Genomic DNA, 60,948 nt, shown 5'->3' with positions numbered 1-60,948 from the left:
TAAATAATTTGGGGCGTTGCAAATAAAGTTCAAAACATATAAGTAAATTTATTATTGATTTTGGAAATATTTTACTACAATATATAAGTTTGAGATTATATTTAACTGGTTTTATTTATTTCTCTCGTTCTTTGATATACTTAAAAGCAAAAACAAAACCCTTCAAGTCCAATAGGTAATATCATACATTAAATTAAAAAAGTATTTTAATGTAACTTAAAGACAAAAAAATAATAATAATAATAATTGAGGGCATGTTTGGATGAGAAAAATCTTTCAATTACTTTTTAAATATCAAATTCTACTAAGATTTTATCCAATATTTTTAAATTTTGTCTCAAATTTTTTAAATTATCCAAACATAACTTTAAAAAATAAATTATCTTGACATCCATAATTTTTCATAAAATCCCTAAGTTTTCATTTTTCTTTGATTGTGTCGATGACTGACAGTTGTCTTAAAGAAAAACTTTTTTCCTTTATCCCTCTAAATAATAATAAAAACTTTTAACATTTGGAAAAACGACAACGGTCTCTGTTCAGCATCGTCCTAACAAAACCCAGCTGTCACACTAGCCAGATTTAGCTTCCAAATTGCATTTCCCTGAACGCATCCCCATCCAGTTTTGTTAGCGAAAGCTTCTTCGACCATTCGATTTGATTTTTGGTTTTTTTATTTTTTTAATTGTCGTCAATTGTAAGAAAATGAACCCAAATACAAACACGGCTTCTCCCAACCATTCTCTCTCGTTCGATCACATCTCCAATTACTTCGCTCTGCCTCTCAACGACGCCGCTTCCAACCTCGGTACTCTCTCTCTCTCTCTCTCTCTATATATATATATAGATGTGTGTGATCTATTCTCATAATATTCCAACTTCATGGAGCAGGTGTCTGTACAAGTGTACTAAAGAAAATTTGTCGCGACAATGGTCTCGATAGGTGGCCTTATAGGAAGGTACTCCAATTACTCTTCATGTGTATGCTTGTGGTGGAAAACAGCTATTTTTTTCCTTCTTTTGGTCTGAGTCTTTCATCATTTGCACATGTTTGAAATATGGGTTCGTAAGGCAATTACATCTTTTACCGTTTTGTAATCATAAAAAATGATAGTAAAGGCTTTAATTACTTGAAAGTTTGAAACCCAATTGAAAACTTGACATACATGTGTACTGGCTCTGATGCCCCACTTGTTTCACTCAATTGCGTGACTATCTAAGCATTGGCTTGCACTTAACGGCTCTTGTTTTGGTTCAGTCTCCTTCATAATCTAATTGACGTTGCCCCAGTTCTCCATATTCTCTTCTGGTCGCTAAAAAGTATGGAAATCCCATTAATGTTTTTTTTGCTTGTATAGACATACGCATTCTGAAGAAAGCTATAGACCAACTAGTCTTGAGAACTATGTATGATATTGGTGTCATTGGATGATAATTCAGTGTAAACACTTGGTTAATGATGTTGATGTTTTCTTTTTTATATATGATTTTGAAATGGAATGTAGTTTATGTCTGGAAAGAGCATCGAAGAAATTAAACGGAATGCGGCTAGAGAAAGATACAAAGAACTTGCTGAGGTGTCAAAGATTGGTAGAGAAAGGTATGATGCTTTGGCAACTTCAGCTATATCATTGACATTACATGTTCGCATGAGTTCTTTTAGGTTTCCTTTTGATAAATTACTTCGTGGTCCTTTTTCCCCGTATATGGGCGCAAAGTGCTGCCTACTGATTTGTAGAGAAGGAGTTTGGGCCTTATTTACATGCTTTGAGGTCTAAAAAGTTACGAGGTAATTATGCTCTTTTTTTCTTTTTTCCTTTTTTTTTTTTTTTTTTTTTTTTTTAAAAAAAAAAAAGAAAGTTACGATGTAATCCTAACATAAATTGAGAAATGAGTTGTAACCATGTGATGGATCAAATCCATTGGGGGGAGGGGTGTGTACTCATATGTTTATAGGAAACTTAAAAAAGAAATTAATAACCTTAAAGCATTGATTAGGATTTTGGGGAAGAGGCATGTTATTATGGTGAATAGATGCTGCATGTGCAAGAGAAATGGGGAATCAGTAGATCACCTTCTTCATTGCGATGTGGCTTCCGCTTTGTGGAGTGCTCTCTTTACTCACTTTGGTATGTCTTGGGTTATGCCTAGAAGAGTTATCGACTTGTTTGCTTGTTGGCGGGCTTCTGGAAGGCCGAGGAGTGCTGTGATTTCAAAGATGGTGCTGGCTTGCATTTTTTGGGTGCTTATGGAAGGAACAGAATAATAGGTGTTTCGAGGACTTGGAGAGGTCTTTGGGGGATATTATAGTTTCGTTCTTTCATACTTTATAACTTTGGATGGTGGCTTTTGTGTCTCCACTGTCGCTTAGTTATGATGGTTTCCTTATTCACTATTCTCTTTCTAGTTAAGATGTTTCATTTTATATACTTTCGGTGTACTTAGGGGCTCTTTACGCTTTTAATAAGATTGGATTATTACTTATAAAAAAAATTGATTAAGATTTTCTCAAGGAGAAAAAGTAATCTACTCTGAATTAACTGATTACAATCAAACAAAGAAATATTATCATTCAAAGTTTCTTTGTTAGCTGTTGATATATTTTATGCGACTCTAAAGACACCCAATAGATTTTTTAGTATGCTTACATTTGTTATAAAATATATCTTGTATCTTAATTCTGCATTAAAATAATGCACATCTAAGCAAGGCTGCGGATTTTCTATTGACATTTGATTTTCCAAAGGGCTTTGATAAATTTTGTTTTAACAATTCTGTACAATTCACGTTGTTAACGACTCTATGGTGAGGTCTGTGAGTCGTTTGTCTATTGAGTCTAAGGACTTCGACTTGTCGGTGGTGGGAGGTTGTACTGGGATTCGGATACGAGAGAAATGCAAAGGAGTGTCGAGGTCTATCCTTCTAAGTAGAGATGAGGCAGTCTGGTTGTTCAAGTCGTTTGATGAGTTAGTTTCGGTTCAGGATTCTAGAGTCTTTTGGAATCAATCCGTTGCTGGCTTCCCACGTATTCTTGGACAACAATGCTCTAATAGGCATGGTTTTTTCCTGCTTATTGAAGAATATGAGGGCAGGAAGAAAAATGGTTCCATTTTAGTGCCGAAAGGGAGATACGGTGAGGGTTGGGAGAGGTTTGAGGTGGAGCTCCGCCTAGCCATCAGTCATCTTCAAGCGGATCAGTCCAGGGTCACAAAGTAGACTAATGCACCGAAAGTTCTACTAGCTGGGACTAAAGCGGAGACAAGGAGGAGTTTTGCAGAGGTGTTAACTTCGACTCGGCCAGGGAATGAAGAGCCGTTTGGTCCTTCCAGTCAGCATTTAGCAAGAATTCCAAGGTGGTTGGAAGTTTCAAAGGAAACAGGGAAGAAGGAACTTTATCAGGTGCAGGATCCGGTTAAGGATTTTCGTGCTCATGCAAAGGCTCCAGTGTGTCCGGCCCCTTCTTCGTCGATGTTTCCTCCTACGGCGGCTCACGATAGCCTGTCCAGAGAATTTTTTTCGGCGAAGGGCTTGAAGAAGAAACCAGCTCCGATGTCTCACGCATCGGGAAAGTCGCAGGACTCATTCCCAAGGAGAGAAGCCGTTGGGTCTGCCTACACGTCTTCCGCTGCTTCACGCAAGGTCTTCTCTGGTGATAGGCTAGGTGTTCGTAGGCTAAGGGAGTTGTTGGCAGCTCTGCACGAGGAGATAGGCCTTTGTCTCACGGATCTTCTCTTGCTGGAGGAAGGACACCTGGAGTTCAGTCAGAAGCAGTTTGCTCCTCACGCTGCTCCTAAGACCAAGCAGGCCTTTATGGGCTTCAAGGATACCCGGCCCATCTCCAAATCCTCTAAAGTGGCCCATGATTATAAAGGCAAAGCCCCACTGGGTTTTCCCATTAAAAAGCCCAAGTTTATTGTTAAAGCTAAAGCTGGATCATGCCTAAGACCCATTCCGACCCCTGTGTTTTCTATGCATGCTGGAGCGTCAACATCCGCAGCACAGCAGGTGCGTAAAGCCAAGGATTCCGGCGCCTCTGCTCGTGGGTCTGGTTCAGATCATTCCAGTCGTGGTTTTCAACGTGTTTATCAACGCTGGAAGTCTGGTATTTATAAGGCTGTTTGGACAAGAAAACAGGGACAGGTCACGGTAGTGGGTCGGAGCGTGAGGGCTGGGAAACCAGAAAATTCCCTTCGGCTGAGTATGCCTGAGGTCGTGTTGTGTGGTGAAGAAGGAGAAGATGCAGCAGTGGCTCTTCAGGTGGACGGTGGCTCTTTGAAGGGTAACATCATTACTGAAGTAGGGGAGCAGGTTTCGGGAGTCTTGCCGGAGCTCCTGGTAACAGAATGTACTTGTAATGAGATGGGTGCTCCTGCTGTGGGTACAAGCTCAGTGACTAAGATGATGGACATTAACAATTTGCAGATGGTGATATGTGAACCTGTTTTAGTGGGAAATCAAGGGGAGAGCTGCCTTGGGGAAGATGCTGGTGTAACAGATGAGGGAGAAGTTCTACTGGACAGTGGTACACAGGATGGTAGAAGCGATCTCCTGTTAGAACTAGAAGAAATAAATTCTAATGAGGAGGGGGCGAGTGGTGCACCGCTGGAAATCACACCTTTGGCAGCAAAAGGGGGAGAAAAACACAGGATATCACCTAGATGGGTGGTGGAAAAAGTTATGAGATGTTATCAGGCTATCGGATTATCTTGCGAAGGATTTGAGGACAGAATGTTAGCTATGTTTGAGGAGATAGAAGCTGCTGGAGGAAGATCCTCGGCCAGTCCTCAGACTTTGTGTCCGTTGAACAAAGGGGCAAAAGGGAAGAGAGAACTAAACAGGTTGGCTTGGTCCTTGAATTATGAGAAGAAAGGGGCTCTATCGGCTAGAGGTCTCATCAAAGGTAGGGGTTCTGTATGCAATTATGATGCCTAAATTACTTTCGTGGAATGTTAGAGGGATTAATGAGATGAAAAAAAGAGTAGAAATTAGAGGGCTTCTAAGAGAATGGAGGGCGGATATTGTTTGTTTGGTGGAGACTAAAATGACAATAATCTCAAGGGAGGTGGTGCGGAGTTTATGGGGGTGTAATCAGGTTGATTGGTGTTATTTGGGAGCCAATGGAGCATCGGGTGGGATCTTACTTATGTGGGATAGGAGAGTGGTGGAGAAATTGGAGGAATGTATAGGTAGATATACGGTTGCTTGTTCTTTCCGCAACATTGGTGATAATGTTTCTTGGGCGTTTGGGGGGGTTTATGGACCTAATGATGACAGGGATAGGAGGGATTTATGGATTGAGTTAGCTGGATTGATGAGTTGTTGGGAGGTGCCGTGGTGTATTGGGGGAGATTTTAATGTTGTTCGTTTTCCGAGTGAGAGGTCGGGCATTGCCAGTTTCTCAGCTGCTATGGAAGAATTTTCAGACTTCATCTTCATGCAGAACTTGGTGGATCTACCTCTTCAAGATGGCCAATTTACATGGTCGAATAACCACACATGGTCTAGAATTGATAGATTCTTAATTTCTGTGGAGTGGGAGGAACACTATCCCGAAGTAGTCCAAAGGAGGCTTCCAAGACTTCTGTCCGATCACTTCCCTTTGTTTTTGGATTGTGGGGCACCAAGAGGAGGAAAAAGTCTTTTAAATTTGAGAACATGTGGCTGAATTATGAGGGCTTTGTTGAGCAAATCAAAAAGTGGTGGTTGTCTTATGAGTGTTCGGGTTCTCCAAGTCACATTTTGGCGTTTAAACTGAAGGCATTGAAGACGGACTTGAAGAAATGGAATGTTGAAGTGTTTGGTGATATAGGGAAGAAGAAGAAGGAATTATTGGAGGGCATTTGTGAGCTGGATGCAGTTGATGAAGGCCGAGGCCTAGAGGAGGAAGAGAAGGTTCGCAAGATAGATATGTCTAGAGAGCTGGAGAAAACTCTTCTGTGTGAGGAAATAATTTGGAGACAGAAATCCAGAGCTTTGTGGTTGAAGGAGGGGGACAAGAACACAAAATTTTTTCACAGGATGGCCAACTCGCGTCGCAAATTTAATCAAGTGGATTCTATAAGTATAGATGGTGATATCTCCAAAGATCCAAAGGAAATTCAGGAGCATATAGTTCAATTTTACAAAAACTTGTATGTTGAGAATTCTTCTTGGCGGCCAAGGGTAGAGGACCTTTCTTTTCTTTCAATTGATGAAGATGAGAGTAGCTGGATAGAGAGAGGGTTTGAGGAGAAGGAGGTGTGGGAGGTCATCAGAGATTTCAATGGAGATAAGGCTCCGGGCCCCGACGGTTTCACTATGGCTTTTTTTCAGAAGTGTTGGGATATCTTAAAGCATGACATTATGGCTGTTTTTGCAGATTTTCACTCTCGAGGCAAGTTTGAAAAGAGTTTCAATGCTACTTTTGTCTCTCTGATTCCAAAGAAGAATGATGCTGTGGATGTGAGTGATTTTCGGCCTATCAGTCTTATTGGGGGAATTTACAAGATTATTTCCAAAGTCCTTGCGAACAGGTTTAAATCAGTGTTGGGTAAGATTATTTCAAACACCCAAAATGCGTTCATTGGTGGTCGACAAATCTTGGATTCAGTGCTTATTGCTAATGAATGTGTGGATAGTCAAATTCGTTCAGGGGATTCTGGGTTGTTGTGTAAGCTGGATCTGGAAAAGGCCTATGATCATGTGAATTGGGACTTCTTACTTTACTTAATACAACGTTGTGGCTTTGGGGAGAAATGGAGAGCTTGGATTCGTTTTTGTATCTCTACGGTGAGATTCTCCATCCTTTTCAATGGAACTCCGACGGGTTTCTTTACTAGCTCTCGCGGGTTGCGACAAGGTGATCCTCTGTCTCCTTTATTATTTGTGGTGGTTATGGAGGCTTTGAGTCGGATGCTGGCTGCTGCGATGGAGCAGGGTTCGATGACAGGCTTTATTGTGGGACATAGTGAGACAGAGGCAATAGTAGTGAATCATTTATTGTTTGCTGATGATACGATGATTTTTTGTGGAGCGCAAGAAGAACAAATTCGACATCTGAGGTGCATTTTTCTTTGTTTTGAGGCAGTTTCGGGATTAAGGATTAATTTAGGAAAGTCAGAAATTGTTCCTATTGGTGAGGTGGAGGATGTTGAAGGGTTGGCCCAACTTATGGGTTGTAGGGTTGGATCGCTGCCTATGACATATTTGGGTATGCCTTTGGGTGCCTCTTACAAGTCCGTTCTTACTTGGAAAGGGGTGATTGAGAAAATGGAAAGGAAACTGGCTGGTTGGAAGCGTATGTATTTGTCAAAGGGCGGTCGGTTGACTCTTATTAAGAGCACGCTGTCCAATATCCCCACGTATCTCTTGTCGCTGTTCCCTATTCCTTTGAGGGTGGCTAATCGTCTTGAAAAAATCCAGAGGGATTTCCTATGGGGTGGCATAGGGGATGAGGCCAAATTTCATTTAGTGAAATGGAACAGGATTTGTACTCCGTTGCATTCAGGTGGGTTGGGAGTTCACAACCTTTCCCTGTTTAACCAAGCTCTTTTAGGTAAATGGTTGTGGAGATATGGTAGGGAGAGAGAGGCTCTATGGCGGTTGGTGATTGACGCCAAATTTGGGAGCCTAAAGGGTGGGTGGTGCTCTATTGAGGTGTCGGGTTCCTATGGAGTAGGGGTTTGGAAATATATTAGGAAAGGGTGGGAGAAGTTTTGCAATTATGTTCGGTTTGTGGTAGGGGATGGATCATATATCAGTTTCTGGCATGATCGGTGGTGTGGGGAGATTTCTTTGAAGCTTTGTTTTCCAGTTCTGTATAGTCTTGTGAGGAACAAAGCGGCTATGGTGGTAGATAATATGGCTGTTCATAATGGCAATATTCATTGGAATGTTCTCTTTACGCGGCAATTACAGGACTGGGAGTTGGAGATGGTGCTCTCTTTCTTCGAGCGGTTGTACTCCACTCCGATTCGACAAGGAGAGGGTGACAAGTTAGTTTGGAACCTCTCTACAAGGAGCTATTTTGAAGTGAGGTCATATTATGAAGCACTTAGTCGGAAAGAAGGTCCATCATTCCCGTGGAAGAAGATATGGTGTGCTAAGGCTCCGACAAGGGTGGCGTTCTTTGTATGGACTGCAGCTTTAGGAAAAATTTTGACTCATGACAATCTACGAAAGAGGAATATTGTGGTTATTGAGTGGTGTTGTATGTGTAAAAAGAAGAGGGAGTCTATTGATCATCTGTTACTTCATTGCGACACCGCCCGTGAGCTTTGGAGTTTTATGTTTTCTTTATTTGGAGTTGAATGGGTCATGCCACAATCGGTGATGGGTTTGTTGACTACTTGGGGTGCTTTTCAAGGGCATGGCCTAGCAAAAAATGTTTAGCGTTTAGTTCCTCACTATGTTTTGTGGAGCATTTGGAGGGAGCGGAATGCGAGGCTTTTTGAAGATGTCGAGACTGTAATGGGAGTTTTAAGGAAGCGTCTTCTTAACACGCTATATCTATGGATAGCTCCCCACCTTTGCCACCTAGGTGTTTCTACTTTTGTAGACTTTCTTAATTTATTAGTTGTTCCTCCTGTTTAGGGGCTCTCTTGTATACTTCCCGTGTATTAGGGTTGCGCCCCTCTGCGCTTTTTATTGAAATTTAAATTACTTATCAAAAAAAAAATGTTTCTATTTGTTTCCATGATTTTCAAAACAAAAAAAAAATTCTTCATTTGTGTTTCTGAAATGCTTTTGATTTTGGGATGACTGAATTGCCGCATGGAAATGATGTATAGCTCCTTGCTGGATAGGGAAATAAATCATTGTAACTATTACAAAATAGAGGGCGACAATTGAATAACAAAGAAAGCATAATATCATTGTTATAAAAAAAACATAATTATTTCTTTTCTATTCTAATTAAGTCATAGCTACACAAAGTCAGCTTGTTGATTTCATTCCATTCTATCTATCTATCTATTTATTTATCTCTCTGTCTTTATATATGTGTAGGGTTTGCTATCGCTTGCACCAACCATGTTGAGAATAGCAACCTTCCTAAATTTTATTGGACTAAAATTGCCCCTTACACCTTGTTAAGATTTGTGTATTTCACCAGAACATTCACCCTCATACATTTCACTCATACACTAGTATTTATAGGATTAAATACAATGTTCTAGATTTAGGACATCTCATAGGGATATCTCACCACCTTCTAGAATAGATTCTTGTCCCTCTCTCTCTCTCTCAGAGGTTGGAGCTTATATATCTCAGCTTGTAACAAATAAACTCTTATTGACACAAAGGATTTGTAAACACTCATTTGCAGGCTGAAATACTGTCAAATCGGTTCAAAATCATGATGAATTGGTTGAAAACACCATGAAACCGGCTGTAAAACCACCGAATTGGTCAAAACCAAACTGAACTTGCCGAAATATCACCAAATCGACTGAAAACCAAATTGAACCGGCTTAAATATCACCAAATTGTGTGGTCGGCAGCTTTAGGCAAGATTCTTTCATTGGATAATCTCAGGAAGATGCATGTTATTATGGTGGATGGATGCTGCTTGTGTAAGAGAAATAGGGAATTAGTGGATCACCTTCTTCACGGCAATGTGGCTTTCACTTTGTGGAGTGCTATCTGTACTCGCTTTGGTATGTCTTGGGTTATTCTTAGAAGAGTTATTGACCTGTTTGCTTGTTAGTGGACGTCTGGAATGCCAATGAATGCTGCGAATTGGAAGATGGTTTTGATTTGCCTTTTTTGGTGTTTATGGAAGAAAAGAAATAATAGGTGTTTCAAGGACTTGAAGAGGTCCTTGGAGGATATTTTAGCTTCGTTCTTTCAGATTTTAGCTTCCAATGATGGATTCTACAGGAGTGGCAGATTTCATGATGCTTTTGAGCTTTTTATGGGTTTAATGTCATTGGCACATGAAGTATGGGACTATTTGGGTACCTTCCAGCAATAAATCATGAAATCTTATTATAAGTTGCTTCATAAGTTTTTAATTGATTCACTACTATTCTCTATTGTCAGTTGATTTTAGAATTAGTTGATCAAGATTGTTGATCTCTGATGGTCTACGATTTTTTTTCAGATAAACAGATGTTTCCACGTTTCCTCTCGCTCTCTTTCTCATGAGTAGCGCATGAGAGTAGTGGCGGCGCGTGAGGAGTGTCATGTAGGTCTATTATCAGAATTCTGATGGGTTATGTGGGATTTTTCTATGTAGAAGCTAAATCTTTTGAGCTTCGTTATGAGTTTTGTGTAGGGGATGGCATAAGAATAGCAGAGAGGAGTAGAGGTTTCTTCAGAGCAGTGTTCTTGAGTAAGTTGAGTGTAGGATGGCTTAGGAGGTCGATGGAGGAATTGCGGCAAGGTGGGGAGATGCGCGAGTTTTGCAGGACATCAAGGGTGGGTTCTACGGTGCATATTTTGCAATGACGAGGTAACACCCATGGTAGATTTTTGGAGTTGTCGAAATATGGTAATGGTGGTCGTTGGACCTTTGTGATTATACCGGAGGGAAGAGAAGGTAGTGGATGGGCTAATTGTCTTGCGCAATTGAGGAAGTTAGAGAAATTCTATGCGAAGATAGACTATTGGGGGAATAAAGGTGGGAAGATACAAACTACCCAGATGATGGTGATGAAGCCAGCGAACCATGGAGGCTGAACTTTTGCGGCAATGCTAGTAAGGCAGGGTCATGATTAGGAAAAAGGTGCGTCGAGCAAGGGCAATTCAGGAACACCTGGAGATCAAGTACTGTTGATTTTGGCAAAAGCGGAAAAGGAGACGAAATTGGTGGATGGAGATCGCTTGGTTAATGTTGGCGCAGATTTCACGCAGAATAGTTTTGTGGAAGGCAACTTACAACTAGAAAATTTGAAGATGCTGATATCGATTAGAGAGGAAGCTGTGAGGTGGTTGGGTCTAATTGATTTGGGCCTAGGGAGGGACGAGGCTGTGCTTACTGCAGGCCCAATGCAAAGTCCAACAAACAAAGAAGTGGCTTTGTCGGGAGAGGAAGAGAATAGCAGACTGGGTCACTTGAAGGAGCGGGCTTTAGGCTTGTAGAAGGCTAAGGGAAAAGAAATACTTGAAGCCCACAAAGAACCAATTGGGAGTCCATCGATGATAGCTTACAGTCGCTAGCCTCTGTCAAAGTAGCTTGTCCAGTCTGAAGTGAGGGGCGGGGTGTTGGGTGAGATGGCAGAGAATATCCAGAGGGTAGAAACGACGACGGCAAAGTCTGATACTGAGCAAGAGGCCGCCGATATAGGGTCTAAATCTCTGGGTGTTATTGTTGTGTGAAAGGAGACGACAATGGAGAAGATCGGGTCTAAACCAAAGGGCGCTGATGGTGTCTCTGGGGGCACAAGGATGGCCAGTGAAGGGGTTGCACTATCTGGGTATCCGGAGACTACATGCGCAAGGCGTGGCGTGGTGGAAGTCAACAGGGGTTCCGTGGCAGAGAATGTCGAGAAACAGTCTTCCGGTGGAGTTGTGACCCACTTTGATGGTTAGTATCAGTTGGTTTATGATTCAAGTGTTGGTGTAGGTGAATACAGTGATGAGTGTGAGAGTTTGGTTGACAGGATGGTTCAAATGTGCAGTGATCAAGGGGGTGTGAGTCCGAGATATATAGCTATTGAGGTGGGGTTGTTTGGCTTGGGAGAGATGGGTTCACCGCATTTATGTAAGGGGTCAGAAGGGGATAAATATTATGGGTTTGCTTCGAAGTTTGTGGAGTTTGAGCAAGATTCAAGGGTTTATGTGGGTTGTGAAGACGGATTGCGGGGTGGGGTTGAGGTAGATGATTCTTTAGTAGTGGTGACACGTATAGAAGATGACAGTGGGGGAAGCGAGTTGCTAGATATTCAATCTTTGGCGGTTTTTGGGGATCAAATAGGAGATAACTCTATTTCTACAGAGTGGGTTGTAGAGAGGGTTAAAGGCTTTTGTCATGTTGTAGGTCTATCTTGTGCTGGATTTGAAGATAAATTGATAGCTTTGTTCAATGATATTGAAGCCCATCATTATTCCAATGGGGCGGGTCATGTCACTAATGTGAGTGCAAAATTTGGGAATCGAAGACAACGTGAAGTAAAGAGGCTGGAATGCTTGGTCAATTACGATATGAAAGGAGGTTAGTCGTCTAGGCTTGCTAGAAAAGGGGGGGGGGGGGGGGGGGGGGGGGGGGTTTGATTATGAAACTCAAGATAATTTCTTGGAATGTGCAAGGCATGGATGAGCTCAAGCAAAGAATGAAGATTAGGAGGTTGTTGAGGGAGTGGAAGGCTGATATTGTATGTTTGCAAGAGACTAAAATGGAAGTTATTAGTAGGGAGGTGGTTCGTAGTGTTTGGGGGTGTATTCATGTTGATTAGGTGTATTTGGGTTTGAGAGGGGCATCGGTATTTTGTTAATGTGGGACCGGAGAGTGGTAGAGATAATTAAGGAGTGTGTGGGGAGGTATGTGGTAGCATGTGTGTTCCGAAGTGTGACGGAGAAATTTGATTGGGCTTTTGCGGGTGTTTATGGGCCTAATGATGATGGGGAAAGAAGAGGTCTTTAGGATGAGGTGGCTGGTTTGATGAATGTATGGCAGATGCATTGGTGTATTGTTTTGGGTGGGGGAGATTTTAACGTAGTTCGGTCTTCGTGCGAAAGAGGTGGGGAAGCAAGGCAATCACAGGCAGTGGTGGATTTTTCTGATTTTATTTTTGAACAGGGGCTCATTAATATTCCATTGGTAGGGGGGAGATCCATGTGGTCCAATTGTCGTGCTTAGTCCATAATTGATAGGTTCTTGCTCTCTACAGAGTGGGAGGAATATTTTCCAATTGTTTCTCAAAGACGCCTTCCTCGACTACTTTCGGAACATTGTCCGTTGTTATTGGATTGTGGAGTGGGGAGATGGGGCATGAGGTCGTTTAAATTTGAAAATATGTGGTTGCAAGTGGAGGTTTTGTGGAGCAACTTAAGAGGTGATGGGGCTCCTACATCTATGAAGGTACGTCAAGTCATGTGTTGGCCCAAAAGTTGAAAGCATTGAAAGTTGACCTGAAAAAATGGAATGAGGAGGTGTTTGGGAATGTTGGGATGCAAAAAAAGGAAATGGAGAAGGGTCTGTGTGAGTTGGATATGATTGCAGAGGAGAGACCGTTATCTGAGGATGAAACTATTAAGAAAGAAGAGTACTCTAGAAGTTTAGAGCAGAGTATTTATCTTGAAGGAGTTTGTTGGAGACAAAAATCAAGGGCCTTGTGGTTTAAAGAGGGTGATAATAATACGCAGTTCTTTCATTGTTTGGCAAATTCGCACAGGAGACATAATTTGATTGAGTCACTAGTGGTGGATGGGCACCTGACTAATGAGTTAACAGTTATTCAGGATCACATTGTGAATTTCTATAAAAAGTTGTATTGTGAGCAATATTGGTGGAGACCAAGGGCGAATGATTTATCTTTTCATTCCATTGATGATGGGGAAAGAATATGGATGGAAAGAGAGTTCGAGGAATGTGATGTTTGGGAGGTAGTGTGGAATTTCAAAGGCAATAAGGCCCTATGACTGATGGCTTTACTATGGCATTTTTCCAAAAGTGTTGGGAGGTTTAAAAGGTTGATATAATCGTAGTTCCTAAGGAATTTCACAACAGTGAAAAATTCGAAAAGAGTCTAAACGCTACTTTTGTCTTGCTTATTCCGAAGGAAGCCGAAGCGTTGGAGTTTAAGGATTTTCGACCTATAAGTTTAATAGGTGGAATGTACAAAATCATTTCGAAGGTTCTAGCAAACAGGTTGAAGTCAGTGTTGGGGAAGATTGTTTCACATTCTCAAACTACATTTATCAAGGGAAGACAAATCCTGGATTCTGTATTGGTGGCTAATGAATGCTTGGATGGTCGGCGTCGCTCTATAGCATCGGGTATTATTTGTAATTTGGATTTGGAGAAGGCCTACGACCATGTAAATTGGGAGTTTTTGCTTTATTTGTTGGAGAGATGTAGTTTTGGGGAGAGATTGGAAGGTTGGATCGCTCATTGTATCTCAACTCTCCGTTTCTCTATCATCATTAATGGGTCGCCTTCGGGGTTTTTTAGTAGTTCACGAGGTCTAAGACAAGGGGATCTTTTGTCCCCTTTACTATTTGTGTTGGTGATGGGGGCTTTAAGTCAGATGTTGTCTGCGACGGTGGAAAGCGGGCGACTCTGTGGGTTCTCAATGGGCTCGAGATATCAAGAGGTTATGATTGTGTCCCATTTGTTATTTGCAGATGATACCTTGATCTTTTGTGAGCCTAATGTTGAACAATTCCGAGATTTGAGATGCTTGCTGCTTTGAAGCAGTTTGGGGGCTGAAAATCAACTTTTCTAAGTCCGAGATTGTTCCTGTAGGGGATGTGGAGGATTTGGCTAGCATTCTTGGGTACAGTGTGGTTTCGCTTTCTATAAAGTATTTGGGTCTTCCTTTGAGTGCTAAGTATAAGGATTCTAATATTTGTACTAGCATTATTGAGAAGATGGAAACTAGATTGGCAGGGTGGAAGCGGTTGTATTTATCAAAGGGCGGGAGGTTAACGTTTATCAATAGTACTCTTTCGAATTTGCCAACCTCTTTTTTGTCCCTCTTCCGTATTCTAATGGGAGTGGCTAATCGTTTGGAAAAATTTCAGAGGGATTTCCTTTGAGGAGGTATTTTTGGAGATGAGTTTAAATTCTATCTGGTGAATGGGCTAAGATTTGTTCATTGAAGGTTTAGGAGGGGTTAGGGGTGAGAAACATGATTCAGTTTAATAGAGCTTTGCTGGGTAAGTGGCTATGGCGGTTTCCTATGAAAAGAGATGCTTTTTGAAGAAAGGTGGTAGATATTAAATATGGTAGTATGAGGGGTGGTCGGTGTTCTAAGGAGGTTGGGGGACCTTTTGGAGTGGGAGTGTGGAAATGTATTAGGAGGGGTTGGGATGCTTTTGCACATCATGTGAGATATGAGGTAGGAGATGGTTCTAAAGTCTTGTTTTGGCATGGTGTGTGGTGTGGGGATTTATCTTTGAAGACTCTTTTTTCAAATCTGTTTACTATCGCTTGTGGTAAGGATGCTTAGGTGGAGGAAAATATGCAGGTACAAAATAGTACTATTTTGTGGAATATTTTGTTTACTCGACCTGTATATGATTGGGAGGTAGAAGTGATCTCTAGATTTTTTGAGCTGTTGTACTCTTTTAAAGTAAGGTATGAAGGAGATGATAAAATTTGTTTGATTCCTTCATGAAGAAAATCATTTGTAGTGAAGTCTTACTATATGGTTTTATCTCTTCCTATATGTTCTTCTTTTCTTTGGAAGAGCATTTGGAAAGCTAAGGTTCCTCCGAGAGTGGCTTTCTTTGTGTGGTCGACTACTTTAGGGAAAATTTTAACTTTGGATACTTTACGCAAGAGGAATATTATTATGATGGAATGGTGTTATATGTGTATATTAAAGCACAATACACTTCCAACTCCGTTCAACCTAAAAAGAGTCCTAGTGAGTGTGTTAAGGAGAAACCCGGTTGATCACAACTACTAGTGACAACCGGTTCCTAAAGAGATAGAGTCCTATTTTGTATCTACTAGAAGAGTTTAAAATACGGTTTCTAAAGAGATAGAGTCCTACTTGTATTTACTAAAGAGCTGATCACAGTTTTGTATTTAGATTAGGTTTATCCCTAAGAAGTAGTATTAGACTAGGAAGCAAGTACTTTGATGTTATCTTGTATCTTGTATAAACTCTATATAAATCAATAGATGCTCACGAGATGAGCAAGCTTCAAAAGCCAAATATTATTTGTTTTTACATGGTATCAGAGCCTTCCATAGACTAGCGTCTTTTTCATCATCATGTCCGATTCTACAACCTCCTCAGGAGAAACAAATTCTACTCTTACTCCACCCGCTTCTAATGCTGTTTTTACTATTCCCAACATGAACCACACCCTGCAAATCAAGCTCTCCAATGCAAACTTTCCCAGTTGGAGAACTCAAATCATGGCTTTTGTTAAAGCTCAAGATTCATATGGCTTCCTGGATGGTTCTACTCAGCCTCCAGCCCAGACTATTCCGAATCCGAGCACCACTCAAGGTGCTCCTGCCACCATAGCAAATCCAGAATTTCTAGCTTGGTGCCAACGTGATCAGATGCTCCTCAGTGTGTTAATCTCCACACTATCCGAACCTCTTGTGGTTCATGCAGTCGGCTGTGCCACCGCTCATCAACTTTGGACTACCTTGGTGTCCATGTTTGCTTCCCAAGCCCGATCCCGGGTCCTCCAGATTCATTATCAGCTTGCTACCTCCAAGAAGGGAAGTGCATCGATCATTGAATATTTTCAATCATTCAAGGCTCTTTGTGACAACCTTGCTGCTGCCGGCCAACATCTCAACGACTTTGAGCGCACCTCTTATTTTTTGGCTGGTCTCGGATCTGATTACGATCCGTTTGTTACTTCCATCACTACTCGACTGGATCCTTTATCCCTAGATGAAATCTATGGACATCTTCTTGCTCATGAGATGCGGATTGAACATAATCTCACACCCGTGGAGCCTGTATCGCCTGCTGCTAATATCTCTACCCGAGGTGCACCATCACGAGGTCGGGGCTATCGTGGTCGTGGCCGCAGCAACAACTATAGAGGTCGGGGATCTGCCTCTTCTGGCCGTGGCAGAGGTACATATTTCTCATCTAATTCCGCACAGTCTTCACGTCCCATCTGTCAATTTTGTGGGAAAATCGGGCACACTGCCCCCAGGTGCTATCAGCGTCCAGATCCAGCTCTTACTGGTCCACCAGCTGCTCCATATCAGTCTGCTCAGGCCTATTATTCTTCTCCTAATCTTCCTCCAGAGGAAAATTGGTATCCGGATACTGGTGCAACCCACCACCTAACTAACAACCTGCAGAACCTGAATATTTCCTCTGAAGAGTACTCTGGGCAAGATCAAATCCGCATAGGTAATGGTACAGGTTTGTCTATATCCCACTCCGGTTCTGCCACTCTTTCACTTTCTCGTCGTAAATTTCTTCTAAATCAATTACTTCATGTTCCTCATATCTGCAAAAACCTTCTTTCTGTCCGTCAGTTTGCTTCTGACAATGATGTCTTCTTTGAGTTTCATTCCTCTTTTTTTGTCATTAAGGATTGCAAGACCAAACTGCCAGTTCATCAAGGCCCACTTAAGGATGGTCTTTATCACCTCTTCCCTCCGTCAGTGCCTTCAATCCTGTCTTTCATGCTCGCACCAAGCATGTCGCCATTGATTTTCATTTTGTTCGCGAGTTGGTTGCATCCAAGGACCTAGAGATTCTATTTGTTCCAAGTGCTGATCAAATTGCAGATGTGCTAACTAAATCGCTTGCTTCTAAAAGATTCCAATGTTTGTCTTACAAGCTCAACGTCCGCTCACTCCCGTTGCCCTTGCGGGAGGATATTAAAGCACAATCCACTTCCAACCTACCGAGAGTATTCCCAACTTAACTTCTTCTCCTACTCGTCCTAGTCCTTCTACCTCGTCCGTTTCTTCTTTTTCATCTCCTGCAGAACCGGATGTGGCCCCTGATCAGCAACCAACCCGTATACATCCTATGCGGACTCGATCTCAGAGTAATGTCAGCACAATCAGGAAGCTCACTGATGGAACAGTGCGCTATCCTCTACCTCGGGCATTGCTCTCTGAAGCTGCTATTACAGAACCTACATGCTTCACCAATGCTGTCAAGGTTAATGAGTGGCGTACTGCCATGCAAACTGAATTTAATGCCTTGCTGAAAAACAACACGTGGACCCTTGTTCCAGCTTCAGTTGCACAAAATGTGGTTGGCTGCAAATGGGTTTTTAAGCTCAAACGAAAGGCTGATGGGTCTATCGAGCGTCATAAGGCCCGTCTCGTTGCTAAGGGTTTTCACCAACATGTTGGAATTGATTATGGTGAGACTTTCAGCCCTGTGGTAAAGCCAACTACTATACGTACTGTTCTATCACATGCTTACTCAGCTGGGTGGTCTATGAGACAAATAGACATCCAAAATGCTTTTCTGCATGGTGTATTGTCCGAGGATGTTTATATGGAGCAACCTCCGGGTTTTATTCATCCTTCTTACCCTCATCATATATGCAAGTTGAAGAAGGCACTATATGGACTAAAGCAGGCACCCCGGGCATGGTTTGCTCGCCTTAGTGGGAAACTGATTGAGCTTGGGTTTATTGGCTCCAAAGCCGATTCCTCTCTGTTTCTTTATCATACAGCAGCTGTCACCATGTTCTTACTGATTTATGTTGATGACATTATTATTGTCTCTTCTATTTCCACTGCCATTGATGACCTCTTACAGCTTTTGAGCAGTGATTTTGCTGTTAAAGATCTCGGCTCCTTACACTATTTCCTTGGCATTGAAGTTATACCAGTAAAGGATGGTCTCTTACTCTCTCAGCAACGCTACATTCGAGATCTGCTTTCCAAAACCAACATGACTGAAGCAAAACCCGTCTCATCTCCCATGGCATCCTCTTCGACATTATCTGCTTACACAGGTGACACTATGGAAGACCCCACACTATATCGAAGTGTTGTTGGTTCACTTCAGTACTTATCCCTCACACGCCCGGCCTTGGCGTTTGCTGTAAGTCGTGTTTGTCAGTTTATGCATCGTCCAACCACGCTCCATTGGCAAGCTGTTAAGCGTATTCTTCGGTATCTCAAGCATACTATCTCTCATGGTTTACTTTTGCACAAGAATTCATCCAATTCTCTACACGCCTACTCGGATGCTGACTGGGCCGGATGCTCCGATGATCGACGTTCCACTGGTGCCTATTGTGTGTATCTTGGTTCTAACTTAATTTCTTGGAGCTCTCGTAAGCAGCCTACTGTCTCCAGGTCTTCAACAGAGGCTGAGTATAAGTCTGTTGCTAACACAGCTGCCGAGGTGCTCTGGATTCGGTCTCTTCTTCAAGAACTTCGTCTTCCATTGTCTGGTCCACCAAAGGTATGGTGTGATAATATTGGAGCAACTTACTTATCGGTCAATCCTGTCTTTCATGCTCGCACCAAGCATGTCGCCATTGATTTTCATTTTGTTCGCGAGTTTGTTGCATCCAAGGACCTAGAGATTCTATTTGTTCCAAGTGCTGATCAGATTGCAGATGTGCTAACTAAACCGCTTGCTTCTAAAAGATTCCAATGTTTGTCTTACAAGCTCAACGTCCGCTCACTCCCGTTGCCCTTGCGGGAGGATATTAAAGCACAATCCACTTCCAACTCCGTTCAACCTAAAAAGAGTCCTAGTGAGTGTGTTAAGGAGAAACCCGGTTGATCACAACTACTAGTGACAACCGGTTCCTAAAGAGATAGAGTCCTGTTTTGTATCTACTAGAAGAGTTTAAAATACGGTTTCTAAAAAGATAAGAGTCCTACTTGTATTTACTAAAGAGCTGATCACAGTTTTGTATTTAGATTAGGTTTATCCCTAAGAAGTAGTATTAGACTAGGAAGCAAGTACTTTGATGTTATCTTGTATCTTGTATAAACTCTATATAAATCAATAGATGCTCACGAGATGAGCAAGCTTCAAAAGCCAAATATTATTTGTTTTTACAGTGTAAGATTTGAGGAGAGTCCATCAATCATTTGTTCCTGCACTGTATGGTTGCTATAGAGTTGTGGGGAGCGTTATTGCTGCTGTTTGGTGTTGCGTGGGTTATGCCTTGATCGGTGATTGAGATGTTGTGGAGTTGAAGGGGGCAAAGGGGCAACCTGTTGTTGGTGTCGATTTGGAAAATTACTCATTTGTGTTTGATGTGGTGTCTATGGAAGGAACAGAATGCACGCAGTTTTGAAGATTGTGAGACTGGTTCTTTTGAAGAAGTTGGTGCTATAAACCTTGTTTACGTGGAGAATGACGCTACATTCTATGTCTGATTGTTCTTTTTCTAATTTTTTAGATTTGTATTTTTCTTTCTCTTTGGATTAGGGGTATCATGTGTACTTTGGGTTGCGCCCCTCTGCACTTTTTTGAAATATACATTACTTATCCAAAAAAAAAAAAAAGTTGCTTCAGAAGTTGAGTTGGACTGCTTTCCTTATTCTCATGAAGTCAGGATTTCTTAGGACCAACATAGGAGGGCATATATCTTAACTATATGCCACCACCTAGTTCACTATAGTTTTGATTGATAGATTGATTTGGTCTACCTTGCGAGATACCTTTTATACCTTTCTATATTACTGAGTTGGGGTAATTTTTCTAACCATCCTAAAGATCAGTTGGGTGGGCACCTTCTTTTGATTGCCTAAATCTTTAGGAATAATTTTTATTGTGGATAATTTGATTAAGGGGAAAACAAATTGTGATTAGTTGGTGTTATTTGTGCAACTTAAATTGGTTATCACTTGATCACCTTTTTCTTCTTTGTTCAGTTTCCCAACAGCTGTGATCTTTGATATTTGTTTTGTTTAGTATCGTGGGTTGTGCCCTATCTGTAATGGAAGTTCCTGGACTGTTGGAGAAGAGCACTTGGCAAAGAAACATTTTTTTTTATTTTTTTTGATAGGTAAACAAATTGCATTAAAAAAGCGTGAAGGCGCCCCCAAGCATAGAGGGAGTATACAAAAAGGATACCAAAACAAAAGAAAAACAAAAAATAAAAGAACACCCGAAAAACCCAAAAGACAGTATAAAAGTTATGCCGCAGGTTGAGTGGGTTATGCCGCGAACGGTGTTGGAGTTGTTGAGTAGTTGGGGGGCGGCGATTGGGTGTGGTCATGCTAAAGAGGCTTGGCGGTTAGCTCCTCTGTGCTTGCTGTGGTGTATTTGGAGGGAGTAGAATGCTCGACTGTTTGAAGATGTAGAGACTTCTATGGTAGAGCTACGGAAGCGGTTGCTAAATACATTATATTTTTGGATAGCGGCACATCATAGTTTGAGTGTTTTTACTTATGTAGAATTTTTAAATTTATTCTCTGTTCGTCCTTTTTAGGGGTTCTCTTGTATACTTCCCTTGTATAAGGGTTGCGCCCCTTTGCGCTTTTTAATAAATTGCAATTACCTATAAAAAAAAAAAAAGTTACATCAAACCCCCAACTTCTTGCCTCTAACCCTACTGGAACCCACAACCCTAGCATCGAAATTAATCGAGCATTTTAAATTCTTGACCTCTCTTTTCCCCTTTTTTCTATTTATCTTCTTTTTTTCCTTTTTAGGAGGGGAGTTACAGTCATAGCGCTGATCCTCGGTCCAAGTCAAGAAGTCCAAAAAACCTTTCTCATCAAATCCCAAGAACGAAACCCCCATCGTGCGAAAACAAGATCGAGCATCTTGCACAGCCCTGGGGTAAACCACAACTCTTTTCTCCGAATCGGCCCCCTTTGAAGGTTCTCCCACCTCAAAGACTCCAAACGATACAAACTGGGGACACTCATACACAGGGGAGGACGGCCTTGGCCACGGAGGAAACAAAACCCACTGAAAAGGAGGAATGGTAGCCGAAACCCCAAGAGGACCTCCAAACTTCCCAAAATGAGGACCCCCACCAAAATTCCTTACCAAGGCAAGGGCATCCGAATGCACCACTACCTTCTGAAGGAGAGAATCTGGAGTACCAAAAGCAGCGCTGCCTACTAAAGGACGCCCAAGCTCTGCATGCCCAGCACCGCCAGACGAGGCACCATGCTTACCCAACTGAAAGTCCTCAAAACCCGACCTCACCAAGATAAAGCCAGCCGACGGAACTGCCTGCCGAAGGATGAGCCCTGAACCGGAAGAACATAAGTCCACAGAAGACCGCACCCTAGAAGGAAAATCACTCAAAAGCACCGGAGGAAGCAACTCCGGCGCCGGCAGGGGGGGAAGAACGGCCTGCTTGACGGACTTGACCACAGGAACGAGCTGCCGATCACTAAATCCACCCCCAAAAGGTGACAGACGCAGATCCACCCCTAAATCTGCCACAGACGTCACCTCCGGCCGAATAGCGCTCCCAAGGACCTCCGTCGGACGTAGGGAAGTTCCATTACTCATGATTTTTTATAGTGAGCCTAATGGGATTGAGCTTTCTACAGACAAGCTTAAGATGTGACTCCTTAGTTCTATGTACCTGTGGCTCTCAGTTCAACAAAATTTTGAATCTTCTATGTCCTTTTGGGATTCCCTTGATTATTCTTCTCAGCTAGGCCCTTTGCCCTCTCCTGTTTTCTTTTAATCTATTCTTTTACCTATTTACTGGAAAAACAAAAAAATTACAAGTCTTTCTTTCTTCATATCATTGTTTTCTTAGTTTATCCCTTCTCAGCGCATTAGAAATGATTTCTTCCACATTAGTTGTTTTATATGGTAACTCAATAACTTGTGTTGATTAGTTGTATTTTATCTTAACATTTGAAATTTTTGCTTGCTGACAGTATGAACTATGAAGAAATCCTGTCACGACTGACTGATTGTTCTCATTTTTAATGCAGTGGCTCACAACAACCAAACAGCGACATGTCTAAATCGCAAGGTGCCACACTTGCTCATAATTTGCAACAGCAAGGAAACAAGAATATTCAAAATGTGCGGCCCCAGAATTTGCTTGGCACAAGCTTGACAAAAGGAATTACAATCTTGGATGAATTTAAATATGGATACCCATCAGATGGCTTATCAACTGCCTCAAACAAATGGTGGGGTAGTAGCGGCCCTGATGGTTGTGAGCACGTCTTTGGAGATGGAGCTGAGACCAATGAAAATGAGAAACAACAATCTGAGAAAATGGTAGCTGATAGTTCCGACATGGTAACGGTGGACAAAGAGAAACATGAAGGTGGGAAAGAAGGCTGCAAAATTGCTTCCCAAGGGATGGGGGGTTTGGCAAGTGTGAGAAAAAGAAGCATGGAAGAAGGACGAGAAGCACTTAAGCTTGGTGTTTTTCGAGGCTATGGTATAAACAAGATAGGAAAGAGAGAGAGAACATTGCTTCTAAGAATATTCAAGTCTTCGTTGCCCAAGCGGTGGATATATGGCTCCTCTTATTAAATCATGCGTCGGCTGCTCAATCTTTAAGAATATATGGAAGATTTGAAGTTACTTCTCTTCCATTAGTTTACAGTATATTCTGTACTCATATTTACCAAGTATATATATATATATATATGGTGCTATTGTTGCTAATGTATTTATTATTTCCGAGCAAGAAAATGTAGTTTTTGTCTCCATCTATCTCTACTTGTATTTTGAGGGATTATTATCTCAGATGCAAAAGTGGATCGATTATTTTGGTATATCAACTGATTAACTGGCTTTTGATTAGCAGCAATGTGCAGTTATGGTTTGTTTACCCAACTTAAGAAGAAATATGAGAAACCTGTTGTTTCTGTTTTTGGGTGCTACAAAAAATAGTTCATAATTTAGATTTTAGTTATCGAAGGCGCTACCCGACATATATAGGGCAGAGGACACCAGAGTTTTTTATTTTTTTATTTTTTTTTTTAAAAAAAAAAACTTCACTTAACTCCCATTCATTTTGATCACTTTTACAATTACCCTTCAAAGTTTAAAAATTTTCAAATTTTTGCAATGTCTCCCAAAAAACCAAAAATACTCCTGTATTTTGAAATAATAATAATAATAATAATCTAAAACACTAGCCCCATGGTCAGCCTTGGGCTAGTTGAACCAAGGCTGTCTCAGGTTTTTTTTTTTTCTTTTTTCTTTTTTTTTTTTCTATTTTACTATTTTTTTTTGAAAAAAAAAAAAATTAACTTATTATAATTTTATACAGTTTACAAGGGTATAAAGGTTATTTTATCATTTGACTACCTAATTTAACTCCAAACCCTAACAGGGAAGTGAAACATTACAAAAAATTAAAATTTCGATACACTAAATTGAGAATTTTTTAACTTTAAAAGGATAATCGCAAATATGATAAAAAAAAGTCTAGGGAGGGATTGAGAGAAATTTTTTTTTTTTTTTTTTTTTCGATATACCGATCATAACTTTTCATTTTAACCCTCGATCTAGAGATAAATTACAATTGTGGAAACCTCTTATTAAGGGAAGGAAGAATTAAATCAAACTTTTTCCAAATATCATTCTTTGTATATTGAATTGCTGAGAACATAATAATATAATTAATACTCAACCATTATGAAGCAAGAGAAATATATTAATTAAGAAGCTCAAGGGATATTCTGAATCTCATCTTAAAAAAATCAGGCGGAGTTGTTGTATTGGGTATAGACGAAGCAAAATCTATAATGCAAAGATGTAAGTGGTCCACAGGAATCTTATTCAACGAAAGTGGTGGACCGGAGACTGCCAAGTGGGGAAAGATATTCATATGAAAATCATTTTCACCAATGAGAGAAAAGAGATAAAGATATCATAAGATAAGGATCCCTACCATCTCTAATACTATAAGGTCATACAAACTCTTTACTCTCCCCCTCATATTTCTTACAAACTCACTTTTTCAAACCAATGGCTGCTTCAACAATGGCCCTCTCCTCTCCTTCTCTTGCCGGCCAAGCTGTCAAGCTCACTCCCTCATTGTCTAGCCTCCTTGGCGAGGGCCGAGTAACCATGAGAAAAACCGCCGGCAGGCCCAAGCCTGTCTCATCCGGAAGCCCTTGGTATGGGCCAGACCGCGTCAAGTACTTGGGCCCCTTCTCTGGTGAGCCCCCATCCTACCTCACAGGAGAATTCCCTGGTGATTATGGTTGGGACACTGCAGGGCTATCCGCCGATCCGGAGACATTTGCTAAGAACCGTGAGCTCGAGGTGATCCATTCGCGATGGGCCATGCTTGGAGCGCTAGGTTGCGTTTTCCCCGAGCTTTTGGCCCGCAATGGGGTCAAGTTCGGTGAAGCCGTTTGGTTCAAGGCCGGGGCCCAAATATTCAGTGAAGGTGGGCTGGACTACTTGGGGAATCCAAGCTTAATCCATGCTCAAAGCATTTTAGCTATTTGGGCCACACAAGTGATCTTAATGGGTGCGGTTGAGGGCTACCGTGTTGCCGGTGGGCCGCTCGGTGAGGTGGTAGACCCAATATACCCAGGAGGAAGCTTTGACCCATTGGGCCTTGCAGATGATCCAGAGGCTTTTGCTGAGCTTAAGGTAAAGGAGCTTAAGAATGGGCGACTGGCCATGTTTTCAATGTTTGGGTTCTTTGTTCAAGCCATTGTGACTGGGAAGGGACCCTTGGAGAACCTGGCTGACCACTTGGCCGACCCTGTTAACAACAATGCTTGGGCATATGCCACTAACTTTGTCCCTGGGAAGTGAGAGAGAGAGAGAGAGAGAGAGAGAGAGAGAGAGAGAGAGAGAGAGAAGCTCTTGGGACTAAAATTAGATTGTTGCTACTTGCTAGTGATGTAAGCCAATGGAGAATATTTGTGAACTTGGGTTTTAAAAAGAGCACAATTTTTCTTTCCTTTGAATGCCTACTGTCTGTTGAATTTTGTCAAATGTTTTCATATTCTGGATTTATACACTTATGCGAACAAGTGATGGTTTCATTTATGAAGGACAGCTTAGCACCAGCCCAAGGAGGTATAGTACTAAATGATAGTATGCAGTAGGTGACATAATTTAGTATGCACAAAATCTTTGTATCACTTCGACTACTCCGAAGTAAGATCACCTAAACAATATTTAGTTGGAAATTTAACACTAAATTTGGCCTACATGACCACATGCAAATTAGCTCATACCAATAAATTACCATGTGATGAATGGAGATCACATACCTATAAATTTATAGAAAAAATGCAAAATCAGTTCTTGTGGTATTAAAATGAACTTAGAAGTTCCTGAAGTATGCCAAACAAATAATTTACTCTCCATAGTCAAATTTCGTCAAAACACTTGATGAATAAAGTTTTAAAGTCAGATAAAAACTGGGCCATATGGACTCATATTGAGTAAAACAAAAACTCATAGTGCTTATCTCGAGATATTCTATCACGTGGTAGAATTTTGGAAAGAAAAAAATAATAATATCCATTTTTTCGGTTTCTAACGGGTAAGTTATTATTCATCCGCCAAAAACATCATTTTTTTACTACCACTTTATTTCTAAATTTTGGGGATGGTAAAAAATTTTTTTTTGTCATTTATGGATAAGATTTATTAAATAAATTATTACTATGTTAGTTAGAAAAAGTCAGAATTCAATTATGAGACTTTTAGATTTTTACCCCCGAAAATAGGCACCTCACATTAATAAACTGGCTGTAAAAAGTGAAAATTTGTCTGAAAAACGACCCTGGCCGGCCACCATGACTTTCTAGGCCATTTGAAAACTTTTTGATCAAATATCGATGTTGAGTTTTTATTATTGGCTAAATTCAGTTGGCAAAAAAGTTATTGTATTGTTGTTGAAAATGGGACACCGATCACTCAAAAGATTTTCAAAATTATATTGTAGTATATTTTTCAAGAAAGGAAATGTATGAAAAAGAAGAATATTACAGAATATTGATAAAGAAAAGAAATAGCTGAACAAGGAAAATATTGCAAGAATATATATCAAGAAGGAAAGTACAGAATCTCTGAAAATATTCTACAGATTTTACAGGTCCTGAAAATCCGATTTTCTTGATGAGTGTCCGAACAGCCAGAAGTCGTGTTCGGACACAACTGACAGAAAGTTCCTGTTCTCAGCATATCCAGACAGCCCAGTGGACGCAAGTCACAGTAAGGTCTTGTTCTCTCACATGTCTGGACACCCAGCGGACGCAAGTTCCAGAAAGTCCATGTTCTACATCATGTCCGGACATAGAAGTCAAGACAGTGGACACATAAAAGTTTTTCATGCAGATGTCCAAACACTAGGGTAACATGTCCGGACACGCTTCACAGAAAGTTTACTCTCTGATACATGTCCGGACACCACCGCCTAGAAATCCATTCCTGACTTGTTTTAGGATTTCCAGAGCCTATTTAAAGGGGCTTCTAAGCAGTGTTTCTTTAAGAATTCCAGTAGAGAATTCCAGTGTGGTTAGAGAAGGTTTATTAAGCATAAACGTTTATATGCATCTCTCTTAGAGTGTTCCATGTATTTTGTTGTTTAACCGTTCAACCATTGAAGTCTAACTGGAGAGGAGCTCCAATTAAAGAATCAATGGAAGAACTCTCCAAACGAGTCTGAGAGAGAAGCAGACAAGTAGGCACTTGTTAGAATTCAAGAGAGTGACTACTGCAAAGGGTTGTGAGTACGAACTTCTTGTAATTAGCTATTTCTTTTGATAATTGATTTCTTAGATTTGGCTGCCTCAGAGTGGTTTTTCTTTTTGATGCAAAGAGTTTCCACTGCATAACAAAATATCTGTATTATTTACTTTTACTGCTTTACATATTTGGTTAACTGTTTGGTTGAGGTTGTTTAGGAGTCTATATATATTTTCAATCAAACTTCATGACTTTTTAGGCCATCTGAAAACTTTTTGGTCAAACATCAAACTTCATGAAGAAAACCAATAAAGCAAGTGTGAAGCCGTGAAGGTGAAAGTGGTTTGGAGGACTTCTTTACAAAACCAAGAAGTAAAATTTACTTTTTTTGTATTGCATCCCTCACCCTTGGCCAGCCACCTATTTCTCATTGGCCCTTGGATTTTGGCTATAAAAAACACCATGGGTCTTTGTCTTCCATTCCATTTTCAAGCATACTGTTGGTTCCTTCTTCCTTGGCTTCTTCCCTTGATTTTTCTCTTTCACTTTCCCAAGAACACCACACAGCCTAGAGTTGCTTTTGTGAAGTCATTTTCTTACTTTGCCAACCACACTACACGGCCACCTAGAGGAAAGATTGGAGATCTGTCTTCCAAAGCCTACTTTGGAAAGTCTCTCATGCATAAAGTTGTCTCGGGAATATTCTTGAAAAAGTGATTGAATCCCTTCTATCATACCGAGTCTAAAAACTCACATGATATGGTTTGAATGTGAGCTTTTGAGAAAATATTTTTTGATTCGCTTGACATGTCTCTTTTCTATTTAAATCAAGTTGTTTACCTTTAAATTTGTTGTTTAAGAACTCAGTTAGCTTAAAATATTCACGAGATAATGATATTTGCGACATATATTACTACCTTACAAATATTGTCTTTATCTTTTTTGTCTTTTTAATGTGTCCTTACCTTAAGATTCATATTTAAATGTTATGTCACCACGTCTTTGGCGTTTAAATATTAATCTTGGTATTTAGACTATTATAAATGATCACATTTACTTTTATCGTCCTTATGATGTGTCTTTACTTTAAGATTCATATTTAAATGTTATGTCTCTATGGCTTCGGCGTTTAAACATTAATTTTGATATTTAGACTATTATTAGTGATTGTCTTTACTTTTTAACTGTCACAGACTAATGATGTGATAGATAATAATAAAGATCTGAGGGTTCAAAATAACGAATTATTCATAAAAGAACTAATATATGTATTATTTTTTGGTGTATATAATTTGTGTGCAGAAAAAGAAGTTGAGAATCGAGGTAGAAGAGTGTAAGTATAGAAGCACTTACTAGAAAATGACATTGTTTCTCAATAATATAATAAGTTGTTGATTTATTGACTGCTTTGAATATATGCGCATGAATGAAACAATGCGTATTGTGCCTAATGAATTAAAGAGTTGAGAAAATATAGCTATCAATAGAACTAGGTAGTAACTGTTATCAATCCAAAGATTATTAACAAATAAACAAGATGGGGAGTAGTGGATACCAGTCTGAAAATCCAATAAGATTTATATGGTTGGAAGTAACGGCTTCTAAATCAATTCGCTAAAACGGACTGGTATTTGGCTTTGAAATGAGAAGTGTGAAAGAAAATAACTAAGACTTTACTCAAACTAAAAAGTTATTACATTGCATATTCATACATTTACAACTATTGCTATTTAAATTACTCTAATCAACCAATAATTTTTCATACTATGAAAACAAGAGACTCACTTGTTTGCCTATGTAAACATGATGACGTCATGTTTACATAAACTTTGATGCAAGGATCAAGGTTGAGGGCGAAGGTCCCTTCACCAACTTTGACGGTTACCAGACCATCCGCTGCGTGTGTTCTACTAATATTTGAGAAACTAGCTTTATCTTTTTTTTTTGTTTATTTCCTTTGTTATATGTACTATGACATTACCTTAGTTTATGTTTTGAATTGTTTAATTATGTATGCTTAGGTGCAGCCTGTGGCACTTACTTTTATTGGATGCAACTAGTATGTATTTAATATGTAACTAAAACAATATTAATATCTATTTCAAATTGAGGTATTTCGGTTGGCTCAAATGTGTTTGTGAGGAATTCCTAGGGTTGTTTTAAAGGAAAAAAACTCCACTGCGAGATTTTACCTCTGATGTCGTAATATCATGTAGAAACTAGCAGTTTCCACTTACCATTTTATTGCATAGAATTAGGGCATCACAACATCAACTCTAAGAAAGGGGGTGGCCGGCCCCCAACCACCCCTGGGGTGGCTTGAAGGCACCCAAAGGTAGCTGGGGGTGGTGCACGGCCACCCAATGGGTCGAGGGTGGCAGTGACCCACCCCAGCCACCTCTAGGAATGGCTCGTAGGCCAACTTTGTAACTCTCCAATGAAATTAATTAACTGGTAGTTAAGTTCATGGTTCGCTTTCTAGTCTCATTCGATAAGGAATAAGACTTGAGGATCTCACACTCTCTGAAGAGAGTCTGCATTGGAAGATTTTTCACTTTCACATAGAGATATATACTAATTAAATCCATACTCTTTAAACAACCAGAATAAATCTAAGCATCATAACGTAGATAACAGAATATCCAAATGTTACAATCAAATACCAGTCATCAAAACATAACAGGAATATTAAAACCAAATCTAAGAGTTATACAAAAATCAATTTTCAAGGCCTAGTTCTAAAAAGATAAACTAGATAGATAATCTCGATCAAAATGTGGCGAGTAACTTCAACACCGTCCCACATGTACTTCAGCCACCCGGAATCCAACTCCTCAAAAGTAAATCCTAACTATGTCCTTCAAAAGAACCTGACGCCTCAAGGGGACCGCCATATACTAAACTATCTATAAAACAATGCATGTTTTACAAGTGGAAAAGATATAAGTGTAAGTCCACGACTTACTGAGTAAGAATACACTTGAATTGATGTTATTTTTGCAGTGAACTTAGTGTTATAAATCACAACTAGTAATAAAGTAAGCTTCTCAGTTCTAAAGATCATATGATCTAAACGGCTTAGCAAGTTCAAAGAAAGTAGTCTTATAAATACACAGTAATTAAGAGAAACATGTCATAGTTTAGTTTCATATGGTCTACTCGGTCCTTTAACCCCTTCCCGCTCGGGTTAACGTTGTCCTATAGGACTTATAGTTCAATACTGGTGCCCCGGATATTGCCGTCGTATAGATACTAGCAACCTGATCGACTCTGTACCGCCCTAGTGAAATTAATTAACTAACTTCATGATTTGTCTCTCAATCTTATTATAAGAAGAACAAGACCACAAGAATCTCATTCTCTCCTAAGAAAGTTTGCAGCGGAAGACTTTCACTTAAAAGATAAAGAGAACATTCTAAAATCTACAATCACAATAAGAATAGCCAAAGTAAACTAAAACATCATAACATAGATAGCTGAAGCTCTCAAAGTATGTACAAAAGACCATTCATCAAAATAGATACAGATCCAAAGCCAAAATATCTAGTATATCTTGTCGGGATTCACTAGCTCCTCTCCACATCTACGCCAGCCAAATGGGATCTAACTCCTCAAAGATGATCTTAAGCACTCCCTCCAGCATGACCATACATTACTCCAAATCACCATCACAAAAGTTATATATAAAACAATACATATTTCATAGGTGGAAAGATACAAGCGTAAGTCCATGACTTAGTGAGTAATAATACGCATGATATACATATTATCATATGATGAACTCTGTTTAGGTTGTAATCACTTGCATTGGATTATCATTTCATTATACAAGATAGTGATGTATGCACTATAGATATAATACATTATGAGACGTTTGGGTGTTCGATTTTTAAAATCTAAATTCAACTATTATTTGATGCTCGAATTCCGAAACAAATAAAGATGTTTGAATGATTGATAGAGTTTAAATTGTATTTGAAAAAGTTGTTTAGGTGATAGTTGTATGAGAGTATTTTTTCACGAAAAACCATGGTAGGAAATGATTGGAGGTATGAAAAGTTGTGTAAAATGATTGGAGTTATGAAAATTAGTGTAGAATAATGATTGAAATAATTATTGTTTAATAATAATTAATATGAATCAATTATAAATATTTAATTTATTGTTTAATATAAATAAATTTGTTTTTCTAATCCAAGATAAATACAGTTTTGTTAAAAAAAAAAAGTTTTTTTTATTTTTATTTTTTATTGCATTTCAGCTATTGTTTAGCGGTATCTTATTATTATATTATATTATATTATAATATGTGTAACCAATAAACCAAAATCTACCACCGATCTTCTAACAAACGTTTTTTTTTTTCCGATTATTTTTTCGACTTTTCGGGCATTTCCGATATTTTTTCCAATTTTTCTCTTTTTTTCGATTTTTTATTATATATAATTATTTTTGGGTTTTGTGTGGGTCTTGGTAGGAAAGTTAAATATATATATATATATATATATATATATATATATATATATATATATATATATATATATATATATATATATATATATATATATATATATATATATATATAATCACCTAATGAAATGTACTTCCTTCAACCACTTGGTTTTTGTTGGAGTTTTTATGTACTTTTATATTAAATTGTATATACAGCTTAACAAGATTTAAAAAATTACACAAACCAACATTTCAACTTCCCTTTATAAATTGCATTAGTCGGCTTGTTTCGATAGCTACAATCCATTCAATGGTGACACTTGTTTTCCCCGCCAACATAGTGATAAGAAGAAGATGACATTTAACACATATAATAATAATAAAAAAAAAATAAATAAATAAAAAACAAACATAAATCTTAAAAAAAAAAAAAAAAAAAAAAAAAAGTCAATTTCGAACAAAGCTTGGCAGCCAATTAGCCACATGGAAAATTACAGTTCAAAAAACGCTACTTAAAACAAAACAATTCAGGTAGCAAATCCTACAAATATAAAAAGATAATACACAATATTTTGTGTCTGGTGGAAGCAAAAGATATGCATAACAAACAGTGGTATTACAAACCAAATAACTTCAAGCAAACATGAGGACCAACAAAAATAGTAACCCCAAGCAACATAGGATACAAATCCGTGTAGTATAACAACATCGTGTAATGCCCTTGACAGTCCATGGCATGCCCAATGCGCTACTCTGGGCATGTAAAGGCAGTGCATTGATGTGATGTACCGGTTCTCTCATATTTTGTAGCAACTCATCTTTCCAGTAGAAACCTCCTCGTTGATTCTACAATAACACATTAAAAATTGTTATGGACACAGTCTCGCACCACTTTTAACATTCTACAGGTAAAACCCACAATTAGTAAACCCCAAAACATGCCTTAAAAGCCTACTAATAATGCATCTCACTACCTTTGTTAACTCCAGCAAATGCGTCAATCATCAATAACATAAAAACAGTAAAATGCATGTGAGGCTTGCAATTGGGAGAAATTCATACCTTGCCCACGAGACACTTGTAAAAGCGTCATATAGTTTCTATTCGTTCTAGAAATAAGGAGTCTCATGGGTTTAGCACCATAGGTACAATTTACCTCGAGCTCCATCACTATTTGTTATTCGAATAAGTTAACGGGGAATAAATTAACATAATTTACGAAGTACGGGTACATAATTAGACATAACAAAATATGTAATTCGAATGACACACATAACATTTATCCATGATGAGCATACTAACAATGTACATATGAGTCAAGCACAAGTAATTATCTCACAAAAAAAGGTTCATAAAATAAATAACAAACACAACCATAGCAGATGCACGGGGTATAACAAAACATATTAGTTCAACATTACGAGAAACATTTTAATTATCCCCATCTTCATGTCCATTTGCATTTGCCCACATAGCATGTGCAATCCCTTCTTTAACATGACCTATTTCAAGGGCAGTTGCATCTGACAGATCGCACTCTCCTGCATGTGACGGGCTTGTCTCATCATCGTTTCAATATACATGTGGCAGCTCACTCATCTCTAGTTCCGCTGCTTGAGTGCCGCTGAAGATTGCATCATTCGGATTGTGTGTCCCAATTAAGTTATGTAGTGTGCAGCAAGCTACTATAATACCAGGTTGACGTGGCAATAAGTACCGCGGCATTCTGTTTAAAATATGCCATCTCATCTTCAACCTGGCAAAGCAGTTCTCTATGACCATTCTAAGTGAGGAGTGTCTGTAGTTGAATAGTTCATTGTACCCACGGGGCAAAGGCTTGTTGTGAAATTGGGAGAGATGGTACCTCTTCCCTTTGTATGGTGGCAAGAAGCCCCAGGTGCATGGGTACGCGGGATCAACCACATAGTAATGCCTTTCACAAATGAAATACACACAGTCAATGTACAAACATTAAAAACTATCCGGTAGAAAATTACGCTTTTGGATGCGACATACTTACCATTTGTTGGCCACTCAAAGCCTTGGTCTAGTCTAATGGCATCCCTAAAAATGCAGCTGTCATTCGTTATTCCTTCCCAACCAATGCACACGCATGTGAATATCATGTCAAAGTCGCACACTGCCATTATGTTATATGTGCACTCATTTTTTCGGCTATGAAAGAGGCGTTGGTGCTCAGCAGGAACCCACGCCTTTATGTATGTTCCGTCGATAGCACCAATACAGTCCTGTAAGTAAAGTGTTACTCCATTGTGTACAAGATTTGTAACTAGCAATAAGATGAGGCAATGTGTTCAAAAGGTGACGCATACCTTGAACCATGGATAATATTTAGGATTACCCTGTAAATGTGGGTGCACACCATTCCTGTGTCTCACTCTGATGTACGTCTTCCCCAAACGCTGCAATGCTCTCATCACCGTCTTAAAGTGTTGGTTTATTGTCTTTGTAGAGTGTTGGAAGCGATCTGACGCTACCCGTTGCCCTTGGCAGTGTCCAACAATCAATACAAAAATAGCAATGGCTTCCTCAACAGTAACATCCCAAGTATGACCGCATATCCTCAACTCACAGCACAAAGTGATAAATTCCAGCGGCTCCATATGGAACATTTCGTAACGCGGCCCTGGGTGACCATTCAGCATATATGTTATATACACAGCCCCATGTAATGGCAAGGTACGTTCAGGCATTTTGGTGTTTTCCTCTAGTTCCGTTTCTTCAAGTGTAGTCATTTTGATGAAAAGCTCATCAAACATGTCGTCTTCTTTTTTTCCCCACGGGTATGAAAGCTTGGTTAGTTCCATCCATCCTACCATTGTTACTTGCAAAAATTGTTAAGCATTTGGAGAAGAATGCCAATAAATTCTTATACAAGTTATGCAATAATAATTAAACAACATATCACAATATATAAGTTCAACCATTTCAGGCAAATGGTCATACACAAGCATATTAGTTCAACATAATATAAAATGAAATAGATAGGTCCTAAAACAAATTGAAATTACACAAATTACACAAAGTATGGAATCAAAAGTCCAGCACCAGGAAGACTTAGGAGCAATTACTGCAGGGGCTTCAGCTTTGATAGCCAAAGTCTTCTGTGTTGTTTCTCCATGCTGATGAATAGATATTGAAGTTGTTCATTAGTTAGGGAAACTACAGCTGCAACGTATATCTCGTCATCAATCTCCCCGCAGAACTCGTTGAGCAAGTCCATGGCCCAAGCCGCCAGATGGCTAGATGCGGTTGTGCTATATAAGACTGATGAATTCTTCAGTTGGTTAGTCTGCTAAAGTAATAGTTCTTTTTTGGCCCTCGCCATATCCCTAACCTCCTCGAGCAGTTCAACCCGTGAAGCGTCTACCATGCTTCTCCTCCCCCTAGAGGATCTCTTGCCTGAAGATCCCCTGCTCACACCTAAACCACTATCACGTGGAGCCTCCTTACCCTTTCCCTTATTATTACCCTTGCACCTAGACTCCTTCTCCATTGGCTGTTTCCCTTTGCGCTTGGACGTCACTCGCTCCATCACTCCTCGAACCATGAGGATTGCCAAGTTCAACAAATGATTCTGACGATCGTTCGGGTCTGCGCCTACCACCCACACCACCCTCGTTGATGTGGATGACTTTCATCTACATACGGTGCGTAAGGAATGCTTCCTCAAGGCTATTGGGAGGGGACTGAGATGAGGAGTGACGAAGAATGCCCGTTGCAGTGGACCAATCGAAAATGATCCCTAGTTGCTCATAGTTACAACACGGCTTATTTTTGAAGTGGCCTAATTTTTGGTTCACCTATGAATGAATGTGAAAAGTAGTAAGTCAACATTTATGCCCACAATACTATGAGTGTGATTGAATCCAAGATAAATATGGGCTAGAGCATACAATCTTCAAACGCTCTCATTGCGTCGCACTCCCACTGATTGTGTTGGTTACGGGATCCCACCCAAACCCGGTTTGATCATTTAAGAGCTCTGAAAACTCTCTCTGGTCAGTTCTAAGCCGATTGTACTTCGATGACAATGGGCCTACAGTCCATTGTCTAGCTGTCATCCCATTCATTATATTACAAATCTCGACCCAACACTGACTGTGTACAGAGCCTCTAACAATTGAACAGCCATTCACATAGACGATAAGAAGTCCGACAAAAGTTTCCTCCTCCTCATCTGTCTAGTTGTGCCCCCTTCCTCCCACCATAGTGACTCGTTTTCTCTAGGTTGGTGATAAGAAGAAGGGGTATCACATAAGTAATCTCTAGTAATGCCATACATAAAAATTAATTGTAAACAGTTTTATTTTTTCATGTCTTATGAGGAATTGTTTGTATCGGGGTCACATTATATATTGTACTTATTACACATGGTTGATTTTATTTGTTTATAATTTTTTATGTTTCGACATGATAAAAATTGATTAAGTCAAAAGGATGGAATACTCCCTAACATGTTCATGAAAAATCTATGCAATTTGGTTAATTTTTGAACAATGGATAAATTTTTTTTGAAATTTGACAGTATAGGGAGCATCATCTCTAGTAATGCCATACGTAAACATAATCGGGACCTATCTATGTGAGAAACAAAAGGCTGTAATAATCAAAAAATTGTTAAATATGGACAGATTTTATGCACATTTTTTAGAACCTATCAAGTAATAGGTTAGGCAGAATACCTTTCAAATATTGTGTGGCTGAAACAAGTGAAAGAATTGATGCTTGCTGCTTTTCGTCGAGTAGGGTTGTAGACCATGTACCATGAATTTGTCAACATTCCATAATTGAATAACAAGAAATAAATTTAATTTCTTTTAATCAACTATTGAACTTAGTTGACAGTACGAGGAGCATCAATTTTTAGGGGAGCCATATGTAATTTATTATCTAGCATTTCTCATTTATTATAAAAATAAAAAAAAAAAAAAAAAAAAAAATCAACTATATATATATATATTTTTTGAATAACTAATTATGTTTATATATATATGAACAAACATCTAACAAAAAAAAAAAAATCTATATATCCTTCTGTTTTTCCAAAAAAAAAAATAAAATAAAATAAAATTGAGTAGAACTGTACATGATAAAATTGATTAAGTCAAAAGGATAGAAATTTTCCTAACATGTTTGTGAAAAATCAATGAAGTTTGGCTTATTTTTTAACAATAGCCAAAAATTCTGAAATTGGGATTTTTTACAAACTCCTTTCCTTTTCTTTTTTTTGTTTCACTAGACAACTTTGGTTCTTTTTTTTTTTTTTCTTTTTTTTTTTCTTTTTTTTTTCTTTTTTTTTTTTTATGGTCATTTTTGGGACACACATGAATGTCACGAGGCATTCTATTTTCTAATTTGACTATTGTATTGAAATTCTTGTTAACAATGTTGAAAAATATATTTACTCTTTTTTTTTTTAATTTTGTTTATAAATCCTTTCTTATTCCAAAAAATGACATATATTACACATATAAAATGACATATATTACACTAAGTAAAAACACTTGTGTCGGTTTGAGAAGATTTATTTTTTATTTTTTATTTTTACGGATTTTTTTTTTTTTTAATTTGGGATTTAAATGAAAACGGGCCGTATAATGTTTTATACAGCACATTTTGAGATCTTCTTTTTTTTTTTTTTTTTTTTGAGCAAACATTTAGAGATCTACTATAATCGAAAATGGTTCCTCTCATTCTTTATAAAAAAAAAAAAAAATAGAAAGAAAAAAAGCCAGGATTAAAAAAAAAAAAAAAAAAAAAAAAAAAAAAAAAAAAAAAACTGCATATTTTTTGTTAGAAAATGGATCATTTTTGGTTAAAAATGGAATAATAATTTTTTTTTTTTTTAAATGTTTGTTAAACACAGACAGATCTACGAGGTTTATTCCAACCAACACACAAACATATCAACATATCTATTCAGCTTAACATGTATAATTGGGAACCAAAAAAAGAATTTTTAATAATATTCAGTTATAATCAGGATCAAGATTCCTACAAATATTACAATAAACACAAACAATATTCAACAATATTTAGCTATAAAATTCAACATAACATAAAATACATCCATATCCGATGTTCTTGTTCACATTACAAAATTAAAACAAAAAATAGAACAAACCCTCCAAAACCGTATTCTTGGACCGTCCTTGTAAAGACCAAGAAAATAAATAGGGAATTTAGCAGTTAATGAATTATATTTATTTAATGGGATGGGACTAATAATAAATTCTAAGTAAGCTAATTTATATGATTGGAATAAAAATGAGTTTAAAATAAAATAATGGAATTAAAACAATAAATAGTAATAATAAGTCCTAGTTGAATAAATAATTAATCACATTAGTAAAATGTAGTTTGAATAAATGTGGGGTCAAATATCAATTATTGAATGATAGGATTAATTAGAAGTAGGGTCCTGATGTAATTAATAAAAGTTGGGGCTTTAAATAAAAATGCAATCCCCCACTTGCCATGTGTCAGCCCGTGGTTGGCTGGGAGAAGATAGCCTTATCTTCTCCCCTCATTCTCCAACCACACACATATCCCATTCCCTTTTTCCTCTTCTTTTCCTTTACTTTTCTCTTCCTCTCCCTCTCACTCGCACAACCACTCCCCCCATTCCTCTTCCTTTTCTTTCTTCTTTTCTTCCCTTCCGGTCACAGCAACTCCTTCCTCTCCCTTTCTTCTCTTCTCTTTCGCTCTCCTCTCTTCCTCTTCCAGCCATGAGAGATCAAATAATGAGGGAGCTACCGAATGGAAGATGCAGCTTGTGAGAACCCCAAACTAAGTGTGTGGCTGAAATGCTGTAAAGCTGAGGGCACATATCATGATTTGAGACTTCAATTGGTTCTCCAATATAGAATTCAAGTAACTAGAACATGGGGGAATATTCAAGTCATGAGTCCTATGCAGCCAAGGTGAGTATTCTACTCACCGAGAATGATACTATGCTTTAAGTATTTTATAGAAATGAAATAATATGTTGTTTTCATATCGAACCGACAATCTATTGAGTATGTGTTTTAGGATGTTTTAATTACTTTCAATTGTGTTGAGATATGAATTTGATAGCATGATTTGAAGGGTGTTTTGATGAAGCATTCTTGTGTTTTAAATGACAAGTCTGAATTGATATTTGTTTTAATTGAGTTATATTGTATATTGGAGTTGGATTTTGAATTATGCAAATTGTGATTGTGAAATGACCCGTTGAAATATTGGTGTTTTATGAGAACATTGCGTGCCGAAAGCATGATCATGAAAATTGGAAAATACATCTATAGTGTTTTGAGCATAAAGCATGGCTTGTGAAAGACCTTTGGGCTGACATCCCCTTTGGCATGGCTTGGTGGAAGACCATTGAGCTTGTATCCCCTATGGCACAGCTTGGAAGACCAGTGGACTTGTATCCCCTATGGCACAACTTTGGGAAGACCAATGGGCTTGCATCCCCTATGGCACAACCTGGTTGAAGACCGTTGGGCTTGCATCCCTGACCGGCATCTGTGTGTTCAATAGTATGCGTGTATTTTATTGGGTGCATTATAGTGTTTTCGCGGGATTCCATAGTTGTTTTCCTAATAGATTGTATAATTATTTTAAAGAGAAATGCTACATGTACTTAAACTTTTACAAAGGGAGTCTTACTAACTGATGTGAAGCTTATTCATCGGAGATGATCAAAAAAATTAATAAAAATAAATGCTACAGGTACCAATAAATAAGCTCCACATCATCTTAGTAAGGCTCCATTTGTAAAAGTTGAAGTACATGTAGCATTTCTCTATTTTAAAAGCATTGAGCTTTGAATGTACATGGATTTTTACATTGCTCAAGATTGGGAAATGCTAATGTCTTTGTATAGATAAGCGAACTGTCATTTGTTCTCCAGCAGAGACGTGCTTGTATACTAAAGCTCTGCTCGAGTGCATGCATGATTGAACTGATGTAGCAAAGACAGTAAGCTTCAATGTACTTAGATACGGTGGTGTTACCTATTTCTGGAAATACTGATAACTTTGTATAGTTGAGCAAGATGCCATTGTTTTCTTGCTTAGAGGTACTTGTCTGCTCGAGTTCACTCGCGTGTATGTATGCCTGAGCTACCGATTATAAAAGTAATATGTTGTAGATGGGTTTATATGTAGATGCTTCTAAGCAGTAGATTGGAACTCATACATATGTTCATAGCTACATAGTATGCTTTTATGTATTTTTAAAATATCGATGTTTACTTTATCAACTAAGTTATATTTTCGAGGGATAGATTTTCATAACCAAACTAGTAGTTGTTATTGTAAACGAATAATAAAAGAAAAAGTCGGTTCTTTATGAAATTTAGTGAGTATTATACTATTAAGGCCTCCGTATTATGTACTAAGGCAGTAAACTCATACTTTTACTTGTTCGGATGTGATTAACCTCACAATCGTGCAGACATTGATAATTTGGTTGCAGGTACTCCAGTTGTAGTCGATGATTCCATAGCAATGTACTTGGGATATGACGACTGAAGCTCGCCACGACGATCGTAATTGTTGGACCACAGGTTATCCACTGTTTTGCAAGTCTTGTATATGGCTTGTGACGCTTGTGTCACTCATTCTTGGAAAAGCCATTCTTGTAATGTAATTATTATGTTGATAAGCCTTAAACAGATAGATGCTAAATGGCTCTTTGCTGTAATTAATTTGTGATAGATGTAAATGATGTGATTTCCGCTATTCAGGTTTATGTTTTCCACTGCATAGATAGATAGATGTTACTCTGATTTACCAAGTGCATATTATGTGGTATGTACCATATGTTGGCTTTACGACAAGTAGTTGTATCACTGTGATGATCCATTTATGTTTTAAAAAATAAAAAATGGGCCGTCACAGTCCTCATGGATTGGCTTCACCAAGGGAGCTTGGTTCGTAGAAAAAGGGAAAAAAAATCAAAAAATTCGAATACGCTGATGTGGCGAGATCTGCGGAAGATTATAGCCTGTAAAGTGATTCGAACGGGCATAAGGAGGTGATGGGTATCTTCTCTAAAGACTAAAAAGCCTAATTTGCAGGTGAGGCTTGTTTCGGACAAGAGAGATCTCTGTGTATTTTCCTTCTTCTTTCTTTCTTTGTTCGCATAATGGACCAAATGAATTGGGGAGACAAACGGGTGGGAGGATATTATTGCAAGACACGTGGCATGATATTACTGGTGAGGAGACTGTTCAAGGCACGTGTCAACGTAGCAGGTGAAAAGGGGGTGGTTCTTTACCAATGCGTTGGGTCGAACCTACTAGAATAAGGGTAAAATTAAAACTCTGATGGGAAATAATCCAGTGCACACAAGCTTACGGTAAGCTCTATTTTTTGAATAATTTTGTCCATCAACAACCGTTGGATGAGAGAAAAGTTTCATCCAATGGTTTTCATTGCCACTTTAACCGTTACATTATGTACCCACAACACACACAACCAAAATCAACCAAATAACTGCCTAGTTACCGTGCTTCCCGGAATTTATTGGGTGTGGCGACTTGTAACTTGTACAAATGAAATCAACGGTGTAGATGGGAACGCATGTAACGAGGCATCGCATTCAACGGTTCGATCTCCGTCATCTTTGGAATAGTGGTGTGAATGTTTTACACCCAAAGTTCTTTTTTATTAGTTCACGCATCTGGTGACCGACACCTTGAACGGATAAAAAGCAAGCAATTTTGCTTACTTTTTCCTTCACTCGAGACACGTCTAACGATTGACTCGTCTAACAACACATGAAAGCGAAAAACGCAACCAAGCAGTGCGTTGGAATTTGGAAACTCAAGCTTGCAATTCGGGTTAGCATCGTGTTTAAAACAAGGTTGTATTATATATCCGTTTTTAATAAAAAAAGCCGAAATTGTAGCAAGAGAGTTTTTTTTTGTTTGCGTCCAAACATGCCATTAGGATCGGCAATTTTTGACATGACTCACAAACCCGACACAAACATGATACAAAGTTATAGGGTTTGGGTTTAGGTTAAACGGGTTCTGGTCATAAACGAGTCAACCCTTTTAGACATGTTTACAAATGTGATAAACTGGTCAACCCTCTTGACCCGCGGGTTGACCCGCCAACCCGTTAAAAAAAAAAAACATGAGAAAGTGAGAGAGGCATGAATATCTTTTTGAAAGTCGTGGACTAATTTTTGAATAAGCAAATTAAAAGCCATGGACTAGTTGGCCATAATTTGATTCTCCTAATGAATATCTTTTAAAAGCCATGAATAAATAGTAGGGGTGGACAAATTATCTGATTATCGATTACCGAAAATACGCCGACCGCCACCGAACCGACTTCGACCGCCTACCGATTAATTATAAAATCGAAATTCGAAATTAAAAAAAATTTCTGACTTTTCGGGTCGGTCGGTAATCGGTGAAATGGTTATTTCAGTTGGTTACCAACTTACCCGACTGACCAAGGCTTTGTTAGTTTTGTTAAAACTAACAAAACACGTCATTTTGCTGCTATTGCACTTTTTCCTTCGTCTATTAAAGCGACGCCACTTAAGGGACGTATATATTCATAATTTTCTATCAAAACCCTCACTTCACTCCAACAGCCCCTCAGCCTCAGACGCCGTCTCCCCTCTCCCGAGTCCCAAACCCTAGCCGTATCCCCTCCACAATCCCCGCCCCACACAGCCACGCCTTGACGACTAGATGCGGATTTGTTCACACCTTCACAGCCCACGGCCCCATGGCCTTACGCCCCTCCACCCGTCCTTCTAAGTAGTGTCTCCCACTTTCGCGAGTCTCGTGTTCCGGAGTCCTAGTGGTGAAATCCCGTGTTCATTCAACTCGTCCAACGATACAAACTCTCGAGGTTACTCAGATTAGTTCTAGTTTGTTTGCTTTGTTAGATTTTTGAATAGTTTTTTGTTTTGTTGAAATTTTTGGTTGGTTTTCATTGAATCCATTGTTGTTTAACTTGTTTTTCGCAGACTTGCAGTCCAATCTGTTGGTCGGTGGTTGTTCCAATCTGGTTCTGGTGGTCAGTGCAGTGCTCTTTTGGTCTGCTTGAAAAAGTCCATTACCGATTTACCGACCGAACATTACCGAGTTTTCCGTTTTATTCGAATCATCCGACATTTTCGAAATTATTCTTGGTCGAAATAAAGTCGGGTAATTACTCGACTTTACTGACTTTTCCCGGTCAGGGATCGAAAACACCATTTCCAACCCCGACTTACCCGATACCCACCCCTAATGAATAGTCATGTTGCATCTCTCTAGGTTCTCTATTCATTTTGTAGCAAATTAGCCTTTGTACTAGTGGAGAATTAAAATAATAATAATAATAAAATTAGATCGGATCGGGGTCAGACGGGTCATGTCAACCCGACATGACCTATTAGTTAAACGGGTCAATTGGGTTGTGTCTGGTAACCCGACTCATAAGCGTATCGTGTTCAGGTTTAGGGTGTCAACCCCCGTTTAACTAATCGTGTCGAGTGCGGGTTGACCTTAACGGGTTGGCAGGTCGACCCGAACATGACATGCTAACCCTTTTTGCCACCCCTAAATATATTCTTATAACAAGAGTCATGTCATAGTTCAATTTCAAATGGCCTACCCAGGATATTAACCCCTTCCCAATAGGGTTGGCGTTGTCCTAAGAGATCTGTAATACAACACCAATGTCCCGGATACATACCCATACCGTCATATACTAGTAGCCCAACCTTGGGTGGCCCACGCTTCTAGCAAACCCGTAACCATAATCTCAATTCAAGCATGGTACGCCTGTCACAAAACAACCATTAGATCCAAGGCCCATCATAAATATTTGACCATAAAGAACAACCCATATAGGAGTGTAATCGAGCCGATCCTGAGTGAGTATTAGCTGTGCGAGCTCAGCTTGTTTAATTTTGCATCAAACTCGAGCTCAGGCTCGAGCTTGACTAGAGCCTAAAACTTGCGTTCGAGATCAACTTGTCAATGTAAAATTCATGATTGAATTCGAGCTCGAGGTCAATCATTTTGGTCGATTTCGAGCTTCGAGCTCGCCTGAATCAAATTATTTAAATTATTATTTTCTTTATTTTAGCATAAAAATAAAAATAAAAACAACAAAAAATAAACCAGTATTTATTAATGACTCTCCATTCTCCGAAAACAATTACAAAGAAATTTTATAACTACTTAGGTAAACCTTACAAATCAAATTTAAACAAAATACAAATCAAATTCATGCAAATACATTAAAATAAAATTACAATTAAAGTACCCCAAGAACAAAAAAATCCATATTAATAGGTAGATTTTGACGATGTAGTGTTCTAGCTAGATTATAATCTCACCTACTTTAGCTAGTTTTTTTTAATCCCCAATATATGAAAACTAAAAACCTTTTAAAAATAGATTTTATCAGAAAACCAAACCTGAATAGCACAGTGGTCACTGGTCTCAATGAGAAGCGAGGCAAAGAGAACAAAGGGCTCCATTCATGCAGTCCAAGCAATACATATTGCATTCACTCTTGTGAGAATCCGCATTAACCTTGCAGTGAACAAAGAAGCTTGTTTGGAGAAGCGGACGCAGCCATGTTGCCCATCAGGCTTCATTTCGCTCAATGAGGAATGAGGAAGAAAGGCAGAAAGCGAGTCCAAGTTGGCAAGCCGCAAGTTCCGTTCTGGTTAGACTGGTTAGTGGTTTCAAAGAATCGGATAGTTGGTGACAGCAGTATGCAATCAATCTCGCAACCAATGGCTCAGACTCAACAACAGAAGATCGTACGGCCCAGAAAATTAACGAAATGAGACGTTATTTTTGGAGCAGCGTAACGTGTGTGTCAGTGCGTGAATTGTGCCTTAGTCAGCATTAGTGGCGTTCGTCAGATTCTCAAACAATGCAAAACCAGGAGCGGAAATTTGAGAAAGCACGTGTGATTAATTAAGGAATCGAGGCATTTTTAATGCAAGCCGTTGGATTAAAATTAATTTTAATACTAGCCGTTAGATTATATTTCCTCGCTTTTAGGCAGAACAAATACCCACAACACCGGTTTCCCGGATATGCACCCATACCGTCAGCAGTTGGATTAAAAGCAAGTTCAATACCTACCGTTGGATCATATTCAACCTCAATTTTAACAATAATTTAAATTGGTTAATCTAATTTTTTTTTTTTTTAATTTTTGATTAAAATAGGAATGTTTTTAACGCCATTAAAGAATACGCTTTTAATTTTGGAACTTTAATTTATGTCATTAAAGAATAGGAATTTAGGTTTTAGGTTTTTAATTAATACAATTTATGAAATAGATTTTCAAAATTCTAATTTTGGTTTAATTTTTAAATTGTCCATGACTTTTGGAGAGGGGATTTTCGCATAATTAAGGGCCGGCCAAAAATATGAGAATCTTGAGAGAGATTTTAGTGAAATTTTAAGAGAGAATTAAATTTTTTATTAGGTGAATTTGTCAATACAATTCCCATATTTACATTTGCCAAGATCCTTTATAAATTATAATTCTAAGATTTAAATTTAATATCAACAAATATTTGAAATCAATAATTAATTGTATTTATTTTGGTTAAATCAAATTTAGGAAATGTATTCAATGCAATGAACTAATAGGGTTTTAGGTTTAAGTCTTTAATTAATGCAATTTTTTAAATAAATTTTCAAAATTCTAATTTTAGTTCAATTTTCAAATGGTCTATGACATTTGGAGAGAGTTTTTTCCCATAATTAAGGGAGGGCCAAAAATAGGAAAATCTTGAGAGAGATTTGAGTGAAATTTTAAAAGATAATTAAATTTTTATATTAGGTGGATTTTGTCAATACAATTCTCATATTTGCATTTGTCAAGATCCTTTATAATTCTAAGATTTAAATTTAATATCAACAAATATTTGAAATCAATAATACATTGTATTTATTTTGGTTAAATCAAATTGAGGAAATGTGTTCAATGCAATGAAATAATAGGGTTTTAGGTTTAAGTCTTTAATTAATGTGATTTTTTAAATAAATTAAGAATCAAATTTTAATGCCCTAGGCGTGTGACTTCTGGAAGGAAGAATTTTGTGAAACTAAGGGCTAGTTGATTATAGGAGAATTTTGAGAGAGATTTGAGTGAAATTAAACTTAGATTGTTTCATTAAAGAAAATTTTATTTTCCTTTTGATTTTGTCTTGCGATTAAAAAAAAATCAAGAGTGAATGAGATCATGCAACTAGGGAAAATAGAATTTTCAAAAAAAAAAAAAAAAAGTTTCTTTAAGATAATTAAGGAAAGTTTTATTGTAAAATTTTTAATTAAAATTTGAAATTTTATTTGAAAGAAGGAACTTTATTTATTAGGTGTATTTGGTCAATCCCATTCCCATATTTGCAATTACCAAAATCTTTTATAATTCTAAGATTACAATTTAATATCAAATAATATTTTAAATCAATAATACATTAAATTTGTATTTGTTATTCTTATTAACTTTGACTTTTAATTCTAAAATACATTTTTTTTTCCTTTTGAAGTGATCGAATTAGTTGAATTGTATTTGATTAAGTTGCTTTGAGCACCTACTTAATTATTTAATATTCATAACTTAATTTGTAATTATATGAACATATACTTATAATAATGTGATTATGTGAACTCAAACTTATAACTTATTTTCTAATTATATATTTATAAATTATAATACAACAATTTATAATTTAGATATCTAATCATAATCTATATATATATATAACTAATGATCGTATCATATGATCTTGAACAAAAAGGTTTTATTATTTGATCTTGGATCATAAAATGTGATATAATAATTTTAAAGTATCTAAGGATAGAAAATTGTAACAGTAGTCAATATAAATGAAAATAAATAATGACTTCTAAATTAACCAAGTGTGTGTTTGTGTGCAACAAAATATCTTAAATGCGGAATTTAAAGAAGACAAGATATTTGTTGACGAAGTGAAAATTCTGTGAAGAGAAAATTCACTCCGGGGCAGCCAAACCCAAGACTTCCACTATCCAAAAACAAAGCAAGTTACAAAGCACTCGTACTCACAAAACCTATTGCAGTAGTCATACCTTTAACTATAACACGAAGCCTATCGTGAACGCTTCCCAACCAAGTCTCCTACTTGAAGAGGTCTTTAATAGATTCCTTTACCTTAGGGCCGACCCCTAAGATAGACTTCACACGAACTGTTGAGTACACACCAGCAACAGCTAAGAGCTAGCGGATTTTCGATTCTCCCTAAACACCCTCTCTAAGCTTTATGGAATTCGATACATAATTCTTACAATTTACAAGCCTAGATCCCTCTATTTATAGGCTTATAGAAATCCTAAATCTTGACAAATTCGGGCTTTGACTATCGGGTGTCTGGACGGCAGTTTAGCTTCGTCCGGACGGTATTCTGCGACCGCCTTTTAGAATAGCTCAAATCTTTCCATAACAGGTATACGTCCGGACGGTCTTCGCTAGAACTCATTTCTGCGTTTGAACGGAACACTGGAATATTCTAAAATGTTGGACAGTGTCTGGACGTGTTGCCACGTAGTCCAGACATCTTGCAAAAACTTTCCAAATAGTGTCGACTTCTGAAATCCAACTCCGTGTAGAAATTGAAAAAGCTTGACCTAGCGTCTGGACGGTGTTGCTCTAACGTCTGGACGTCTTCAACTCAATCTGCTGGACACTACGGGGCGTCCGGACTCCTTCAAAGGCTCGTCCGAACGGTTGCACGGGAATCGACTGTTTTGACTTGGAAACTGCATGGAATCTTCATAGACATCTTGTAGAAACTTGTGATCAGTCACATGTCTTGAAATAAACACTGTCCGTATTACTTGAAGACTCTGAATAAAACCGATAATCCTATTAAAAAGCAACTGTTACATAAAGTGATTTTGTCAACCAGAATCTTGTCAATATAAAATACTAACAATAAATATTAACTATCATATATTGAGTTAATAACATTAACAATGATAATTACTATATAATTAGATCATCAAGTGGAGAGTTTCTTCTCTAGTAAAGTATTTAAAATAAAAGGTGGACAAGCCTCCTTCCAAACAGAATCCAAAGAATGCACTAAGGCCATTTTTGCTAGTTGATGAGCTACTGCATTTGTAGTACGTCAGATATGTCTAACCTCAGAATCTTCCAGCAACGCCAGGTGTGATCTTGTATCTTCAATGAGAGCCCCATAGTTGCTGGTACAGGGAATTGCTTGCATAATTCAGACACTAACGTCAAGGAATCACCCTCCAACAACAATTTGCTGAAACCACACTCAAGATAAAAAGAGACGGGCCTCCAAGTGGCCATAGATTCAGCCACTATCGAATCAATGAGGTAAGGAATTACCTGAGCCATAGCTACTTGCACTTCTCCCCTAGCATCCCTAACCACCACCCCAAGTCCCATCTTCTTCCGTTCCACATCAATGGCAGCATCCCAGTTTGTTTTTAACCATCCAATAGGTGGCTTAGTCCATCTCGAATATTTTGGATTTACTCCTGAAGCCTCATCCACGGCTGTTGCTTGTCTAAATTGGGAAAATAACTCATTAGCCGAAGTAGCCAACTGAGATGGAGGAGTGAACTCCCTTTGGAAAACAAATGAATTACGCCTTAACCATATTAGCCTAGCTACTGTCAAAGCCTTTTTAAGCTCGTCCCCCTTGAGTTTCTGCATGAGCTGTTGTACTAAACCTCGTCCACCACTGTCTTCAAAGGAGAGCTTTTGAAATTGGTGTCTTCTTTCCTGCCATACTGCTACAGAGGAGGGACACGACTAGAGAATGTGAAAGATTGATTTATAAGTTATTTGGCAGATCGAGCACAAAGGGTTGGGCACCACATGATGACGGTAGAGATTAGCTTTTGTTGGGAGTGTGTTACTGCACACTTTCCAAACAAAATGCTTAAGCACCCCTAGGACTTGTAGGCTCCATATACATTTCCAAAACTCTAAATTCTCTTTTGAAGAAGAGGTTTCACCTCCTTCTTGAATCCTCATAGTCATCTCCATGTGGTAGGCACTACAGACAGTGAAGCCACCATTTTTTGTACCACTCCAAACCACTCTATCCGGCTGCAAATATGTTCCGCTTCCACCTCATTAAAAATGTCCCGAATCAAAGCATAATTCCACCATCCAGTACTAGGATCAATAAGAGTAGAGACTCGAGTATCAGGGTCCCATCCCCTACAAGGGGACTGAACCTAATGAGATGGAGTGGTTAACAATCACTTGTCCCCCCATATCCGGATGTCCTCCCCATTGCCCACACGCCACATCAATCCCCACTCAAGCACATCCTTTGCATTGACAATACTTCTCCATGCAAAAGATGGATTAGAGCCCAATTGCGCATTCTGGAAACCAACCGTAGGATAGTATTTTTCTTTTAAAATAAGAGCCACCAAAGATTCCGGATTGTGAATAAGCCGCCATCCTTGCTTGGCCAACATAGCTTTGTTAAAAACTTCTAGGTCTCAGAAACCCATACCTCATGGATGTCTTGATTGTCCCAACTGCTCCCAATTCATCAGCTAAAACCCTTTTCCTCTTGTTTGTTCCTCCACCAAAACCTACTAATCAAACGGTTGAGGTTGTGGCAAAGAGTCTTCTAGAGCTAAAAAAATGCATGTATTATAAGTAGGGATTGCTTGGACCACCGCCTTAATAAGACTTCCTTCCACCCCCCCCCCCCCTGCAAGAGAAATTTCTCCTTCCAACCCTCTAGCTTCTTTCACACCCAGCCTTCAATACTAGCAAAGGTTTGGAGTTTAGATCGTCTAACCAATGCGGGTAGCCCCAAGTATTTCTCATCGTTGGTCGTTGCAGAGATCCTTACATTTGAGCAAATAAGTTCCTTGAATTCCTGGCGGGTGTTCCTACTAAAAAGATGGCAGTCTTAGAGTTATTCAGTTTTTTCCCTGAAGCTAGCTCATACTTGTGCAATAAGTTAATAACTTGACCCCATTCAGAAAAGTTGGCTCTGCAGAAAAGGAGACTATCATCTACGAAGAATAGGTGGCTCAACTTAAAACCTTTTGCTGCTATGGGTACTCCAATTATTCTTTCATCTTGCTTAGCTCTCATCAATAAAGAACTTAACCCTTCTGCATATAGAAAAAAGAGATAAAGGGACAATGAGTCCCCTTGTCTAAGTCCTATAGATGGAAGGATCTTAACATAAGGGGTACCATTTATTAAGATCGAGTATGACACAGATGTTACACACTGCATAGTCAAACCTATCCAGTGTTCAATAAAACCCATCTTGCGCATAATAGCCTCTAAAAAAGGCCACTCCATCCTATCGTACGCCTTGCTCATATTGAGCTTGATCGCCATATAACCCTTTTTGCCTCTCATCCGAGTCTTCATTTTGTGGAGAGCCTCATAAGCCACCACCACATTATTCATGATTAACCTGCCTGGGACAAAAGCACTCTAATGTTGTGATATAACTGAGGGTAAAACCTATTTCAACCTATTTGCTAGCACCTTTGCAATGATTTTATAAAGTACGTTACAAAGGCTTATGGGCCTAAAATCATTCACAGAAACAACATTTTACAATTTAGGGATTAAAGCAATATGAGTAGAATTTAGGAAGGAGTAAAAAATACCATGGTTTAGGAAAGCCAGAACAACACGCCTGACATAATCCCCAACAGTTTCCCAATGCATTTGGAAGAAACAAGCACCAAAACCGTCTGGTCTCGGGGCTTTTAGGGGTTGCTTCTGATTTATGGCTTGATCGACCTCATCCCCCGTAAACTCTCGAATCAGGCCAACATTCATGGAAGGAGTCACCCGGTTAGACACCACTGAAATACACTCCTCGAGTCCCATTGAGCCATTTAAGGTGAAAGGTCCCTAGAAGTATTGGGTAAAAGCTTCCCCCATATCTTCATACTTAGTCCAGATTCACCCTTCCTCATCCCAAACTTGTTTAAGATGATTCCATCTTCTCCTTTGGTTGGCTCATGCATGAAAAAAATGAGTGTTTCGGTCCCCACTTTGATACCAGTTTCTTTTTGCCCTCTTCAACCGAGTATCCTCCATCTCCAAGAGCTGGTCTATATCTTTTTGCAACTGAACTATGATATGCAAATTTCCTGGGTTCTCCTTTCTCTGTTGAATCTCAAGCTGCTTAGTGAGCTTCTTTAGGGTGGCCCTCACTGCACCAAACTTTCTAGAGCTCCATTCAAATAATGCATATTGACAATTTCCCAGGTCTTCCATAGACTTGACCATCAGGTCTTCTCCCCCACTATCAACCCCCCCCCCCCCCCCCCCCCCTCTCATACTGCCTTGACCACTTTAGGACATTCCACATCCAAGTTCCAAGAAGCTTCAAATTTAAAAGATTTATACATGTAGTCTGGTTGCTGGGGAGACACTAGCTCAAGATTGAGAGGCTTGTGATTTGAACTCCGGGCAGCTAAGACCTCCACCATCATATCCAGACACTGGCTACACCAATCTGACGTAGCCATTGCCCGATCTACTAAAATGAAAATTCTTATTGCTCCAGGTGAACTTGGACCTCTATACCTGAGATCCCCCAGCTAACAAGCCTGCAGGGAATCTCTAAAAATTTTCATTTGAGTTTCATTCCACCAAGCACCCCCTCACCTTCTCTGAATTGTCCATGATTTCATTGAAATCACTCATGCAAAGCCATTTCCCCAGTGAGATTGTACTGAGGTAAGTTAATAACTGCAGGGAGAGGGTAATCAGGCGGCAAGGCCAGCCTTGCAAGAATGCAAGTGACTATTATGATGCAAGGACAGGGTAATCAGGCGGTAGAGCCAGCCTTGTAGGAGTGCAATTAATGATAAAAGTAGAACAAAATTATAAGAACTTAATTTAAAGTAAAGCTTGATTAAAACAACTTAAAACTTACAAAAGAGCTTGATCAAAATCGTTCTGATAGATACATCTTAAAATATAACAAAAGAAATATTACAAGTGTTTGGCTTTAGGAGAGGTTGTGGAAAGTTTCAGAAAGGTTTTGGAATTGTGTATGCAATTGCCTCTACCTTTAACAACTACCTTGTGATCCTTATATAGACTTAGGGTGAGAGGTGGATGACTCAGGGTAGGAGCTGGAAGGATAAGATTCCTTCAGCCTTCTGTCGAAAGTAGAGATAAACTCAGATGAATAGTGAAAAAGTCACTATTTATGAATAGTACTTTTTGTCTGGAGACTGACAAAACTTATCAACTTATTTGTCTTCTCTACTGTCAGAAAATACACTGTGGAGACTCAATCGTCTAACTCATAGAAGGGGTCTTGGGTTTATCCCAAGAAAGGGTCAAACTGTAGTTGGCTTAAATGAGTAGAAGATTCTGCTGTGAAGCCTTCTTCTTCATTTTCTTCATTATCACTTGCCGCTGTGAATTGTTGCATAAAAGCAAGAGCAATTTCTTTGAGGTCTTTTTTAGAAGGCTTCTTCCATTTTTGAAGAGGTAGAAGATTCTGACTTAGGAGTTTGAGGAGGCTTGTTGATCGGCTTAGAAGGCTGAGTTTGAACTTGGGCCACTGGCTTAGCAACTGGCTTGATAGGGAACTCAGTATTCAAGCGGGATTGAACTCTAGAGAAATCAATATATATATATATATATATATATATATATATATATATATATATATAAATATATATATATATATATATATATATATATATATATATATATATATTATACGAGCGGGTTCACGAGCATTAATCGAGTCGAGCCAAGTCTATACGAGTTTGTATCGTTTAATAATCGAGCATGATTAGCTCATTTAATAATCGATTCGAGCACGAGTCGAGTTTATTCGAGCCGATCTCGAGTTAGCTCACGAGTAGCTCAGCTCGTTTACACCCCTAAACCCATATAACAATAATCTCATTGCCTTTTTTCCACACGAAACAGTGTACGATGTCATACGATGCAATTTAGTCTTCACTGTATATTACATGCATGCTTTCATAATCTCATCATTTCATTATCTTACCATTAATCATACATTTTCACAAAAAAGAGTTCACATTAATCAAAAAGGTATTTCATGTGAGTTCTAAACATGCATGTTTTGACAGAAAATAATTATGCTATACGGAAAAAATAATAATAAGTATCCATGTGAGATTTACTTACTTGTATTGCAAGGCTACTCCAAAAAGTCATCTTGAGGCTTCATATCCTCGAAATTTGAGAAAAACCTATTGTTGTACCTAAATCCAAGTTTAAAGCTAACCCACACAATAACACGTTTGAAATGGGTACTCTGCCTACTCAATAAACGTTTGTGCTCAAGGGTCAAACGTTCGTGATATGCACTGCAAATGTTCATACTATGAGGAATGATCATTCGAAGCATGAGAGATCGAACATTTGCCCCGGTAGAACTACATTTCGAACAAAAATCTAGTCTAAGCTATTACTAAGCAAGATCTGGGGTTCAAGTAACACTCCAAACACGATTCTACGCCATAATAACACCTCATGCAAGAGTTACATCTAAATCATCAAAAGGCTTATATCTAACATGGAGCTAGTATTAAGATCAAAACAACTACAAGAGGATTAAACCGAAAATTAAAGCATAACGACTATAAAATAATGGGTTTAAGGTAAGGGCATTACCTCCTTAACGCGGAATGTCTCCTTCACACCGAAACGACCTCACATGCTCTCAGTAGAGTAACACCAACTCCAAGGATCAGAATACACGAAATAAAACGAAGGGGTATAGGTATTTATAGGGGAAAGGTCGTAGGTGGATAAGAATCATCTGATCTACCAACTAGTGAAGGTTCTCTAAGTGAGGCTTGAACGTTCGTGTACTATTTAGGGTTACGCGATCGTTCGTTGTACTATTTTGATCGTCTGGGGTACGGCCTGACACACATGCTAAAGGTGTGAGATTTACCTTCTGACACACAGTACAACACATCAACAATCGTTCGTGGTGGAACTTCGAACATTCTCGGTGGGGGGACCTCGATCGTTCTTGGTGGGAACTACAATCGCTCGTAAGGGAAGAGCGAACTTTTGTGACTCTCAACGAACTTTTAGTCAACGCAGAAAGTCAAAAAGGTCTAAACTTCTAATTAAGACTTACTTAATCCTATTAATCACCTAGGGCACTACAAAGTCCGACCTCGGGTGACCCACACTATTAGCAAAGCCGTAATGGGGACCCATCCGTACATGGTGCACCTGTCACAAATAACCATTGGATCCAATCCCAAACATAAAAGTAAATCTCCTTAGCTATAGGGCCAACCCATATAATAGTAAGCCCGTGTATGGTATCCTGCAAGTACCGGTGTACCATGTCATACGATGCAATTTAATTCATAGTTTTTTACATGCATTCATTTACAAACTCATCATTTTCATTATCTCGTTATTCATCAATCATTTTTACAAACTAAAGTTCGTACAATTCTAAAATGTGTTTCATGTGAGTTGTAAACATGTACGTTTGATACACAAAATAATCATGTCATGAGAGAATTAAAATAACAAGTATATGTGTAAGTCTTACTCATCTTGAGTCGTAGGCTTTCATCGGGTATTCCTCTGGATACTCTCCAATCTCCAAATCTGTGAAAAGGCTTCACATTAGCTTCTATCCTCAAGGTAGAAAGGCTTAAGTTCTAAACTATTCAAAATTGGCTTATTGCCTCGCCATCAAATGTTAGCCTCGATATCTAACGTTCGGCCAGAAGGAGTTAAACATTTGGTTATGGGGAGAAACCCATTCTAAACCAAAAGTTTCTTCCAAACCTCATTTCGACATAACCTAAGGTCCATATACGATCTATAACATGGTCCTAAACTGCAATTACACTTCTATGCATAACATGGTACGCCTAACATTATTAAGCTACTAATTCATCATTAATCTTGTATTAAAATAAAAAACCAACTAGAGATTCAAAACTAGTGGCTGGGATATGAAAACTAACTAAACAATATCTAAACAATAAGATAACAACCTAATAATACTAATAAAAATAAGTTAGGCTAGGAAAGTTACCACAATTGAAGAACAATGGACCAAGAAAGCTCATTCTCTCTTCAAATCACTCACTCTCTCTCTCTCTCTCTCTCTCTCTCTTTCTCTCTAAGAACAAACTGATAGAAGGGCAGAAATAGGGTGAAAGGGGATAGGGTCGAAGGTATTTATAGGTTTAGAATTGCACAAAAGAGGGTTGAGGTGTTATCTTTCAATATTGCTAGTTATCGAACGTTCCAGTGGGATTTTCCAATTCGAACGTTCGGCTTTCTACTTTGAAACTTTCGATTGGGAAAGAAAGTCAAAATTCAACCCCTTATCAACCCCTATCATCCTCATTAAATCAATTTAGGCTCACTTAACCCTAATTAATACTGGGAGTATTACGACCCCTAGCCAAGGAGGGTGGCTGCCGAGCCACCCCCTTCTTTTCTATTAAAAAAAAAAATTAATTTGTAACTTTTGAATTTCTTTTTTTTAGTCTTCAATTTTTATATATTTTACATATTTATATTTTTTTTTATTAAAAGTGACAAGTGTCATCATTTTATTAGTGTTGGCATGACACACTAACGGAATCTGTTAAATTTTTTTGACGAAATTTGACTACAAGAAGTAAATTATTTTTTTGGCATACCTTAGGGACATGACTTCATTTTGATACCACATAGAGCTAATTGTAAATTAGGTAAACTACATCTACTGATTTTACATTTTTTTTTTTCTAAATTTATTAATGGAAAAAATGTATTAAATTTATTAGCGGGCAACATGCCTAAAGTCATGTATGTTAAAAAGTCAACGATTCTAGAAATCTCTAACTTAATGTATTATATAATAAAGTCTTTCAGTTTTTTATAATGGATGTCTTTTAGTTGTTAAAAAAAAAAACGGATGGATTTATAAAAGTAGTTTAAGGTAAGAGGAAGTTAAAGGCCCTATGATTATGATAGTATTTATTTCATTGTCAGAATTTAAAGTCGGTACATCTAACAGTGTACATGATACTATATTATTTAATTTTTTAAAAAATGCGTGCTAATATTAACATTATATACACTGTTAGATGCACAAACTTTAAATCATAGTTATAAAATTGATAGTATCCATTTCATTTAAAATGAAGAGGACCTCATTCCCACCAAATATAGGGGGGGTTCTTGGTCCCTCTCTCTCAACTCATGCAAAAAAAAAAAGAAGAAGCTTGAGGTTCCTCATCACAAAAGCTCAAACATAAAAAAAGAGTGAAGAAAAAAAAAAATCAAGAGTTCATCTAAATTTCACCAAAATTAAGATGTGAAATAATTTCTTAAGGTCTTCTTCTTTTTTTATTTCTTTTTTATTTTTCTCCTTCTTTTAAAAAAGGGCAAGTAAGAGAGACTAGAGTGGCATCTCTACCTGAGCGTGACCATAGCAGCTCCTGCCCACTGGGCATCGCTTAGAAGAGGCCTAAATGGTGGGAACTACATGCGTTCTCTCAAGACCGATCGAGTTATAGCTTAACACCAAACACCAGCCCCACCAAGGAATCTAGTAGCACTCAAGCCAATAGACAGGTCAATAGTCCCAAGCGCTTCTCATTGTGAGATTTGACCTTGAAACTTTGCCCCCATTGAGACAACTTGAAATGCCACTAGACCACACTCTCAATGGTAGTTTTTTACTGTAAGTTATTGCTTATGATTCATGAAAGTTAGACAAAGACATTCAATTTTCTAATATGTGATACCAAAACTTGGTTTAGGCTTATATTTTATAAACCAATAAAGTGTTATCATTTTAGTAGTAAGCTTACGAGGAAAATTCCATTCCATGTCTTGAATGCAATTTTCCAATACTTCAATATTATACATGCTCATTCTCATGGCATATTCATGACAAAAACGATATAGAAGATTCTCTAGGTAAAGTATGTCAATACTTGAATTATTGAGCCATTAATATTAATCTTACATGGGTAATTCATTTATATATATATATATATATATATATATATATATATATATATATATATATATATATATATATATATATATATATATATATATATATATATAGGATACTATGATATATAATCTTATGTTTGGTTGGATTGGGTATTTACCCTTGATGGTGAAGTGGTTCATAAGCTTCTATGAAACAGGCATGTATCTCATATTTCACAATGGAATGAATTTACAACCTTGGCGGGAGCGTGCAAAGAGGCAGGATGGCTAAGGAATTGTTATTAAATATAATGTTGTGGTCACAATTGATGCCATCCATTTATTTGTGTTGTGTTAATGAAGCTACTATGTTTAAGGCATAAAGTAAAGTTAATAATGAAAAATCGAGGCATATTATATGTTAAAATATGAATATGTCAAACAACTGATAATAGAAGGTATTATCATCATTGATGGTCAAGTAAAAACTTAACAGATTTATTCACTAAGGGACTTTCAAAAGATTTAGTGAAAAGTACATATAGTGGAATGGGTTTGAAACCTTTTCTCTAAAAGTCGCTTATAATAGGAACCAAACCTCACACTATTTATAAACATTTGACGGTTTACAAGGTAATAATAAGTTACAATTAAATGGCTAACATAGCACTGAATCTTTTATTATTATTATTTATTTTGATAAATTCATTCTACGATGTTTAGTGCTAACTGTTATAATAAATGAAGGATGATTATTATACTTTTAATGAAGTTCAATAATCCTATAAGTGTCTAAAGTAACCTAGACACTCAAAAAGCTTCGCCTATATGAACATAAGAAATGAGACAACTTTTAGCAAAAGTTTAAGGTTTACTTTTGTAAATGTTCATGGAAAAATAAGGATGGAGCACATGCATAAGTGTAATTAAATTTGTGAGTTTTTCGTTAAAATTGGTTGGAATCACATGTGTGATATTTTTGTTTCTAATATATAGTCTTAATTTAAGCTTAGGCCACCATTAACTTTGTTAGAAATTCGAAATGCTTATGCTAATTGACTATTTACATCGAAAGATACTTCTTGTAGGCATGATCATACTAGTATTTGACTATACACTTAATATCATAATCTAAGTGGTGAATGGTTATAAATCTTGTACATTGTGAAATAAAAAAGTAGGTTTGTGCTTTAAAAAATCCAGTCCTGCATGGAAAGATTAGGGGTGAAAATGTGGGTGGATAACAACCTCTCGCACATAATCACTATCCGCTATCCACATATGTGGATGTGGTTATCAAAACCCATTATCCCCATATGCGGATAGTTGTTTTTGGGTATGTGGATGTGGTTAATAATTGTATTCGTATTCCGTTTATAAATTCACTAAAATGAGTTCGTTTTAAATTTGATAAGTTTATGATCTTTAGGTAATGTTGAGTTTTTTTTTTCGCTATCATCTCAAAGTAATACCTCATTATATTTACTTTTTTCCATATCTTTGGGTAATCTAAATCCTGATTACTCTATGAGACAATGACCCTCTATGGTTGATAATCGTGATTTCTGTAATAAGTGAAATCTTAATTTATTTAAGCTTGCATATAGTAATAATTGCATTATTTAATCTTGCATATAGATTTAGATAGTAATCCAAAACGTTCATTACCTCATATACGGATAGTAATTGCATTATGCGGATGCGGATGCGGATGCGGACCTAAAAGTGATAGCTGAATTATACAGATGTGAATGCAGATATTGCTAATAATCGCATTCTGCATCCGCATCCGCATTCGTATTTTCACCCCTAAAAAAAACTATAAAACTTTTGACGTGTATTTAAAGTGTCACACATTCCATGAAATAAAATATGAGAGAAACTATGGCACGAACACGCTGGCGCGTGGCGTGCGGTGCAATGTGAGCTTTGTTGGCGCACTTGGACATGTGCCACTTGTGCGTGGGAGATGTGTGAACAAGATTGTTTGGTAACTTTTTATTTTATTTTATTGAAAAAAAATGAGATGCAGTGGATCATAACTCGTGGAAGCTATTTCTAATATGGAAATATTTAATTTTTAAAAGCCAACTAATTTTTTAAAAGTCGTGGATTAAAAGCTGCAGTCTAAAAAGTCATGTTCTTTATGAAAATTTGTCCTTTTTCTCATAAAGGTACCAATTCAAATGAAGAGCCATGACTTTACAATTGAAACTCTTCTTCAAATTAAGGGCATGAAATAGATGCAATTAATTAATTCTAGAAAATTTTCGGAGAAGAAAATTCAAAATTGCTATCTCTAGTTGGTAACTTACTTGTATTTTAGAGGTGAATTGCTTGTAATTTGGTGACATACTCTTTTTCATTGGGGCAATTATCACCTTAAAATAGTGTTCTAGATACCCCTCAAAGTCCCATTTAATTTGTAATTACTCTTTCTACTCAATTTTCTCAACACAATATCATCAATTTTCTCATCACAATATCATGTCCGAAAATTCACATAATAACATTAATGACTACATTGACACATGTACTTTCCTCCCTTTTTTTTTTTTTTTTAATTAATTTATAGGGAATCTCCAAAATGGCCCCTTCAACCTATGTGATTCAATCACAAATCTTTGGTCGATGTGACTTCAAAAAAACCTCACTAGCTACACTAATTACATCTTCATTTCCACTTTATACTTTACAGTCGAGGAAAAAATCTGCACATAATGTTTTCAGTAAGGCAATCTCCAAGTCAACACCACCAATATATAGCTACAAACTCAATTCTCATTTTATTTTATTAAAAATAAAAAAAAAAATTAAAGAACTAATGAGAAATGGGAATAAAATGATAATTAAGTATTTAAAATTATTTGCACAACAAAAGACTATATTATAAGAAAAAGAAATACTATTTAATTAACTGCTATATACAGTCGTACTAGTGAAAATTACAGTCATTTTCCAAGGTTTCACCTGGGTTTTTGCATTTGTATTTCTTGTATTGAAATGTCTACACCAATATACAGTACTATTCAATGAGAAAAGACTAAAGAGCAAGAACTTGTGTAGTTGTGTTTTCCTTTTCTTCTCGTTTTATGCAAAGTGTCCAGTCCATGGACAGTAGCTAAATTCAAGATGTGTTGATTTCTGTGCTGATATCCATTTATAACTTCAAGAAGGTAATAATATTAGACATTAGACAGCCTCTGATTTTCTTATCCTAATACCACTACAACCACAACCTGGCTGGGGAAGCATAAAAACATTCCACTGAATATTGAATAAACATTCTTTTAGTTAATAATTTTTAATTTTTACCTAAAAGAGGTGAAGAAAAAAAAAATGTGATAAATATATGCTAGAAGATGGAGGAATAACATTTCTCTTTTACACATGTATAACAATCAAGTTGTGAGTCCATCCACGTCTCACGACGCACGTGATATTGTGCCGGTATCATGTACAAATTTTTTGTAGAAAGTGTAAAATGAGTGTGGTAAAGAAGCGTAAAAATATATCATTATTTCGTCAAATTATATTTGAGATATATTGGCATAAGTGGGGGCTGTGAAATGTGCCTGATTGGCTTCTTTTCAATGACTCAGAACATCTGGTTTAGACTTTAATTTAATGTAAATCGAAGAGTGAAGATTGAAAAGAATACTTTAATCAAAAGGTTATGCTTCAAATCAAAGCCTGTTGTTTCTCTCCTCCTCCATTGGAGGCTTTTTCTGCCTCCAATCCATTATGATATTCAAGAAAGGCACATCTGTTTACTGAATATTATGAATTTAATATTACAAGTTTGCAAGGTTGGGTTTTGTCAAATTCTATTGCCGAAAATACCCCTTGTAACCGTTGGAACTAAAATGAATTTGTGTAGTTATCATATGCTATCCAATGCAGAAACCCCAGCTTAATATATATATATATATAATAAAATAAAGTAAAAAGATTAAGATTATTAATTACATTTTCCACATAACGGAATATAATATTGCTTCATCACGTACAAATGCATGGCGAGTGAACTTAATTTCTCGACTTTAAGTGTTAATATTAAATGCATCTTTTTCTTTTATCTCTCTCATTCTCCGATCTATCATTAAAGAAAATGATTAAAAGATTCGTATTTATGAAAGCATAAATGCACAATCCCATCAATTGTTATTTTTATATTGACGCAATAATGTTTTGTTATATGTTAAAAAAAAAAAAAGTGATGTGGTAAAATAATACATCAAATATTTTAAAGTTTTTTAATGGTTTAGATTTAATTTTGAGTTTTTTTATAAAAGATAAAAATAATAAATTTAAATCTGAACCGTTGAAATGCT

At 37.8% G+C, this 60,948-nt stretch overlaps 2 protein-coding genes across 2 annotated transcripts; both read left to right on the top strand.

Annotated features, from left to right (window-relative positions):
• The first annotated feature begins 541 nt into the window (after window positions 1–541).
• Window positions 542–23,306, top strand: LOC133859507 (uncharacterized). The gene is made up of 4 exons (XM_062294923.1): window positions 542–808; window positions 892–959; window positions 1,506–1,600; window positions 22,478–23,306. The coding sequence occupies exons 1-4, from the start codon at window positions 706–708 to the stop codon at window positions 23,031–23,033; spliced, it is 822 nt and encodes a 273-aa protein (XP_062150907.1). The 5' UTR covers window positions 542–705; the 3' UTR covers window positions 23,034–23,306.
• Window positions 23,307–24,437: 1,131 nt separating this feature from the next.
• On the top strand, window positions 24,438–25,431 carry LOC133861444 (chlorophyll a-b binding protein of LHCII type 1). The gene has a single exon (XM_062297236.1). The coding sequence runs from the start codon at window positions 24,480–24,482 to the stop codon at window positions 25,281–25,283; it is 804 nt and encodes a 267-aa protein (XP_062153220.1). The 5' UTR covers window positions 24,438–24,479; the 3' UTR covers window positions 25,284–25,431.
• The last annotated feature ends 35,517 nt before the right edge of the window (window positions 25,432–60,948 follow it).

The sequence above is a fragment of the Alnus glutinosa genome, chromosome 2 (genome assembly GCF_958979055.1).
Source record: "Alnus glutinosa chromosome 2, dhAlnGlut1.1, whole genome shotgun sequence".
NCBI classification, from domain to species: Eukaryota; Viridiplantae; Streptophyta; class Magnoliopsida; order Fagales; family Betulaceae; genus Alnus; species Alnus glutinosa.
This window is presented reverse-complemented; position numbering and strand designations above follow the sequence as displayed.

Excerpts from the sequence above, each read along its gene's own strand:
- LOC133861444 (XM_062297236.1), top strand. The coding sequence starts at position 24,480 with ATGGCTGCTTCAACAATGGCCCTCTCCTCTCCTTCTCTTGCCGGCCAA.
- LOC133859507 (XM_062294923.1), top strand. The coding sequence starts at position 706 with ATGAACCCAAATACAAACACGGCTTCTCCCAACCATTCTCTCTCGTTC. Across the intron at positions 809-891 it reads CGACGCCGCTTCCAACCTCG|GTGTCTGTACAAGTGTACTA; the intron begins GTACTCTCTCTC and ends TTCATGGAGCAG. Across the intron at positions 960-1,505 it reads ATAGGTGGCCTTATAGGAAG|TTTATGTCTGGAAAGAGCAT; the intron begins GTACTCCAATTA and ends AATGGAATGTAG.